The sequence below is a fragment of the Silurus aristotelis genome, assembly GCF_946808225.1.
Source record: "Silurus aristotelis genome assembly, chromosome: 16".
Taxonomy (NCBI): Eukaryota; Metazoa; Chordata; class Actinopteri; order Siluriformes; family Siluridae; genus Silurus; species Silurus aristotelis.
In genome coordinates, this window is record NC_139589.1 from 7812413 (window position 1) to 7884501 (window position 72089).

At 38.1% G+C, this 72089-nt stretch overlaps 2 protein-coding genes and 1 long non-coding RNA gene across 6 annotated transcripts in view; all 3 read right to left on the reverse strand.

The window, feature by feature from the left end:
* Positions 1 to 8325, reverse strand: part of LOC310739220 (E3 ubiquitin-protein ligase rififylin) — a 10560-nt gene extending 2235 nt beyond the window's left edge. The window contains exons 1-6 of one of the 4 annotated variants that reach the window (XM_083564952.1): positions 8063 to 8325; positions 5732 to 5911; positions 3665 to 4117; positions 3257 to 3467; positions 462 to 491; positions 1 to 352 (exon numbers count right to left, since the gene is read on the reverse strand). The exon at positions 1 to 352 is cut by the window's left edge and continues 2235 nt beyond it. In XM_083564952.1, the coding sequence (XP_083421078.1) occupies positions 171 to 352; positions 462 to 491; positions 3257 to 3467; positions 3665 to 3934 (693 nt within the window). In that variant the 5' untranslated portion in view covers positions 3935 to 4117; positions 5732 to 5911; positions 8063 to 8325 and the 3' untranslated portion in view covers positions 1 to 170. Of the gene's footprint in view, positions 356 to 461; positions 492 to 3256; positions 3468 to 3664; positions 4118 to 5731; positions 5912 to 8062 lie in introns of all 4 variants that reach the window. The other 3 variants (XM_083564951.1, XM_083564954.1, XM_083564953.1) reach the window with 3 other exon arrangements.
* A 5405-nt stretch (positions 8326 to 13730) lies between these two features.
* LOC310739239 lies at positions 13731 to 16881 on the reverse strand. The gene is made up of 2 exons (XR_014537305.1): positions 14770 to 16881; positions 13731 to 14534 (listed from the first exon to the last, which is right to left on the reverse strand). It is a non-coding gene; the product is annotated as an uncharacterized lncRNA (long non-coding RNA).
* A 267-nt stretch (positions 16882 to 17148) lies between these two features.
* On the reverse strand, positions 17149 to 51659 carry jam3b (junctional adhesion molecule 3b). Its single transcript, XM_083564956.1, has 9 exons — positions 51458 to 51659; positions 23418 to 23486; positions 23205 to 23318; positions 22957 to 23109; positions 21298 to 21500; positions 19678 to 19777; positions 19417 to 19546; positions 17779 to 17833; positions 17149 to 17693 (listed from the first exon to the last, which is right to left on the reverse strand). The coding sequence occupies exons 1-9, from the start codon at positions 51504 to 51506 to the stop codon at positions 17658 to 17660; spliced, it is 909 nt and encodes a 302-aa protein (XP_083421082.1). The 5' UTR covers positions 51507 to 51659; the 3' UTR covers positions 17149 to 17657.
* Between the last annotated feature and the right edge of the window lie 20430 nt (positions 51660 to 72089).

Sequence of the window (72089 nt, forward strand, 5' to 3'; positions counted from 1 at the left end):
TAGAATAAACCCCCACAAAAAAAGTTTAATTAGAAACAATAAGGAGGAGCAAAGAACGGTGACTGAGCCTCACATCTCTCTGGGCCTCCGTACAGGAACGGTAGATGGAATGTGTGTGGCTATTAAACGAGTGTTCTTCAGGTACTCTGGCTCTCCGCTGCGCCCCCCCATCAGGATCTGAAGACGTGAACGGCACGCACCACGTACTGTCTACAGATGGGACACTCGCTCATGCGCTTGCCGCACTTGCTACAGGTCACCATGTGGCCACATTCCAGCAGCACGCAGTCGATGGGTGAGTCCATGCAGATCTTACACAGGTTCTCCTCCTGACTGCTCGGCTCGGCTGGTTCTGCTACTGACACAGAAACGCACATGCTTTACTACATACACGCCTCGTTATATACTTTATTTCACATGGGGTGTAGTAACTATGCGCTGGTTAAACAAGTAACACATACCTGTGCCTGATTCGTTTTTAGTGTTTGAAACTGCAAATAAACAAGCAACAAGCAAGTAAGCAGTTTATCAATCACCAAAATTACTACTACTAGCACACTTTCTGGATAGTAAGAGATTATTAAAGCAGCCTAACTAACATGGATATAGTTCATAGTGTTTTTATGGTAAATGTGTAATGTAGCAGTTCAAGCAAGATAATCAAAAGATTTATTCAGTTTTGCGTCTGCCCGAAGTGTCCATTTGTCCTCTGTGCGAATGGACACGTTAAAGTACAGCAAAAAGGTAGAGGTTTGGAAACACAGAGTCCTTTATGAGACACTTCCATGCTCCTTTTGTTTTTATGCACCAGAATCGGTAAAAGGCAAAAACACACAGAAATTGAACAGTGTATGACTGGAAGTGAATGGAAATTGTAATACTACAGCATATAGGGAAACTGTAAAACAGGGGTCCCCATACTTTTTTCTGTGAGGGCCACATAATTATTCCTTTCTTTAAAGGGGGGTTCAGATCGTTCTGTAAGAGTAAATTACATGGGCCGACGTGACTACCAGTATTACTGTGGAGATTTTACTACGATTTGAAATGTATTTATTATGCGTCCTAATGCTAGATTAGATTATTATTTTGTTCTGCACCGTACAAACAAACAAGCATTACTTTTCAAGAGATACAGAGCCTATCAAAAGAGCATTATTACTATCATAATGACATTTTTTTACTTACTTATGTATATGCATATGGTTGGTGGGTGAATCTAACAGATAATTAGGCAATGCTGATAATAGAATAGTAGATTTACCGATACTGATAGCTGGGTTGGATCGCACCCGCCGATAACCGATTATTCAACGGATAGTTTTTCAAATGAATACTGAACAAAAAACAAACAAACAAGCAAGCAAACATAACACGTCATGTAAAATAGTTCTGAACTTTCTTACAAATATACAGTACTAAATCATGGAAATGTGCTAAGGAAATGAATATGAATATTTAAATTAATAAAAATAATTATATAATTCATAAATTATAAAACAAATATAATAACGTGCGCTTCATTAGGGCTGTAACGATTTCTCAATTAACTCGAGTAATTCCATTACAAAAATTAATCGAGGTAAATTATTTCCCTAGATGCTTCGTTTAGTCCATTTAACTAAACATGGAGCACTTTGTTACCCCCGGACCATTATTACTGATGTACCACCGCTAAACTCTGTAGCGCTCTGGACAGGGAACACAGAAGATGCCTCAGAATGAAAATAATGGAGGAACAGGGAAAAAACAACGAGAGGCAAGGAAAAGATTCAGGCCAAAGAAAATGCCTTGAAGAAAAGTTTCAAAAGGTTTGGGATCATTTCAAACTAAAACATAAAGAAAACAGCGTACAGTGCGGTTTGCGTTTTTTTAAAGAAATTTGAAATAGATTTTAATATTTTTATTTATATACAGTGTGGTCCAAAAAGTCCCTCCTCGGTGGTCGTGTAGAGCAGGTAGTGAAGCACGTTTGTAAAGCTGGTGATTAATACATGGATTTAGCTGAAAATTGACGCGTGGAAAATTTAAAGCAGCTTTTCTGGAGACAAGAAAACCACATTGTGATACTGTGCGAGATTTATTAAATAAAAGAGAGTGAGAATAATCTACGTGACCTACAATGTATTTGTATTTTGATGTAATATGGCCAATAAAAATGCACTAAATGGGTTTAGTTTTCACAGATATTCTTGTAAGCAATTTCAGCCATAAAATTGTACATTTTTCTAAAAAGAAAAACAAATTACTTGTTCATTTTAAGGAGATCGGTCTCATTTTCTCCCTATTTAGTATTGCTGTTTCATAAAGAAAAAGTACTTTCTAATTTACTTGATTAATCTATGGAATAATCTTTAGAATACTCGATTACTAAAATATTAGATAGCAGCAGCCCTGTTTTCCATGCAGCGTGCCGTCTCACGTGTAAAAACAAACAGCACGTGGTGTCAGTAATTCGTCTCTAGAGGCCGCTCTTGTAATGACAGCGGACCGGAAGCCGGAAAAACTATCGGTTTGGATTTTTGCAGCAGTTCCCGCCATCAGCAATCGGTGCCAAACCCTCTATTGATAACTAAACATTTTAGTTTGAAAGCCAACCTTTATTATTAAGTATAGATATGATAAAACATATTTAAATAAAAAATTTTAACTATGTCTCTGGCGTGGGCTGTAGTTTGGGGACCCCTGCCCCTACAGCTGTGTGCTTCCAACTTCACAGCAGCTAAGATTACAGAACACCCATATACTTTATGGGTCTGATAGTCAGGTGTGGTCAATTTGTGTTCATATTATGCACTGTATACTGTATGCTGAAGTCACCCTGTGAGCATCTAAAATGTGGTCACAGTAGAAAATAGCAAAGGTGAAAAAATGAACCTGATACAATAATGATTTATTTGTCTGTGGTGTGTTATGAAATATTACAGTTCAGCCATAGTTAGTGTTTTATTAATCATTATGTTTGAAACAGTCTATCCTTGGCTGGTTAATAGGAATAGATTATATTTGTCAATTAATTCATTTTTTATTATGTGTAGATCACGTGTGGATCTATTTATCTATTTTATTTTGTGGTTAATAGTTATTATTTACTTCGCAAATCATTCTAAAATCTCACTGAGTCATTCTAGTTGAATCTGTAAATCTATAAAACAATGACAAAAAAAGGATATAGATAGACAAAGAGAGATACAAACCAAAGCTAAAGCTGCAGTGTGTGAGGGATATGATATCTTGTTGATGTGGAGTGACTTACCCAGGTTGTGGAGATCTTTCTGGTCATTAAAGAGACGTGTAACCCTTTCCATCAGCTCCCACTTCTCACAGCAGCCTTGAAAGTTCACAAAGTTGCGTGCCAGGATTTCCTTCAGCTGGCGCACTGTAAGACCCTCGACATCCTCCACGCTCCTCAGGTCGGACAGAGACGCCCTGCGACTGTGCACCAACGTCTCCCTGCTGTCTGTTGACTAACACACACAAACGCTTGATGTTTTTTACGATCAGCTGATTTTATTTATTATTCTTCATACAATTGTATTCCTTTAAACGAAAAGCTACGTTTGCTACGTCCTGTTATCTTACACACCACTTTATAAACAAGTATAAAACGTTTGATACTTAATAATACAATAAAAGCAGCTTGGTGTTCGGCGAACGCTTTCACCTCATCATCGTCGTCATCGTCGTCATCTTCATCCTCATCTTCTCCCTCCTCCTCCTCTTCTTCCTCTTCGTCCTCCTCTGTAAGAGACCCTGGCTCCTCGGCTGCCTGGGATAAAGGTGTGTGGGACTGTGGGACATCTGAAGCAGCTGGCGGAGGCGCTGAGTTGCTGCAACCGTTACTGCTGCTGCTGCTGCTCCGACTGTTGCTGCTGCTGCTGGGCGTGTTTTGGTCCAGCACGAGCTCCACCAACTCTTCCTTCTCGCGGCACATGTGAGTCGGAATGTCATGCAGGTGCAGGTAGTCTCGCAGCTCCTTCACTTTCAGCCCTATCAGCTGGCTCCGCTCGAACCGAGTGCCGAGGAAGCGCCGACACGTCTGGCACAGCGCCGGCCTGAGCTCGGGCTCCACCCAGCAGCGGCTGCAGAAGTGCTTCTTGCAGTCTACACACACATTCTGTATCAGAAGAACCATGAAATCAGTGATCAGTTGAAGCCTGCCGATATGCTGAGCCGCTAATTATCGTAATCTGATCGGATGATATTCCACGGCCTCTTCCGCTACCTGCAATGCAGCACTTTACTTTCCGGACTCATCTGAAACCTGTTCCGGGTGTGTCGCAATTATTACACACTTCTCACTGCAATTCCCGATGTAATTATTCATAATATTTGCAAGAGTATTGCCACAAAAGCTCTTTACAGAAAAACAAGCCTCTTGCTGTGCAATGCTCGGAAAGATTCACCGGTGAATTACATCCCTAACCCTAAAAGTGTAAAACAAATTGGAACATGTCAATAATAGAACAAGAAAAGAAGTAAGGCTTTTACTTGTCACAAATTACAATACAGTGAAATTCTTGCCTCACATATCCCAGCTTGTTAGTAAGATGGGGTCAGAGAGCAGAGGGAGCCATAATACAGCCCCCCTAAAGCACCGCCGTGTCAAAGAAAGAGAAGGTTAATGTCTGTGCTTAACGGCCCAACAGTGGTAGCTTGGAAACACTGTGACTTAAACCCTTAACCTTCTGATCAGTAACTCAAAGACTTAACAATTGAGCTCTACTTCCCATATAAGCCACGCTGCACTGTTACTGTTGTGCATCTTTAAGTCAGCACTGTGCCATTCTTGTTTACTTGAGGAATACCCAGGAAATTGTAAATAAATATTTCCAACAATTGGTATTAAGGGTGGTGAATAGATAATAAGTGCCGTAATTTCCGGACTATTAAGCGCACCCAAATATAAGCCGCACCCACTGAATTTGACAAAGATTTTTATTTTGAACATAAATAAGCAACACCTGTCTATAGGCCTCAGCCGTGTTTACACTGAAACTAATGAACTTTACACAGGCTTTAACGAAAGACAGTGCCTGATACACGGTGTAACAGGTAAAATATTTTGTGGCTCCTTTAAGAGCAGAGCGGCATTTTGAGAATCGCCTGCCGCCGAATTTTTCCGCTATTACTGCATGTGTGCAAGACCGAGGCTCATTTTTAAGTTTCTTTGACTAACCCGTAACGCTGTTGCCAAGAAAAATAAAAAAGCACGAGTTTTGGAAACCTGTCTGTGCTTATATGATTTCTGTTAGTAAACTCTCCCTTCACCCAGACTCAACGTGTTACAACGGCTTGTATCTAAACAGTAGCCTACCAAGAAAGTCATTGTTCATTGTCTTCCTCCTTCCGTGGAAGTTTTTTCTTCCGATGCCGTGCAGCTCAGAACACAGTTGAGGTGCGTTTTTCCGTTTCCGTCCGGAAATTTCATTGGTCTAATGTTATGTCGTTTAGTTTTTTGGCTTGAAGTTTGTGAAACCGGGAAAAATCCATAAATTTGCCACTTCGTTGTTTAAGCCGCGGGGTTCAAAACGTGGGGAAAAAAGTAGCAGATTATAGTCCGAAAAATACGGTAAAGAAACAGTTTTACCTCTGACTTTTGGTAATTAACTGCCTCTCATTAGTTATACAACACTAAATATGATAATGCGTGTGTGTGTGTGTGTGTGTGTGTGTGTGTGTGTGTGTGTGTGTGTGTGTGTGTGTGTATATGCATGTGTGTCTGGTTCACCCTGCTTGCCGAGTCGACCTGGCCTCCGCAGGCCCTGCACAAGTGTTCGGGTGATGATGGAGCTGGGCTGAAGCCCGAGTTTGTGTAGGCCTGGTGCCATGTGCTGCTGGTTTCTTCCACGGTGGCGGTCGTTTTCCACACAGAGCCAGTTACATCAACATCAGGCTCTCACACTGCTTCCTGACCAATCAGAAACAGAGAAAAAACTATAGAAAACCATACACACACACAAAACACACACAGAGATGTCAGATCTTCTAGAGCTTGGTATAACAACACAACATGTATATTTTAATCAATTTCACCACAGTAGAAATTAATATTCTGATTCTGACTGACTGAAGCAGAATAAAATATAAAAACAATCATTAAACAGCTTTTTTCTGGCTTTGGCTATATCCTGCATTAGATCTCTCATCACACTGCTTATCCTGTTCTGTCTTTATCCACAAAACAGTTTCATATTTCAATATTAGAATGTTTAATTTACATGATTTTCAGGCTTTTTATTCAATCTACTGTAACATCGCAGGGTTTCCGCACGTATCCACCATTTCAATGTAATGATTTAAGATTTCTTTTTATGTCAATTAAGGTTTCAGAGCAGATATCATTTAAAACATGTTTCACAGCAACCAAAAAACCCACAAAAGCCACCCCATACTGTAAATGTTGTCCAAATATTAAATAACAACAGAAACATTTTTCATATTTTAAAATAAAAAACTTTTGACAAATTAAAATTAAAAAACTTTTTGGATAACAAAGTAATATTTATATTAGTTTTATTTCCTATAAAATAATAAACTAATTATGTAACATAGTAAAATAGTAATAGTAATATCGTTGTTGTTATTAGTAGTAGTAGCAATAGTAATGCTACTATCACTTTTATTAGTAATAATGCTAGTAGTATTGATAGAATTATTATTTGTATTACTATTATTATTATTATTTATTTATTTTTATTATTATTATCAGTATAACCAACAATAGCAGTAATAGTAATGCCATTATTATTTTTATTATTAGAAGTAGTAGTGCTAGTAGAAGGACACACATGGTCCATAAACACAGACAATGCAGTGTAAACAAACAAACAATCATACAAAAAAATAACCATAACAGACATAATCCACAATATTAATATTAATAACATTATTCATTAATTAATTAATTAATTATTATTATAGAAGTAGTAGTAAAAGTAACAATATTATCATTTTTATTATTAGTAGCGATGGTAATAGTAATAGTAGTATTGGTAGTAATGCCATTATCATTTTTATTCTTATTATTGATTTTATACGTTTTCTTCTACTGCTTATTATTATTACTACTATTAATAATAGTAATTCCATTATCTTTTTTTAATTATTATTATTAGTAGTGGTGGTAGTAGTATTAATACTATTTATTATTATTATTATTATTATTATTATTATTATTCATTTTGTTACTGTAAAAGATATTATCACTATCTGTGTCTAAGCCAACAGAATCCTTGTTTTGGACTTGTTAGAGATGAGGTGGTCTTGGCACTGGAGTCTCCACTAACTTGTGTTGTGTGTACACACCCTGGACTGGGTACTGCTGCATTTACACTGCTCATAGCTACAGTTAGAGTAAGACAGCTGGGGCATTTTTACACTCCTGAGGGTAAGAGACACTTTTCCCCCTCATAAATCAGCTCAGGGTTTATTACAGCTTATGTCATATACAGACCAGTATAAAGTGTATAATCTCAGATCCACTTTATTACACCTGTGTGCTCCTTAAAGGAATACATATATATTATATTATTCCATATATTATATTATTCCTATCTCACACACACACACACACACACACACACACACACACGCATACACAAATATATAGATATAATAATTATGCACATCTGGACCATATAATATCCAGATGTATGGGCTAATTCGCTTACTGGTATCAAGATGTGTAATTTTTATCATATTTATCAAATATAAAACCAGCCAGAGAGACTTACATTAGAAAGAAAAATATGTTTAAAATTATTAAATATTTTCTTTTTATTATTATTATTATCATCAATATTATTATTAAATAACACAAATGATACGCAGCGAGTTTCACATCGAATAAATTATTCGGCTGTATCCTACATGACTTTATACTCCCTACCTAGGCGCACTACATAATGTATAATATAATGACTTCTTTGTGCCCTATCTAGTCCCCTACATAACCATCAAAGAGCGGTTTAGGACTCGGCCTTAGTAATGCCGCAACCAGCCGGCTGCGCTACAATGACTTAGCTAGCTCGTGTGATGCTAAATGAAATAAATGTCTTACCGAAAAGCCGATGTGCAACTCGTTTCAGTGCCAGTCATCTCGTTCTTCCGTTCCAGGTGTATCGCATGTTTTGTATTACAGGGTATTTGCTTTGAATGTATATTAAATAGAGCGTTATGAAATGAGAGCACTCGGACAGCGGCTCGTGGTCAGTAGTTCCCGCGACAGAGAACGAGGTTTCTTGCCTTGATGTGTGAGAACACTGCCACCTACTGGACATACATGAAATAACAAGGTGATGGAAATACAGTGAAATACTTAACCCCTAAACAACCAGGGTTTATTACAAGTAAACTATTCTTTTTTCTTTCCCTTTTTCTCCTAGTAGTTATATTCTGTCTTGCCTGTATTTCTAAAAAAAATTCTAAGGTAAAATTCTATTTTTTTTTATAAATATGAACACTGTATTTTGTATTAAATAAAGAAAATACATAAATCTGTATTCTATTTTCTATCTATTTCTATTTATCAATTATTCTTACTTTTGCATCGATTTCTGAAAATTCTCCAATCTTTGTACCATAACACTATTTTTACAAAAGAAAAAGAAAGCACATCGATCTGTATTATATCTTCGATCTGTTTCTATCTAGCTTCTATTCTAACTTTTTATTCTAACATTATGCAACTTGTTGAATTTTTGTCTCCTGAATGTATACTTCAGTCTCAGTGTATATTGTTCTATAAGGATTAACATATGTGTGCTGTGGCTAGTGAGTTGAAGGTACTCTTAAAAGCTGGCAAAAACTAAATCTAAAAACTGCATTTCACTGCATATAATTACACTAAATGTTTAAACGTGTGTGGTCACCTGACTATCACACCCATATGTGTGTCACAGTTGGTTCACAATGTTCAAAGCAAACAGCTATCTAGATTAGATATAGTGCAATGCAGGTGGCACCTGATATCAGTGTCTGGCCTCAGTAACAAGCTCTAATCACCACAGCTACACCCCAAAAATCCAGTGGAAAGCCTTCACAGAAGAGTGGAAAAAGTGAACCAAATCTGGAAAAGAATGTAAAAAAAAACAAAGCACATATACACTATATGGACAAATGATTTGTGACACCTGACTTTTTCACTCATATGTGGTTTTTCCCCAAACTATGTTGTTAAGAAAACGAGACGCTATGGCCCCAAAAGGATTTACACACAGGCCGAGGAGGTTAATGATTTTAAACAATCGATTGATATGCTGATGGAGGAGGTTTCTGTAGTTAGACAACAGCAGAAGACCATTATGAGCTTGTTGAAGAAAGATAAAGCCCTGAGGCTACAAAATACAGAGAAGGACAAGCGGATTTTCCAGCTGAAAAACTGTGTGGTGGACCAGGATCAATATACCAGAACGATTCATTTCATAATCTCTGGTTTGGAGATAAAACATGGTTCATATGCCCAAGCAGTAACGATGCTGAATGAAGTGAAGATGAGTGAGCAGGACGCCTCATCGATGGAGCAACAGGTAACGGCATTCTTTCATTCAAAGGGGATTGAGTTGGACAGGAGAAAAATTGAGGCAGGTCATCCTGTCCTACAGAGATATGAAACAGATGAACCAGCCATTATCATTCACTTTACTCACAGAAAGCAGAAAAAATCGAGCTGTTGAAACAGGGAAGACGAATGAAGGACAGGGATGTGTATTTAAATGAACAGAAAAAAATGCCCATTTCCCCAAAACATTACAAAAGATTATGTTTCTACAGTATGTGGAGATTTCGATATTGAATTATTGAATTCAAACAAGCATAACATGATAGAAGATTTTATTAATACAATGTATAGCACAGGCTTTCATCCAACAATCACCTGGCCAAGTAGAACCACATGTCATAGGGCTACATTGAGTTTCAAGTATTAAGTTTTATTTGTCATATGTACAGATGTCAAAGACAGTTTGCACAATAAAATTCTAAAGTGAGACTCCAGCAAACTACAGCAATATTAAATATTAAACATTAAACAATATAAAAAAAAGACGATTTATTTACAAGAGGGGCAGAAGTGTCTGTGTGTGTGTGTGTATATATATATATATAAAGAGTTTTTTCCAATATAAAAGAGTAAGAACTGTTGAAAACATAAATGCATTTACAAACAACTTATTAAGCCTCGTACCCCAGAAGCAGAAAATAAATATAAAAAGTATAAGAACAGATTAATTATTATTATAAGAAAATGTAAAAAGGAATATTATGATAAAATATGAATACAATATGAAAGGTTTTTAAAATATTGTTTATGAAATTATTAGAAATGGAACTACAAATATTGATACAAGTTACCCAAAGTATTATATTGACAATGATAATATAATGAATAACAAGGAAGATGTGGTTAATGGATTCAACATATTCTTTGTAAATGTAGGACCAGATTTAGTAAAAAATCTGCAAAAATGTTTCTGCAAAAAAGAATGGAAGAAACTGCCCAAAAATAGGTGTGCCACGGTTGTAGTGTAATACTCAAAAAGTCTTGAGGCTGTAACTGGTGTCAAAGGTGCTTCAACACAGTACTGAGCAGAGGCTATGAATACTTATTTACGTGATCTTTGTTTTAGTCAAGCACACTTCTTTCTGTCGTTATGTGGCATTGTTTGTAGAATTTTGAGGAAAATCATGAATTTAATCAGCATTTTACTTTAATAATTATTTTGGAATAATGCTGTAACATAAAATGTGGACAAAGTGAAGCGCTGTGAATCCTTTCCATGTCTCTATCGCATAGGGTGTCCTTGACCTTAAAAACGTTGTAGACCCCTGCTCTAGTTGACTGTGTGTTTATCACCAACAGGGTGTGCTGTTGCTCTTAAACTTTAGAGAATAAACAAAATAGATATGAGTGATACTAAATTGGACTTTATAGACATTTACTGCTGTAGTTGCCTTGCCTTGAAGACATTTATACCTTTTAAGTTCACTCGATTTCAATCATGGCGACAGGTAAATTCATTTGAAATAGTCTTTAAATAGATTGGTTACTTTTTATAAACCATTTCTCACAATATTAATTACAAGATATCTGTCAATTATCCAAAATAAAGTGCCCCTTTGCTTATTTTACTGCACAGAGGTCACTACAACATTCTACCTATATATATATATATATATATATATATATATATATATATATATATATATATATATATATATATATATATATATATATATATATATATATATATATATAAAATTCCATTTTACAATAAACAAAAAAGTTTAGGCTGTTTTTTTAGATCCTTTTTTTGCTAAAATCCTATTAAACCTCTGCAACCCAGGTTGATGATATTTCTTCGTCTGTCAGAGCCTCACAAGCGAGGAAAAGTGAAATAAATTCACTAGTTAATAGCAGTCAATAATCCATGGTCACCAGCCATTGTTGTTTAAAAAGTAACCCAATGCTTTGGCACATGGGAGGTCAAAAAGGCAGAGGTTAATAACCTCAGAGGTTCCTTCAAAGCTCTTGCACGTGCTGCTCTCTCTCTGGAGATAGCAAGCTAATGAAATTACCCAGAGAGAGCAAATCCAGCTGGCTGCTGCTGTTGGATGTTGGCGGTTTGGTCTGTCTGGCACACAGAACTGCGCCACTGAAAGAGAAAGACAGGCAACTGGAACCTGACCTGAAGTCCAGCTTGCAGATGTTGATAAAGAACTAGAGAGACTCTATAAACGAGACAGCAGTGTCCAGCTGAGTCGACCATGAGGCAGCTGCAAGGCCTCAATTAGTGACTCATCTCCTTCTGACCATGTAGACTGCTTCTAAATGTTGTGCTGATTCCCCTGACATTATTATTAAAGAAGGGTAAAACTGGTGCCTCATAACACCTGGACAGACCCTTTTCTTTTGGAAGTGTATGTACATAATTCTCTCTCTTTTTTTAGCGGTTTCCTAATGAGTCACATCCATCCACATTTGAACAATTGTGTTATGTAGTGACGCAGGTGCTGTTGCGTGCTTGCAGTTTGACCGTGTGATGGAATCAATGCAGCATTCCTGTGGTCAAATAAGGCCCTGGAGCTACACTTGAGCTAACATTTGTCGGCAAGAAAAAGGCAAGGCAGCATCAAGACTGATATAGACTCAGCGTGTAGGCTTTTATAACAGTCCATTACACTCTTCCTCTCAGTGACCAATGGTCAGTGGTCAAATTCATTACATTCCTGAGCAAACAAATGGGCCAAACCCAGTATGGTGAAATATATGAACTATGAATGGTCTGAACAATAAATCATTGGCCAGGAAATAAACAAGAATTCAACATAACATGTAAATTACCCAGTGGTGAATGAAGTACATAAACCTTGACTTGAGTTAAAGTAGGTAAAATTTTACTCAAAGCAAAAGTGCTCCATTTAAATCTTCACTCGAGTAAAAATACAAAAGTATTTGCCTTCAAATGTACTTAAGTATCCAAAGTACTAAGATTTATTATATCCAAAAAGTGTCCTATAATCATTTTTGCCCCAAGACTCCTTCTTAATATGTGAAAAGACTCCAATGTTACTCTTAGGACACCAGTCTAATAATAGAATAATATTAATGAGTCAAACACTGATTGATATCTACTAAAATGATCATGAGCCCAAAACCTTGTTTTTAACTTTTTTAAAAATCACACAAATGAGGCCACGAGTGATTTGACGAGTCAGAGTCAGGAGTTTCTTCCATCATTTATTCCTCTCAAAATGTTCTGCTTGCTGTTGTACTGATGTTAAACTGTATGTTGGTGATAAGTAGATACCATCAAGCGCCAATCAAAACAAGTTCAAATCAGAGCGAGCGCTTAACACTGATTGGTGGCTTTGACCAGTTACATTTTTCGACTCAAATAAAAAGGAATAATGGATTTCACAAAACGTAGTTAAGTAAAAAGTAAGAGATTTGAAGTTTCCCAAATGGAATTGCTTAAGTAATGTACAGATACGGGAACAAGCTGCTTAAGTACAGTAACGAATTACAAATATTTCATTACTGTCCACCAATGAAATTAGCATGAGAAAGTGTTTACACTTTAAAACTTCACCGATAAACTTGTGGACAGAGAGTTTGTCTCCAGAATAACAAGATTTATTGATGGATTTATATATGATTAAATCAATCATGATTTCAACTTTAAATATAAGTGCAATATATACTCTACATGAATTTCACTGCTTTTGACAGCACAGTCAGTTAATTGATTTATTTTTGCTCATTTTGTGCATTATTTAAATTACAATTACATAAAAATTGTTAAGATTATTCAAACTTAATACTGTGCCATTATGGCCATGCCCCATATTTATGCCCAGGTCTGTACATTTATTCTGATGTAGATCAAACTTTGAGAGTTAACATAAGGAACTTCTTGATTAGATGAATGATTTGGTTAAAATCAATCACTCATCAGACTCATACTGGATCTTCTCCTGAGAACACTGGACGAACCCTTCTGAAGATGGAACACTAGTCTATTGCAGGGTGTTGTGCACACACATGCACACCTAACAACAACTTTACATAGTTATTTCACCTACTGGCATGTTTCTTGGAAATGGAAGTAAAATAAAGAATCCTGAGCAAGTCCACAGAGACAGCAATCCAAGCTTAGTATCAAACTGAACCTGTGAGCTGGGAATGCTCTCCCGTGAACCATCATGCAACCCTGATTCATTCTTTTGTAGTAAAAACTAAATATTTAATTCGAGCTATGAGGTAGATGTAGATACCAGATAGTAACACGCAATCCTTTCTGTAGTTATTAGGGGTGTAACACCATGCCATCATCTGCAACTATATATTTATCACTTACATTTTCTTATATATTTCCTGAAGTTAAACCTCATCTAGTTGTGGCCTAAACCGGAAGTTCTACATAAAAAATGACCCCCAGCACTATGTCCCCAGAAGTGCTGGAACACACACGTAATTTCTTCAATTTCAGCAACATCAATCATAAAATTCCCGTATAGCGGACAGTGGATCTAAAACAGAGATGTGTGTGGGACGGTTTAATTTTGATTTATTTGGTTCTATTTGACAAAATATAAACCAAAAATATTTTTTAAGATTGGAAAAATCTTCAATCTTCAGTGATGTGGTCTTCTGTGGTTTATTAAACTGTGTGCTTTGAGATGCTTTTCTGCTCACTATGGTCCTAAAAAGTTCTTGTGTTTTTGTCTTTCTGTACCATCGTGGATACTTTCCTCTGACAACAAAGAGTCTCTGACAGCAGAAGTCTCACTCAGGGGATGCTTGTTGTCTTTTCTCAACATTCAGATCAAGTGATGTGCATGAAAAGTTCAGAACACCAGATGCTGAAATACGCAAACTTTGTTTGACGTGTACATTACAGGGGTGGTAGGATTCACACAGTCGCATCGGCATAAAAAATTAACAATGTGATGCATCGATTTTGGCATTTGACATTTAAAATGCGATGCAAAGATTTCTTTTATATAATTATTCGAAGATGCGCTATATGCGCCTGGTGGTTAGGATGTGGCGCTCTCACCGCTGCGGCCCGGGTTCGATCCCCGATCAGGGAACCCCAGCCATTAGGGTTGCACAAGCCTTAGTGCCGGTCCCAAGCCTGGATAAATGGGGAGGGTTGCATTAGGAAGGGCATCCAGCGTAAAAACGTGCTGGATGCCCTTCCTAATTCGCTGCGGCGACCCCTAACGGGAGAAGCCGAAAGAAAGTGATTCGAAGATGCGCTATACTTTTAATATTTAGAAAGTGACCAATAATTTGTGGTCGATATTTTATACTGTATGTAGTTTCTTAATCTCTTTCATGTGAATATGACGTATCACAACACTACGGAGACTGAGGCGTGTCCTGAGAGTCACAAAGAATATAGATTAACATGGCAGAGGTAAAGCTGCATCTTCCCGGAGACAGAGTGGAAAAAGAACATCTGGCTTTATTTATTCTTTCTTGCACTAAAAAGGCGTATTTGTGAAAGCGCTATACTTTAGAAATCAGAAGGCACTTAAGTGAATTATGATTTGCTGTCTGTCTGAACCAAAGAAATAAAATGAAACTATCTGTACCATATTGAATTGCATAGCATCATATTTTTTTCCGTTGCATTTAATCAAATTGTGTTGAATCAAATCTAAATCGGATCACACTGCATCATAATAGGGGTAAATCGATTCCCCTCACATCGTTAGCTGCTTCACATGTTTCTTAAATGCATGTCTAAGGTGTGAATCGCATCAGCCTCAGGTACGGACATGCACATTCCTAGTACAAAAACATCGACATAAATGTAAATCGAGGTTATGAACCATGCTGTAGGCTTTTTGTAATTCAGTCCACCAGAAAATAAGAACAACAACAAATTGAAAGAAGTCAGTTTTATTCATTACAAACGTTAGCTACAATTCAAAAATTCACACAGGAGTCGTATCAACCTAAAATCAATGCGAGATGAACATTTTGTTTCAGCACTGAAAAGGGCACAATATGTAAATCCAACTTCAACAGACAATTCAATCTCCTCTGTTGAAAACTTGGAGCAGAAAATGACAAAGAGAAAAGGAAATGTCCTTATTCGGTTAGTACGTGGTTAAGCTTTGTACACCGTATAAACATAATCTCACCTCGCGCACTTCCTGTTGTCAACACTGCGTTAAACACCTATCGAATGTAATACACGTTTTTTAAACTGCCTTTACCAAATGCTTGTGGAAATAATAGTGTCTTCTTGGTACACCAATTCACTCTATATTTCGGCTCTAATACAATATCCAAGCTTTTTCAACTTCACTGACAAAAAAAAAAGGTTGTCATTAAATCAGCACACAACAAAATTCAATTCTATGTACAAATAAAAAATTGGATATGTGCTGTATATCAGAACAACCTATCATTCCTCTCAAACACCTGTAGTGATTTATACAAATGTTATAAAATTGATTAGAAAATCAGTCAGTTTGAACAGTGATGTGTCCAAGTAGATGTCACAGTATATAACAAGTCACTATTTATATAGAACACAATAAACATTATTTTTATTCTACGTCCACACTGCAAGGCACTCAAGAGGAATGATTAGAACGTTTCTCAGAGCAAGTAATCAACTCAAATACGGCAAGAAAAACGAAACGAAACTAAAATACAAAATGGTTTCCGGTACTTATGAACCACATCTGACTGTATTCGCTGCGATTGTACTTAGGATATAAACCTGAAATTTTTTGTGTGAATTGTAGGTCATTCTCATACTGGAATCGAATGCGGCCCGTAAAGGCAGATCCTCTCTCTCACATGATTGCTTCACCTGAAATTGTGAAAAGAGTGTCATATTTGCCTCGTTTAATGTAGAATTGTAGGTTGTTTTTTTTAGGTACAAAATGAGTCAGCATAAAACCATTGTTAGCCAAACACAAAAACCCTGTTTTATTAAAAAAATATTGAAACTACTTCTCAAAATGTAAAAGACCAAAAATGAAAATAAGAATACTACCTGGACACTATATACATGATCAGCAAGGACACTTAAACTCAAGGATACGCAGCTCGGGCTGTTTACAGTGTTTTTCCTGGCTTACAAAAAAAAAAGAAAAAAAAGAAAAGGTTGCTCTCTAAGACTATCTACAAAAACCAACATGGAACCCTATAAAAACAACTATTAAGCCTGTAACAGTAAATTAAGTAGGTAAGACCTTTGACAATGTTATCATCCTATATGACACAAAATTTCACAAATGTGCCGGATTAACTCTGGATTAGGGTGTGCTCAAAAATGTTGACCGTCTTCTACGATCAGGTTTGCTTATTTCTCAGTCCCTAATCAAATTATTTATTTATTTTTGACCATAAATATATATATATATATATATATATATATATATATATATATATATATATATATATATATATATATATATATATAGCAACACAAGGGTATCGAAATCTAAGGCTGTTCAATATTTCAGAACTTCATCCCAGCTGTATGAATCAAGGCAGCAGGTTGAGTTTTTTTCCCTGGGGCATTTTTATTTGGCATGTGCTTTAATTAATGCATTATGTATTTAATTAATGTAATCTGTAATGAATCTAATTAATTAATTTTGTAATGGGATCTTATGATGATTATCTTCCTTCAAACCAAATTGGTCTATAAAAAATATACTGGCTTCCATGTTAGTAATTTACACTTTTTTTTTTTTTTTTTTAAGTAAACCTCTAAAGCATTTCAAAATATATTCTATCAAAAAATAATAATATTCTGACACAATTAGCCGGTAAAAAACAAAAGTTATACAAGTGATTAAAAGCAAAACGGTTATGAAGCTGTGACTAAAAAGAAAGCAGAGTGGAGAAATGGGTCAGTTGGTTTAAAGTGGGAAAAAAAAATCAGTGGTCTTATGGAGATTAATGCTTCTAGGCGGAAACGAGACTTTTGCCCGCTTTGGCAAATACGAATTGTGTTGCAGTGAAATGTGCTGAGATCTACGTGATCCGCGAACCACGTCCTGGCACAGCCAAGAGTCTTTTTCCTCTGTGTGTTTGTGTGTGGTTGTCCCTCATTATCTGCGAGGTTCTGCGCTAATGAATCCAATGTGTTTCGGGGTGTCTCCTCGTCTCGCCCTCGGCTTTAGATGACAAACGATGATTTGTGTTTGAAATCGCCCTGAAACAGAGGAGGTCACAGTGAGCAAATGGTGCGAGAGGGATCCTACATTGTAATGTGTTCGGAAATAATGAATCAGGTTCACCTCGTCATCTGTTCGGATGTAATCGACTCCATCGGGCTTTCCTGGTGCTTTGTAACTAGACCAAAAACAACAAACAAACAAAAAGAGTTGTAGTTGTAGACAGGTTTTTTTAAATTTTTTATTATACTCTTCTCCTATCAAGGAGTGTATAGGTTTCTGTGGGTGGAGTTTCTGAGTTTCTGTGGAAGTTCAGCCCTCATGATGTGCTGGAAAGGGTTTAGGAGGGGATGACGGCCCCACAGTACTCCATGGTACACTACTGTGTCTAACACCTATTAAAACAATCTACCACTGACAGCTGGATTCCATGTGTATTTTCGCAAACTGTGTGTCATAGGGTTCAGTGTGGAACGTAGTAATGACTGATGGCTTGTAATAAATGTTCCAAGCTTTTTATCATTTTGAAAAGTATCATTCTACTTTTACACAACAGTCTCTATTCAGCTTTACAGACTTTTGCTGAGCATTACATGTGATCTGAAGTTCTACATCTCTATGTCTGAGTGTCTTTAGATTCCAAATATTTCTGAAAGCATGGAGTGGAAACTGTAAAAGCACTATACTCATTTTAAAAAACATTGTATACAACCTAAAAAAGATATTTTTTAATGTAAATAATGTGATTCAAATTGAGTTGGTAGATAGTTTACCGACATAAAAAAAAAAAAATTTTGATTTTGAAACCTGTAGAGGTACAAATTCATATATGCACTGACATCAATCTCCTGTCTTGCCCTCAGCTTGTTAATGTCTCGTAAGTATCTAACGATTTTATTCCCCAAGGAAGCAACAAAGCACATCTATAATGTTGTGCTCATGCAGCATGTTTTTTTTTTTGCCTTGTGCCACTCAGCTTACATTCCTATTTTTAGTTTACTGATGGTTTCCATGATGTCTCTTGTTACAGCTAAAGATCATATATAAAACCATCCACCTGATCACGAGATGTTTTCGCACTGAAAATAAAAATTCTGAAAGGAAATGCTTGGGTATAGATGCTATACACTGCATCACTATACATAGTAATGTCAGAAAGACAAAATCAATGCTTGCTCTACATCTGCTGTTTGGCAGATCTGATGTATGGAAATAGAATCGTGAAAACACTGACGCTGTTCTGTTTTGGGAAAAACTCGTGACTGAAGAGCGAACATCACTGACACAGCAGCTGCACGGCAGCTGTGAGCAGAAATGAACATGCAAATGAGTATGCTAAGTATTTGGATGCTACCAAAAAACCTTGATAGGAACAGAGAGGACGATGTTTATTTTATTCGTAAAAAAAAAAAAAAAAAAAAAACACTGATAACAATCCGAATTTGCCAGCTCTTATTAAAACTGACTTCCAGCAGCTTCGTGTTTGCACTACCTCGTTGCTGTTAGTGCAGGATAAGAGCCAAATCTGCCAAATCTTGGATACGTAGATGAGTTCATTTACTTATCACACTGATATGTTTTTGATTCTCATCCTGTCCTGCTCTCTCCTTGTAAAACAGCTGAGTGTGTAAATGCTTTCGGAAACAGGACAAAATCAGACCTGATTTATAAAACGGAGTCAAAGAGCAATAAACAGCTGTGGGATTTGTCTGTGACTCAGGATGAAATCAGCAGGAAAGACTCTCTTCCTTTGTTACTTACTTGCTTCCCGTTTGCTTCTCGGTGGCAAAGAGACCCCTCCTGTATGCGCAGCAGATGCCCACTACTATGCACAACAGCACCAACACAACCACCAGTACACCCAGAACGATGCCAACAATGTTCAGGTCATCTGGAAATAACAAGACAATCAGCATGTGGGTATGCGGCAGTTAAGCGGAAAATGTACACCATCATTTACACCAACTGTTATTTAGTTATGACATGAGAATAAGGCATAAGTCTAGTGAGACGATGACTTACAGACTTCCATCGTCTGTGGGTTGCACTCTGCGACTCCTGCCTCATTCCGGGCTCTGCAATAGTACTGCCCAGCATCCTCTTTCTTCACGGAACTGAATTTCTGCAGGATGATAAATAACACATCTTTCATTACCTGGCTATTAATGGGGTATAAAGGGCTCACATATTTTGACCAATATAAAATTAGTAACATTCAAAAACAGAATATTGTAATTACAGCCCCATTCTTCAGGACTCTATAATATACAGTCAACCCTCGATAATCCCAGAGTCGAAACTCGCGGCTTGTAAACTTTGTGGGTCCTCATTTGGAACCTAACCAACAGCAAGTTGCTTTTATATATATATATATATATATATATATATATATATATATATATATATATATATATATATATATATATATATATATAAAAACTGAGGTATGTACTGAAATTTGTGTACCTCATATATATATATATTCATTCATCATTCATTCATTTTCTCCCGCTTATCCGTAATTCGGGTCGCGGGGGCAGCAGTCTAAGCAGGCATACCCCGCCTTTGACTGCTGCCCAATCCTCACAGCACCGCCCCTTACGGTCCCTCCTGCAGGTGGTGAGCCCACGGGAAGGCGGCCCCACGTCACTCCGACGTCACGGACCTTGATATTTCCCTCGTAAGGGACCCCCGGAGCATAGAGGGTTAAGGGCCTTGCTCAAGGGCCCAAGAGTGGCAGCCTGGCGATACCGGGGCTCGAACCACAGACCTTCCGATCGGCAACCCAGCGCCTTAACCGCTGGAGCCACCACTCCCCCAATATATATATATATATATATATATATATATATATATATATATATATATATATATATATATATATATATATATATATATATATATATATATATATATATATATATGTGTGCTGGAATGGTACCTCTTTCAAACTGGACAAAAGCTATGCAAATCTATGAAATCTTTGGCAAGCACAACTAAGCACACAGAACAATGAGCTGGCAATAAATTAAGCAATACAAATAAACAAATTAAAAACAGATGTTTTCTGAATTGTATCCAGCCCCTTTGTGTTATTTCACTAAGGTTTTCAAAACATATTGCACATCTACAGCACTCCAGCTCAGTCTGGCTCATATCATATGTCAGATTAGCAGCTCCCATGTCAAGAACTGTCATCTACAACCCATAATGCAGTGCACACATTTAGTTCATCTACTGCAGATGGCTGAACAGTGTTCCCAGTGCAATCGGAGGATGGTCTCAGGCCAGTTGTTTTGGGCTACACTCGAGTGTGACACCTGCCTGAACAAACTGCACAGATTAAAAAAAAAAAACCTTACCAATTTAAACAGACTAAATTCTGCACATGTAAAACGACCCTCAGTCATGCCCAGCACGCTCGCTGTCCTCCAATGGACAATGTAGGATTTTGACAGCCAGGACCGGATTTAAAGGGCACTGGGAAGGTTGAGTGACCGGGCTGGGTCAACAAGTGTGAATGGCAGAGTGTGGCACTGCGGAAAGTGCAAGTGACTAAAGCAGATTCCCTTCATGGCTGGAGCCATCACAAATCAACTGGCTCCCTAAAATATCCCTTCTCCCATTCCTCCCAGTGCTCACCAGCACGCCGGTTTCACTGTTCAGCACATAGGATGAGTTGAAGAACTTAGGGCTGCTCTTGGGGTCCATGGGAATCTCCTCTTTGTTGCGAAACCACTGGTATTGGGACTTGGGGAAGCCCTCGTCCTCCACACACGTCAGCTCGGCTGACTTCCCAACCGGCACAGACGCAGGCACGGAGCAACGAGGAGCCACTGGCTTTACTGCAAAACAGAAAGCAAATAACCAAGTCAGGCTCACAATCTGCAACCTTAAATTAAATGAAGAGTGTGAGAAGTCTGATCTATCAGCATTAAGGCCATGCGTTGAGCGCTTTCCCCTTTTAGAAGTCTGATTAAACTCAGATGCACTTTCAGAATTTCCCCTATTTAGCCATGGACACGCCCGAGCCTGAGGCAGGCCAGAAAGCATCCTCAAATGTGCAGCAATGGCTGGAAGGGTAGTGTGCCTGAGCTCAACTTACAGCAGCGCAGCTCGACGAATGCTAACAACATCTTTTCTGAGAAAGCAAACATCGTCCCATTTAATGCTAGTGGTGTCTGCCAGAGATTCAAGCAATTACAGCAGAGAAACGTTTTCGAGGGCTGACATGAGGCCTTGCTATAAAATGCACTACGATAAATTACATATATAATGTAAACTAATTTAAATATTACACATTACATTTAATAACAGTTGCTGTGTGGCTCTTTGATATAAACTGCTCTTTTATAGGTGCATTAAGGTTATGAAAATGGCCAAATTCTGCCTCGAACAAAAGATACTGTTTTTCTATGACATAGTTTTTCCCTTTTCCCTTGAAATGTAGTTTAAAAACACCTTTGTTTGATCAAGAATTTTGTCCAATATCAGGCATATCTCATGGACAATAAAGTTTTGTTAGACTGGAATGTCTAGATGCTATCAATGCCTCTCTCTCGCTCATGCAGTCACTTGAGATTAGGGAGGGAGATTAATGGGACAATTAATGTCCTAGGAGGCCCTGAAAGATGGCTTGCTAACCTTTTTTGTCATCCTTTCATAGCGAGACCACTTGCACTCCAATGACAATGTATGTTTACTAGTGTAAACCAGTGTAATACAGGTGGTCCCGGACTTATAATGGTGATGAGCGTTCCAATGACCCCTTTGTAACTTAAATATATATATATATATATATATATATATATATATATATATATATATATATATATATATATATATATATATATATATATATATGTGGCAGTGGGTGCGTGGATGAGCGGCGGTTCGCAAGCGGTCGTTGCGTGGATGAGCGCCGGTTCGCAAGCGGTCGGTGGAGCCGAGCGAAACGAGGGTATGAATCACACCTGTAACTGATGAGATTATTCTGTGTGCTCTGTTTCAGTGTCTGGTGCTGCAGATAAAAAGGAGAGAGATTTAGAGCTAAAATTGGGCTTCTGAAACAGCAAAAACACAGAAATAGTGTGATGCTTGTGCCTGATCCTAACACACGACTATGAAAAATGCTTTTCATCATCTTTTCATCACATTTACTTTCTCCTCAAGGCCCTAAAGATTTATCCCTTTTTAAAAAGTGCTTCAGTGGATAGTTTCAGTGGATTCTGTGAATATGCACTGAACCGCCCTTTAACACACTGGTGTAGTTGGTGTGTGAATGATGGTGAAGTGTGTCACCTCGGATGGCGAGCTCGATCACAATCTCATCGAAGTTTTTATAGTCATCATGGGCTGTGACTTCACAGCGGTACGACGCAGTGTCTTGCCTTGTCGCGTTCAGAATGACTAAAGTTGCCGGCTCGCGAATCTGTGCTCTGTTCTCCAAGTCGCCTGATGAAAACAAAAGCCATTTTTCAGTACATTTTGATGGAATGGAACTTCATGTGCATAACAATAACAATTATACTGAAACACCAGGGACTCACCTGATACTTTGTTTTTAAAATAGACATAACTGGTTTTCCCATTCTTAATCTTCTTCCATTCAATCCTGGGACCAGTCGTGGCGATCGACTCTATCAGACAGGACAGTTCAATTGCTGCACAAAGAAACGACAAAGAAAAAAAAAAGTCTGTGCATTTGAACAAAACGCCTTTACATCCTAAAACCATTCATTTGCAGAACAAATCTTGCTTACATTCAAACTCATTGGCCCGTGGTGAAGTATTCGCACTTTTCAGTACCACTGCCAGGATGCTGGCATAGCCTGCAATGAAAAAGAGAAAAGGAGAAATTCACAACACTGTAATTTTTGCCAAGTTCCCCTTTTAGTGTATACCACAAGGTCATGTGCACATGGGAGGTGAAATCAATCAGGCTGCCATCACTGGAGCTTAGAGCTATCGCAGACGTATGTACTTGGTTGACTCGTCCAGAAAATTCCTGAAACTTAATTAACGCTCAGCCCCCAATGCTAAGAGCCTGCACCCCACCCTCACACATTCTTTACATCTCTGTGTCCTGCTGCCAGATCTGTTACAGGCCATTTTTAGTTTAACTCTGACAAACATGTCAACTTTTGGTTCAAACCATGTGGACTGTACTAGAGGCCACGTGACCTGATCGCGTTATCAGATACCTTTAAACGTGCGTGTAAAATCTGCCTGCTTAAAGAAAGAAAATCACTTTGTGTGTGCACCCAAATGTATGTTATTAATCCGCTGCTAAGTCTTTGTTCTATTAGTGTTACGGTTTCTAATGTGGTGTTTGTTGTGCTTCTGCTACATTTCCTTCGGTGTTTAAAGAATTAAATGAGATTCTAAAAAAAGAGCTGCCTAGCATTCCTAGTCCCCCCAATCTGAACCTCATTCATATGCAAACAGAAGTTGGATATGGGACAGAAGGAGAAAAATAAAACCGTTGCCAGATCCACTGTATGGCACTACTGTAAATCTCAGTTTATTTTGTTTGTTTGAAGCTCAAATTTTTTTTATTTAGTATCCAAATGCCCAGGTTTTTATTAGCCCAAATGCTGCTATGCTAACAGTGACTTCAAAGATTTTCTATTTTATTTTGTCATCAAGCTACAGTAGCAGTATTATGCCAACTAGAGCTTAAAGGTAAAAAGTGCATTACAGCACTATGGAATTCGTTCACAGTGAAATCCCAGCGACGTAAGGAAGCGGGGGTCTGAGTGCAAAGTCAACCATAAAACAGCGCCCCTTACAGGCCTTGCTCAAGCACCCCGAGAGTGGCAGCTTGGTGATACCGAGGCTTGAACCTGTATCACAACATCAAAAACACACACACAAATCCGTTGTTAGCAACTGGCCTTACCCAAATCCTCAATACATGTTTCCAATCGCTAAACTTGTACGGAGCAGCCGAAAGAAGAAGAAGAAGAAACTTGTACTTCCTCATAGGTAAAAAAACATTTTTTTTCATCTGTGGTACAATTCAAGAGAGATTCACATTAATACCAGAAAGCCGATTGGCTGTTGCTTGTTGGTCTCATTTGTAATCATAATACAGCAAATTATTGATATTATTCCATATAATAATATAAATAATAATAATAATAATAATAATAATAATAATAATAATAATAATATAGGGCTGCAACTGACGATTATTTTGATAATCGATTAATCGGGGGGTTATTTATATTTTTTTTAATGATTAATCAGATCAAAAAATATATATTTTTATTGCATGCAACAAAAAAAAAAAAAAAAACAAGAATAAAAAGCATTTGAGTATGCAAGGCGAAGCAATTTGTGTAAATCGACATTTTTTCATGCCTAAAAAAACCCTATATAAAATATAATAAAAAAAAACCACCACATATTTTGTTCATTTGTGAAGATTGAAGCATCCAGAATATATAATCAGTTGTAGACAATGAAAAGGGAATGGAACAGAGAAATGTAGCTAACAAGCTTGATAAAAAGAAAGAAAAGAATCTGCATTGATGCACAAGTGCATAAACGTTCACAGAAAACCAAAACAGTGACTAAAAATAGAATCATTTAACTGCTGTTGGTATTTGCTGCTTTTATATTTAGTGTTTTGTTCGCACCGGTTTAACTGAATCCATCGCTACTTCGCGAGCGAACTGATCACCTGATCCAGTGCTACTGTCCGAAGTTAGCAAACAAATACACACAATAGCAATTCATTAAACTATACCACGACACCAGTGTGTTTTCTTCCTCGTGCATCACTGTGGTAAAGCTCAGATTTGCGTAATTTCCAGGTACACTTTTCTTTGCGTTTGAGTTGCGTATAATAGCAAATGCTCCCATAGCCTTGGATGACTTGGGATGCACACTATTTTAAAATTTGACTTTTTATAACCCAGGGCCTCAACCACTAAGATATGGATCTCCAAACAAGACGAGCCAATCATACAGGCCAATCCATAATTCAAGTAAGAAAATGAGCAGCAATTCCTCTTCACCTTTTTCTCTTTAAAAAACGTACGTGTGAGATCGGTTAAAAAACAACAACAAAAAAAGCAGTGCGTATAAAGCAAAGCAAAGAGACTGTGCCTGTTTCCTGGGAGTGTTAGCAGTAAGGCTACCGCTCAGGCACAAGCCCGAGCTTCGGTCCTGTTTATGCATGCTTTCTACAACATCTGGTCTCTGTAACCTTTCTAAAATACACTATCCACTTTGAAGATGTTCTAAGCTGCTATAAGTCAACAGCTGGTGTCTCATGCTTCTCGGCCTCCTGGAGCACACGGCTTGAAACGCTGCCAGGATGGTGAAGCTCAGGGTACGAGGTGATTCGCTCTGGAAATCCTCAACCGCTGTCAACCATGTGGCACCTAGTGCTTGCTTTAAGAAAATCGAATCAGGACGCTGGGAAACAGTAATGGATAATTGGATAAATCTTTAATGAACAGATTTTGGGCCAAGACTCTTGAGGGTTCATCCGTTTCACCTCTAAAGCTACTATAGCATGAACAAAAAAGCGAAGCCAGTAAACCAGACAAAACAACCCCTTAAAGAGGAAAGCCTTTAAAAATAAATTAAATGTTGTTCTACATCCCGAGGGAATGTTTATAAATTGTCTGGCGTAACAACACAAGGGCTATGCTGCAGTAACAACAAGAATACAAGAGCACAGCCTTTGCTTGCATGCAATGTCCTTTCTCTGAGCCCTTTTTGTCAGCTTCTGTGCAGAGATTACGCTTAAATGCTGTTGACATCCAGTTAAAAGGTTACACGGAGCATATAAAAAGAGAAGAACTCCAGGAAAGTGTGAAAACAAGTCAGAACGCATCGCATCTCCAAGTCTATCACATTCAGCGACCGTTTTGGGCATAGGGAGCAAAAATGGCTTTTTTGATACCTAAATGCTTGGAGGAAAAACTGGTACCTGAACATACTACAACTCTCGGAAGGTGCTGAGGATTAAACACACATCCTATTCGCAATGATACCCTGTGCGGTTTTTGGAATGAGCTGCATGTCTATTGTCTGCTTTCCTCTCGGTGTGTGCCACATCCTGCTTGTTGACGCCTCCGCCGATACCAGACGCCTGAACCCTGACTCCGAGACTTCACACTCTCCAGCAGGATGCCTCAGTGCACAGCTCGGCTTGTTACTCAGTCAGCGGCAGTGAGACCGTTGAAGAACTATGAGCTCTGACGCCAGTCATAGGATAATTGAGCCCTCAAACAAGCTTGGTGCTGTGTGACCTACATAGGTTTCTGTAAGCGCTGCGCTGCGCTGTGCAGCTTGAGCCCCGATTTGACAATCTGGACAAAGTTTTAATCTTCTACTACTTACAAGAATGCCTGCTCTTCCTTAATAATCTTACTATAATGCTTGGATACAATCTAGACTGCCCCTGGAGTTAAAAATCGTATTACTGAACTGAATCACAACACAATGATACACATACGGCCTTTGGGATGAATAAGTCAGAAAAAATTAGCGAGGCAAAAAAAAAAAAGAAAAAAGAAAAAGATTGCCAATGCCCAGAGACTCATAAAAGTGAGAATGAAATACTTATTCTGGTTTCATGGGGGTGTTTGGGCATTTTTCCACAGTACATTTAGCGACAGATGACCAAACCGCAAGCCAATAGCACTATGGACTCTAATTCCAATAATGCATTTGAACTGTTCCCTGATTTGTGTGTGTGTGTGTATATATATATATTTGTCTATCGATTACAATTGTCATGAGTTAACTCGCGATTAATCGCAACTTATCCGTACATTTCAATACTTTGAACGTATTCATTGAACGTACATTTTTAAAACTAAAATCAGAATGTGCACTTCAAATGTATGTTTAATATTAGTGAAACCAGACTCAACATAGAGCATGAAGACACAATATTCTTGAAAATGTTTGAAAGTACAGTACAGACCAAAAGTTTGGACACACCTTCTCATTCAAAGAGTTTTCTTTATTTTCATGACTATGAAAATTGTAGGCATCAAAGCTATGAATTAACACATGTGGAATTATATATGGAATTATATACATAACAAAAAAGTGTGAAACAACTGAAAATATGTCATATTGGAGGTTCTTCAAAGTAGCCACCTTTTGCTTAGATTACTGCTTTGCACACTTTTGGCATTCTCTTGATGCCTACTTTGAAGAACCTACAATATGACATATTTTCAGTTGTTTCACACTTTTTTGTTATGTATATAATTCCACATGTGTTAATTCATAGTTTTGAAGCCTTCAGTGTGAATCTACAATTTTCATAGTCATGAAAATAAAGAAAACTCTTTGAATGAGAAGGTGTGTCCAAACTTTTGGTCTGTACTGTAATTATGGTGTTTTAAATTACGTAAAACATTCAGGACACCAAACCGAATTGTTGCTATGTTTCCACACGGACGGTTTTACTTGGTGGATTTTGGTGCTTGATTTGAGATTTGGCACATCAGTACAACAAATGTTGGTTGATTGAAAATTATTTTTACATTTTCTTTTGTATATTGGAGTAAAGAAAGGGTGTCGTGAATAAATGTGTGTTGCGTTGAAGGTTTTAATTTCGTCTCTTTTATTAATTATTTAAAATTTTTTATTTAAAATGGTCAAACAGAATTTAGCGCTGCATTAAACGGGTGTTAAAATTTGAGGTTCAAATGAATTTCTGTTTTTATATATATATATATATATATATATATATATATATATATATATATATATATATATATATATATATATATATATATATATATATATACAGTGAGGAAAATAAGTATTTGAACACCCTTCTATTTTGCAAGTTCTCCCACTTAGAAATCATGGAGGGGTCTGAAATTGTCACCGTAGGTGCATGTCCACTGTGAGAGACATAATCTAAAAAAAAAAATCCAGAAATCACAATATATGATTTTTAAACTATTTATTTGTATGATACAGCTGCAAATAAGTATTTGAACACCTGTCTATCAGCTAGAATTCTGACCCTCAAAGACCTGTTAGTCTGCCTTTAAAATGTCCACCTCCACTACATTTATTATCCTAAATTAGATGCACCTGTTTGAGGTCGTTAGCTGCATAAAGACACCTGTCCACCCCATACAATCAGTAAGAATCCAGCCACTAACATGGCCAAGACCAAAGAGCTGTCCAAAGACACTAGAGACAAAATTGTACACCTCCACAAGGCTGGAAAGGGATACGGGGAAATTGCCAAGCAGCTCGGTGAAAAAAGGTCCACTGTTGGAGCAATCATTAGGAAATGGAAGAAGCTAAACATGACTGTCAATCTCCCTCGGACTGGGGCTCCATGCAAGATATCACCTCGTGGGGTCTCAATGATCCTAAGGAAGGTGAGAAATCAACCCAGAACTACACGGTAGGAGCTGGTCAATGACCTGAAAAGAGCTGAGACCACCGTTTCCAAGGTTACTGTTGGTAATACACTAAGACGTCATGGTTTGAAATCATGCATGGCATGGAAGGTTCCCCTGCTTAAACCAGCATATGTCCAGGCACGTCTTAAGTTTGCCAATGACCATTTGGATGATCCAGAGGAGTCATGGGAGAAAGTCATGTGGTCAGATGCGACCAAAATAGAACTTTTGGGTCATAATTTCACTAAACGTGTTTGGAGGAAGAAGAATGATGAGTACCATCCCAAGAACACCATTCCTACTGTGAAGCATGGGGGTGGTAGCATCATGCTTTGGGGGTGTTTTTCTGCACATGGGACAGGGCGACTGCACTGTATTAAGGAGAGGATGACCGGGGCCATGTACTGCGAGATTTTGGGGAACAACCTCCTTCCCTCAGTTAGAGCATTGAAGATGGGTCAAGGCTGGGTCTTCCAACGTGACAATGACCCGAAGCACACAGCCAGGATAACCAAGGAGTGGCTCTGTAAGAAGCATATCAAGGTTCTGGCGTGGCCTAGCCAGTCTCCAGACCTAAACCCAATAGAGAATCTTTGGGGGGAGCTCAAACTCCGTGTTTCTCAGCGACAGGCCAGAAACCTGACTGATCTAGAGAAGATCTGTGTGGAGGAGTGGGCCAAAATCCCTCCTGCAGTGTGTGCAAACCTGGTGAAAAACTACAGGAAACGTTTGACCTCAAACAAATGCTACTGTACCAAATATTAACATTGACTTTCTCAGGTGTTCAAATACTTATTTGCAGCTGTATCATACAAATAAATAGTTTAAAAATCATACATTGTGATTTCTGGATTTTTGTTTTTAGATTATGTCTCTCACAGTGGACATGCACCTACGATGACAATTTTAGACCCCTCCATGATTTCTAAGTGGGAGAACTTGCAAAATAGCAGGGTGTTCAAATACTTATTTTCCTCACTGTATATAACAACGTCTGGGAGATTCTATAAAGGTATGTTCTGTTCTAATTGAATTTTTTATTTGTTTTACACACACACACACACACACACACACACACACACACACACACACACACACACACACACACACACACACACACTTAAGTGCAACATCAGGAAGTTCATTTTTTTAATTTTAAGCATGTCTGGAATAGCCATGGCAACGACAATAAATCAACACGCTCAGGGTTTGTGCTTTTCTCTCCCTCAGACGTGGCACGTGGAATTGATCAGCGACAAACAGCTCTGTATTTCCCCTGAGTTCCATTATTTCGCTTTGAGCAGATGCAGATGGAATCTTTGGTACTGGACCGGTCCATGGAAAAAAAAGTTTGGATGCAGGTAACAATAAATCTAATAGTTTGTGTAGTGGAAAATGGCTTTAAGGCACCTAGCAGCACAGAGTTTAAAAAAAGCACCACACCCAAGATCAACACGAGATCTGTATTCAGCAGAGAGAGAGAGAGAGAGAGAGAGAGAGAGAGAGAGAGAGAGAGAGAGAGAGAGAGAGAGAGAGAAAAAAGAGAGAGAGAGAGAGAAAGAGATAGAGAGAGAGAGGGGGGGAGAGAGAGATAGAGAGAGAGAGAGAGAGAGAGAGTGGGGAAGAGAGAGAGTGGGGGAGAGAGAAGAGAGAGAGAGAGAGAGAGAGAGAGAGAGAGAGAGAGAGAGAGAGAGAGAGAAAGAGAGAGAGAGTGGGGAGAGAGAGAGAGAGATAGAGAGAGAGAGTGGGGGAGAGAGAGAGAGAGAGATTGGGGGAGAGAGAGAGAGAGATAGAGAGAGAGAGAGAGAGAGAGAGAGAGAGAGAGAGAGAGAGAGAGAGAGAGAGAGAGCTAAGAGCTAAGACTAATTCTGCCTTCATGCAGCTTGTCAGAAAGTATTCGACACGTCCTGTTCACTCAGCAATGCATGAAGTGGATAATATTCTTGTTATTTTTACACCGCTGCACTGATTCGAGTCCGCCTGGGTCGAGTCTGTGCTCTTGCTAAAATTATAAAAATATCCACTAAATATCGTGCTCCAGCCATCGTCACTTGCGCTGATTGGAATGAAACGCTGCAACTCTTTTTATTACCCACAGTGCGCTTGAGCTCACAGAGAGCCTTTCTTTAAATCCTGCTCACCCCCGCTGCTTTACAAAAGATCTGTACGGATGTTACGCAGAACAATAAGAGGTCACAAATCCTCCTCCGCTGACACTTTTGGATCTCCTGCGCGCTCGCTGCATCTCAGCTGGAAGGCTGCTTTATTGTGCAGAGCTACAGAGCTACAGAGTACATCACCACGTTTGTGTCGCTTCAAAGGGTAAACGTTTCCTCAATAGTTCAACCGCGTTCTGATTCGGAAACAAGCGGACCGGCGGCGGCAGATCGGCTCGTGCAGCAATCCTCTGAGCAGATTTGGTGTAGAAGAAAAAAGAAGACAAAAAAAAACAAAAACAAAATTGAACAGAGTAAATTCATTACACACATAAAAAAAAACCCATTATTCTAATTAATGAACTAATCTGATTACACGGTCTCGAATTTTGCCAGAACTTGCGCGCTATTTCAAGGACTCTCTGAAGAGCCATCTGCTCCGGTAATTGACAGTAGTGTGAGAATCCTGGCTACACCCCTCAACAAATAATCTCCAGTCCAGAGAGGCCACCTGTTGTTAGGGAAAAGAAGAAAAGACTCCCAGCCACTTTCAAAGCACAGAAAATGTCGACGGGGAAGAAGGTTTCAGCTTTCTCGGGTTGCCTGAGAGTGCGCAAACTGCGTTTTTTTTACAACCTTTTCCGAGCTTTGAACATCCACATCTACTGAATATGATGCGCTTCTTGCACACCCTCTATTTATGTGCTCAGGAAGAGCAGGAAGTTCCATTCCTTTTAACAACAAGAATGGCCTCCTGTTTGCAGATTAATCTCACACCATCTGCTCGCCTCCCACACTTGATTTAAATGACCGGCGAGGATCTCGGGAGGAGAGGCAGGATAATGGAAGTGATGCGAAACATAAGGCACCTTCGAGCCGGGGACGACGCGTATAACAATCCTGAGGGTCGGGTTTTATGAGTTCGATGAGACTAATTTCACTAATGATGCTGGCATTTTTACACATTTACTACAAGACAAAGGATATTATGTTCTTTAACAGCAAACATCAACCACAAAGCCAAGTTTGAGAGTGTAGGATTTGGCCCTGCTGTTCTTTCACATTCCTGACTAAAATTAGCACAGAGATAAGAAAATCTCCGCAAAGAGCACACCTCAGATCTTCTATTAGCTACTGAGCAACTGCCATGAAGCTTTTTTCCACTGTAACCACTGTGAAACACCTCACACTTAAAAAAAAATAATAATAATTTTTTTATATTAATAGCTTAATACCCTGATGAACAAACCTTGGGGGACTGTGGCAAGGAAAATCTACCTTAGATGCTATAACGAAGAAACCCTGAGAGGAACCAGACTCCACACGAAGCACTGTGTTTTCCCCACAGACCATTATTACTGACGCACCACCCGCTAAACTCTGGAGTGCTCTGGACAGGTAAAACAGAAAAAAAAATATGGAAAAGGGAGAAAACAGTGAAGAGGGAGGAGAAGATTCATATGGAAGCCAGTTTCCACCACATAAAAAACATTTTTTGCCTACTTCCAAGTTTTTATTTCTCACAATTCCGAGTTTTTTTTTCTCTTTAGCAATTTTCAGTTTTTTTCTTACAACAGCAACTTTTTTTCTCGCAATTCTGACTTTTGTTTTCGCCAACTTTTTTTTGCCAACCGGGTAGCGTCACCCTCTCTGTAGTGCCATGTTTACGAGAAATAAACTCGGAATTGCGGGAAAAAACTCGGAATTGCCCGTAATAACCCTAACCCTTAATTTAGTAAATTTATATTAATAGCATATTTATTATATGTATATTTAGTATTGCTCTTTATTAAAAAGTAAAAAAGGTACTTCTTATCCGATTACTCGGGCTGCCAATTTTTTGCGGGCGGCTGTGTCGTCTTGTCGTCAAGTTAACCAGTAACTTAATCGTCTCAACTAACGGCATTAGTCCACAACCAATTTTATATCGATTATCGATTTTATCGATTTGTTGTTGCAGCTCTAGAAAAAAACTGAATTGGATGTGTAATGACTCGTCTGCCAGCAGAGTGTTTAATAAATACAGGTTAAAGACTACTTTTGATCTGTGCCCATGAGAGGGGTGTAGTGTCTCCCTGGGTTCCTGGGGAACATGTCGTTTTCAGTTAGCGTTTAAATCTGTATCCAAACACACACACACACACACACACACACACACACACACACACACACACACACACACACACACACACACACACACTCATCCCCCATTCCAGGCACCCATAATGACCCTTCCTGAGTTAAACTGCTCTATTTCCAAGCAGAAAATAGACCGCTTGTTTGGTGTAACGTTGTTACGTTAATTCCCAGGACTGCAAACGGCTCTGTTTTGTGACACGGATTTAAACAGTGCCACTGGACGTATACTAAATTCACCAAGTTTGATGACTGAATGACACTATTCCAGATTTAAAGGAAAGCTCACACAATTCCAAATTGCGTAAGAATCCGAAATTTTATTGAGACTAAAAAAAGGACCTGGTCATTACACTCTCAGCTGATCCCGTTTCAATTTCTTTTTCTATATACATATTTTATTATCCCCATCGATGGTCTGCCAGTCTCACAAACCTCCTCCTCCTCATCAATATCTATTACACAATGCAGCCAATAATAGCCTGCTTTTATAGTTGTTCTCGGTTGCTTTGGAGCGTTTCTCGAATCATCCTTAATATTTGCAAAGCAGTAAATGCATTTCACAAAACTATTCCTACAAACAGCACAACACATTGGATTTCTTGCAAAAGCCTGGACTTTTCTCAAAATCCTTAGTTCATCTCTCAAAAGGAATTTGTGTCAATGAACATCTCATTCCCATCAGCGTGAAAAGTCCCTTTTCCCATTGCTCACAAACAAAATCATTAAAATGTTTAGTCATGTTGTCAGTATGACGGCGCACAGTTTCAGTATTTCCTGATAAAAACTATTTGGATCACAATGATTGAAAATGCAGTGTTCTTCTGTTTGGCATCCATGAATTTCAGCAGCATAAAGGTATTTATTTGATTGCATATTTGATTTATATTGATTGCAAGAGATCGGATGGGGTTCACACTTTTACTGTACTGTACAAGTGTTCGTTCGTTTCTTGGTTGTTCATCACATTTGTTTCGCTCTGTCGCCAATTGAAGGTTCAAGAGATTCACCTTTGACCTGTTTTAGAGAACTGGTTGATTATTGGTTGATCTGATGCCAAACACTTTCATACACTACAGGATTTTACACTTGTATTTGTATTTGTTGTTCATCCATTTTCAGAAATTGTAATTCTGTGTTTTGTCTGTCGCCAATTGAAGGTTCACGAGATGATGTGGAGGTTGAACAAGGAGTTTTGAGAATTTCATTTCTGATCTGAGAAACGTTTCAAAGCAACTGATAAAAACTGTATAAACATCTTTGGCATTTAGTTGGACAGACCAACTACAAGTTGTTGTTTTGAAACTGCATGACTTATTTTCTTACCATTTCAGATGGTGGTGGTGGTGTTTGTGTGTGTGTGTGTGTGTGTGTGTGTGTGTGTGTGTGTGTGTGTGTGTGTGTGTTTAAGTATGTTATGGGCCCGACACGTTCCCCTACGCCTACACGTTTCTTTTGTTTTTGTGTTGTTTTTCACTCTTTTTAATTCGGTGTAAAACCCCACCAAAGAAAAACAAACCAAAAGTATTAATTTCCTGCTTCTTTGGACAGGGAACGCTGACTTATAGGTGTAAAAGCATCCTATGGTTCAGTGGAGAGCAGGGAAGGCTGTGGTAGTTATGCCCGAGATACGGTGTAAGATGAAATTTTTACATTAATATTATAATTCTGTTTACGTATATGTATTTTGTTATAATCAGTGTATGTATAACGTTCTTTCAAAGCTGAACTGCAATAATCCATAAAGCTTGCAATGTAGAGCGTGATCAAGGCAGCATGTCTAAACACAATGCTCTTGACCGGGCACTGTGCTCTCAGCTAAGCAAAACAGAGAAAGATGAAAGATTATCTTTGTACAGAATGGGAAAACATCTGTGTGCAAAGTGCGTCACTAGGGCGAAGTCAACTAAAACCCTTATTTTTTAAACCCAAATTAATACATTTCTGAATTTTAAATAACGCATTTGAAAGTAGTTTTTACTGTTTATTATTTTATTTGATATATTTATTTATTTTTTATTAAGATGATGGGAATAAGGAGAGGTTACACACTTAAGCAGGGTTTGGGAAAAAACGCGAAATTGAATCCTTTCTTAAAGTGAATTAGGCGTTTTATTGGGCAATTGAGGGCGGCAGGTCTGCGAGTTATCAGTCAGGGGTTTGAGAACATGTTAGCGTTCGGGAAGCCTCCGCTATTTATAGCTGCTGTCAATGCCGGGCAGAAAGCGCACTGTCGACTAATTTGATGCGTTTACAGGTAAGTCTGAGCGGTACGGTGCCATTTTCAGGAAGCCGAGACCATCCGCCTTAACAAGATCTAATTATGGCTCATTTTTCAATCTCCTGGCCTCGGCAGGACGTAGACAAAACAACCTTTTGAAGAATGGGTCTCAAGCCGTGTTGTCCGAGGAAATAAATGTGCTCTTTTCTGCCAACAACTCGGGGCTGAATTCAGCTGAGCTGGTTGTTTTTTCGAGGCGCGAATCCCGTGTTCACCAGGAAGCTGTCGCCACAGAGATCTGTAAATCGCGTCGCTGCCGTTGCCAGAATTAGCCGCTCGTTGCTCTCTGCACAGATGGCATCAGCCGCGCTTGCTGCAAATACCTCGCATTCTCGTCCAAGCAGACTGACCTCTTCCTTAATCCTAATTAGGAATGCAATTTGCACCGGGGGCCTTCTGCAAATGCCGTGGAAAATAAATAACTGCTGAAACAAATAAATATTTAAAGCTGTAAAAAGACTATGACTAGTAAATATGTCACGATTATATCGCTATATTATATCAACACGATGCGCTTTTCCACAGATTATTACTGTCGTCATTGTCTTTCTCATTTAAATCTAAACACTCTGGTTGGAAATTCTATAGCGAACGTCTACATTGTAGTACTTGTGCGTATCGTTAAGACATAATCAATTATTATGATGCGATTTTTTTTTTTTTTTTACTTTTGGTGAATATTCCACATAAACTGTTTCAAAATGTAGATCATTTAAATAGGGCGAGGTTTTGTAGTCTTTGCGTTTTCTCCCATGAACCGATTCGGTTCTCAAAACTCTTCATTAGATAAATCGGGTATTACGATGTGAGACCTAAACTGTGTAGTGCAGGTTTCAGGTACGACTGCTCTAGAAGACGTTTATTGTTTACTGATTGAGCAGCGTTTTTTTTTTATTGTTGTTTTGGTGTCGTTTTTTTCCTACAGCCTGTAAACCACAGCGCTGGCAGAATGTATTCAGCTGAATAATAGCACCACATGACTAGTGGGGACCTGTTGATTTTAGTGGGGGTGAATCTATAATCCCTGCCAATTCCTGCTTAAAAAGAACATCCCAGAATGCAGTGGGAAATGAGAAATCCTGAATAAACTGGGTGATATATGGAAAGGTTACAGAATCGCTCTGTCACTATCCGCACTTAAGATGTTTCTGAATTTTGTTCAACAGTCCTAAATGTTTATTTATTGAAACGACCGACACGATGGTGATGTGATCCTCGCTCCTTCGCTTGTCTCTATCACAGAGAACAGAATGAGAGATTGAGAGAGAGATAAATAAGGGAATATGTATATCCAAAACCGCGCCCTAACCCCTATCCGCTATCTGGTGCACTATTTTGGGAGTTTTGCTTAGCGGGGAATATGCAGTGCGCTCATAAAATCCCACAATGCACTGCGATAAGACGCACAACCCCTTGTGTGTGGAGAATCGAAACTGTGATTTATCCATATTGCTGTCAATTACAAATCGTGAAAAAAGTCATAACAAAATACTGAGAATGGACTTTTCATATTGCTGGCAGAATATTTGAAATACACTATGGAAACTCCTTATCGTTTTGCGAACCTGATGAACGCTCCGATACTGAAAGCAATATAAACTCTCTTTTCAACTAAACAGAAATAAAGTCAACTGGTCGAGAATAAAGCTTTCAGCTCGGGTTTTTGAGTAACTCTGTTGTCTTTGCCGGACTGTAACTGAGCCAGAAGCAGGAAGCTCAGAAACACGCTCTAATTGGATGAGTGGACGCATTGTGCTCTTTGAGATACTATCAGGCCTAAAACAGCAGACCAAGCACAAATCTCTCAGCTTGCCTCGTGTTTTGTGCAGCAGTGGCCCCCAATACTAGCTCGGTTAATTGCCTTTTGTTTGCTGGTCTAAAAAAGAAGCTGTCCTGTGTGGTGATTTCGCTCCATGACGGTTAGACCACTGGAATGGTGCTATACTATTTGGTCAGTCGGAGAGAAAACCTATTGCTTTATATTTGGGGGAAAAATGTGTCAGTTTACACGCTTATATTTGGCAAATTCGGTAGTAAAGTATATGAAGTTCCTATTTAATACTCGTACTGTCTGTATTGTCCCACATTGTCTGTATTGTCTTCTATAGTCCAAGCTGAAAGATCCAAATTCCTTGTGTGTGTCAACACACTTGGCCAATAATCATTTTCATCTTCCTGCTTAATGGAAACATTTGCATGCTCTTTAAATGGAAATATTGCAGCATGTCGGTTATAATCCTTTAAGAACTATAATCCTTTGCTGAATCACTACCTATAGCAGGAAGCCATTCGAAGAGGCCTACGCTCACACGTGAAACATGCAGGCTCAGATGAGTCCAGCTTCTAAAGCAACAAAATACAACATTTTCCATGTGGTTTATTTCAGAATTGAAATAAGTACCAGCCCAGGAAATGTGCTGTAAACAATCTCCGGTTATGTAACATGAAAACAGCACTTTTTGTGGAATATATCCTGAATAACAAGCAGCAAAGCTCCAGGTTAAGGGGTAGGACTTTGATTAAATAAATAAAAATATCTTTATACTGTATGTGAGTTTTCTTTGTGCAAGTAGGTTATTTTCCATTCGGAATAAGATGATTCACGGACCCCTACTGTGTTCATTCTGTAGCTGAGTAAAGGATGAGTCAATGCTGGTGACACACAGAGCAACAGGTGATTCAGCACTTGAACTGAGGGTGAAAAGTCAATGCCCAAACTGTGACCTTCTTCACCCTGCTTTCACCAGCATGATCCACACAGCAGGGTGAGGTCAGCTCACCTGATCTGTGGCAACTTTCACTTCTTCTGCAGTGTTTGGGCCTCGGCTATAAATGGCCATACAGTGCTCTATTCTGAGAAGGTACACATACAACAGCTAAGTTGCTTCCAAAAGCCAGGTGTCAATTTTTTGTCTCATTATAAAGTTCAACACAGTGAGGTTGAAAATAATTTCCCATCATCCCATGGCTGAAGGAAGATCCGATCTTAGTCTTACTTCAAAAGGCCTTGTTAAGATCGTGGTTTCTGCAGGTTTCACAAAGTGAATTTTTATTTTTTTTTAAGAATAAAATAAAAAAGACCCATATCATTTCATCAAAAACACACAAATATATGTTGTTAGCAACAGGCCTTAACCAAACTCCAAATGTATTTTCTTCAAGCCGAGTAGTGCTAAGCTAAAAAAGCCTGTGTTACAAGCCAAGATAGATTCACGTAAATAACAGAAAGCTGATTGGCTGTTCCATGTTGCTCTTATTTGTAGTCGTAAGACGGCTGATTATATTTAGATTAAAACTGCAACACCACAGAAACTACAAACAGAAACAAGTGCTGCGGGAGCATTTTAACGAGCGTTGGATGAAGCGCTGCAAAGACATCGGACAATTAAGACCAGTTTACCAGGTTTTTTTGGTCTTTTCAAGACCCCGTGGAATAGATGATATAATGATATATATAAATAATATGATCTTCAGTAAAGAAACCAACCGATGGACATTTTGCTCACGGCAACGATGAGCTCAAATATCCTTCGGTTTTGGTGACGTCATACTGTTACTGTTATCTGTGATTAATTAAAAAATAAATCGATTTTACATTTATGATGATAATTAACTGCACTGTAGCTTGTAGAGTACCTCGTAAGTGAAGGAACAATTCGAAGAAAATGTTAACACAGCAGCAAATACTACTCGTAAGTTTATTGTTCTATTGTTTATGGACTTTTAACCATCTTACACTTCTTGAAATGAACTTCAAGCCAGAAAGTTGCTCATAAATACGGTGACTATGACAGGAAAGTCACTTGAATGCTGTACTAAAAGTACAAAACGTTACATTTTGTATGTTTTTATTTAGTTTTTAATAGACTAGTGACCTAAAAATTGAAGCACTAAGAAGTGATGAAATTAGCTCTAGGTTGAAGTTTTTTCTTTCATTACTGACCTGTAACACCCTGTAGGATGTGTATTTGCATTACTAATGGACGGCAGCTTCTGTTTTTAAGAAATAATGACTTTTGGACACCGTACACGTGCAGATCTCACTGTAAGCATTATCGCTGCAGTGCAGCTCAATGTCAGTGGACTTACAAACAGGTTGACGGTTCGTCTGAAACGTCTGCACTCCTTTACCTGTTGTCTGAACTCGTGCGGAAGAAAGCGACACTTCAAGCAGGTCATTTCGAAGCGATCCGATGCACTGGACGATGTGTGAGTCAAGCTTAAAAACACGTTCAGAAATGCAGACTGCAGACTGGAATAGTTAGCGGAGGCGGTATGAGGAGCCTGGGAGGGAATGTTGTGAAACAGGTGAGGAGTTATGTGGGGTAGTGGGGGAAGAGGAAGCCCTCCATCACCTGCTCGGGAGGATCCCCTGTCTTATGGGAAATGCTTGGCGCATTTTCTAAGTCGACTAAAATGCTGAGAGGTTGATGCCATCGGTCCTGCGGGCATCTAAAACAAATGTGGACATTCCAGATGGCTGTTCGGGGGGGGGGGTTTGCATGAGTTCATCATGTTCATATCACAAAAATACATGAACAAAAGTCTTACCAAGCTTTATAATCAGGGATTCATAAAGTCACTCCAGGACATCACTCCAGGTCCTACATTCCAGGTACCACTTCATTTAATATTCCATCACTAAGCAAGAGTGTTGTATCTGGGCCCTGATTCAATCACTTTCGATAATTGGAAAAAAAAAAAAGAGGAATAATGTTCAAATCTGAAGCATGACCAATACTAAGGATCCACTTTAATCCCTATGTCATTGCTAAATCGAGGCCTATCATCATAATCCTGCATATTTAACCTACAACAACAGTGGATTATTTTTGCATTCATGAAAATTATATCTTTTTTTTATTTAAAAAAATTATAAAAATAAATGCAAATCTGTTTTCCACACACACCATTTAAAATCTTACAAGTAACCACATCAGAGTTATCAGAGTTTCCTGATGTGGTATCTTGTCTTGTCTGCTAGTCACGGAAAACATAATGTAAACTAGGAGGAAGTCAGTAGTATTCCCAAGCCCATTAATACCAATTACGATTTTGTTTTGAATGGCACATGGTAATTAACCCCACCCAAGATAAGTACAAGTCAAACGCCCCTGAGCTTCTGAGACCACCCAAAAGGACCCCGACATTCGTTTGTTTTTGGATTTAACCTACACGAAGTACGTTTTCTGCATGTCTGGGGCTTGTAGCTTGTCCTTTGAGCACTGAGTCTCTAACAGGAGAGAATATTCTCCCTCCAGACAAACATGAAAATGGGATGATATGAAGTGTTGGTGATCTGAAATAAAGCTTGGCCGGTTGCACATGAATGACCCCGCTTGTGTGCTCGGGGCAGTTTGGAAGGGCTTCTCTACTCCAAAACACAAATTCGAAGCGAAGACTCAATTAATATACAAGCAACATATAATGAATATTCTAGTTGAACTAAAACTGTAGGAAAAACATTCCCCTCTCTAAGCAAACGCTTAACAAATATCTGAATACACCTTTATTCTGAAATCTTGCTTCAAATAAAGCATAAATAATATTCATGTAATTCCAGGGAAATCCTCAATGACAAAGTGATAAATTACTGCTACCAACCTAAAATACTCTTTTAGGAAAAAGAATCAATGACAGGATGGTGTGCTGAAGCCTGATGTCAAATCAATGCATATTCACTTCATATACACATATTACATATTGTATATATTCAACTATGACACTTTCCTTAACAGCTTACAGTTACTCTGTTTCTCATTTATTCTCATTTACAGTATTTGGCAGAAGCCCTTATCCAGAGCCACTTTCATTTATCTTATTTATACAACTCAGCAGCTTTGGGTTTAAGGGGCCTTGCTCAGGGGCCCAAATGTGGCAGCTTGGTGTGTATGGGATTTTGAACTCATGACCTTTGGAGTCAAAGTCCAACACCTTAACCACTAAGCTTCCACCTCCTTCTTCATCCTACTTTAAATCTTATAGAACATCAAGTTTTTGTTCCTGCAAAGTTAATTAAATGTGGCACTGCTATTTTTAACAAAAAATAACAATTTGTGGGAAGAAATCTGTTTCATGAGAAGTATAAAAGGTTGTTCATTGTTCACGTGCAGTTTTCTATTCTTCTATATTTGCTCCATGAATTATTTGCCAGCTCTATTCTCTCTCCACTGTTTCCTGCCTTCAATATTTCATGAGCTACATGTCTGTGTTCTTGTTCTTGTAACATCCACAAAGCAATAAGTAAAGAAAGTTCAAGTTGGAAAACTACGGGCCGACTCTCGCTAATGCAGTCCTGCGTATCTTACGGTCATGAACGTGGCAGGTCCTGCATTTGAGTTGTGTGAACAAACACTTACAGAAAAATGACTATTTTAAAAATGAGATATTACAATTTGTTAAAGCTGAGGCTGAAACGATTCCTCAATTAACTCGAGTAATACGAATAAAAAAAAAAAAAAAACATCAAGGCAAATTATTCCTAATTCGTTTCCACCACATAAAAAAAAGTTTGCCTAATTTCGACTATTTTTTTTTTTACGGAATTACGAGAAATAAACTCGGAAATTATGAGAAAAAAAGGTTCAGTCAGAACTTGTTAGGGATCATTTAAAACTAAAACATTAAGAAAACACTGTACAGTAGGTTCGCTTTTTAATTAGATTTTTTTAAGAGTAATCTGAAATCTGTTTTTATATTTGTATTTTTTTTTATTTTATTTATATATTTAGATTTGCATTTAATATGCATGTAATATGGCAATTAATTGCACTAAATGGGTTTAGTTTTCACAAATATTCTTTTATGCAATTTCGGCAATAAAATGTATATATATATTTAGTATTGCTCTTTAATAAAGAAAAAGTCCTTCTTATCCGATTAATCAAATAAAGGTTCGAATAATCGTTAGAACACTCGATTACTAAAATAATCGATAGCTACAGTCCTGGTTAAGGCATTTCAATATCTCACACCAGGGACTCAATAAAAAAACCCCGATTCGATTTGTTTATAGGAAAATGGCTCTGATACACTTTGGATTTGTGGACTGTTTTAATAAATGAAGTGTCTATTCAGTGAGTGGGGCAATTGGAATATTTGACCCTTTTATGGAAAAAACACACATTTAAACAAACAAAATTTTATATCGATGATTTGACTGAAATATCCTTGTGTTAAGGACATGACACTACATTTACAGTTCAACAATAAATGAAATATAAAGAAGAAAAGCGGCTTTTACTTCTCACGTGAACTTTACAGCATGGTGAGATTCTTTTTCGCATATACCAGGGATGTTAGAAAGCTGGGGTCAGAGTGCAGGGTCATCCATGAAACAACCCCCCTAGAGAACAGGGGGTTGAGGGCCATGATCAAGGGCCCGAGAGTGGCTTAAACCCCCGACCACTGAGCAAGGACTTCCTGTTGTGTATACATTCCCAATAAACGCTGAGGATTCTAAAATCGACATGCAATATTTATATATTAAAAAGTGCTTCAACTAACACAAATGTAGGTCTGTGTGTATGTTGGTTTTTACCGAGGACAATCTGGAAACATGAATGAAATAGCAAGATCACAATCCGTTTACAGGCTCCAGAGAAATCACACAGCTGTGTTAGAAAACAACTGAAACTAGGAGAGTTGAATGAGCTGAAAATAAACAAAGCTGAATAGAGTTGAGCCGCAGAGGGTTTTATCCCGTGCCCACGTTATTCTCTATGGCGAGGCTGACATTTGAATAGAACTGCCTGCATTAATGCAATCTGACATTTCCATTTCCCTTTTCTTGCCTATGTTCGCTCAAAACTTTTGATTTTTTTTTTTGATATGTCAGATCCGTTTACACGGCTTACTCGTTTGTTTTCGCTGACTCGTAAAGCTGTGCAATACTCTTAACTCTGTACATATGGTTTTACATTACGCCATCTGGGAGACACAGTCATTTATCACCTTTTGGTCAAACTCTTCTTTCTCTCCACGTCATTTTCTACAGGAAACCCTGAAAACTGTTGTTCTAAATAACACCATTTAAGGTTAACTATAAAGCCTGATAACGTCCATTTCCATAAACACCATTAACCCACTGATCACTGGAGATAATGTGGTTCATTTAGGACATGCTCGCAAAAACACGCAGACAACAGAAAAGCTCTGATGTACAGTATCTCCGGGTATTTTCCTGACATTAGGGTAACTCCAGGGTGATCTAATTAAAGAAAGACTACCAGGCAGACTGTTGTGTCCAGCACCTTTGATAAAAACGTACAGGGCCATCTATCGCTAATACCCCAAGCTAGCTGGAACCGCGACATCAATCATATTGTTACCTGCCTCATGTCCAACACTCGCAGAATACAAATATTTGAAACAAAAAATATTTCACTAGGAACGATTTATTTGTAAAAAAGTTGCTTCGTTTAGTTTTTGCATTAGTATTTGACGTTGGTTCTTGCCCTCACGTTACACACAAGGGTGATGTTGAAAGAGGTAAAAGGTAAATGTGCTTTAAACTTGTCACATGTACATTACAGCACAGTGACATTCTTTCTTTGCATATGCCAGCGATGTTAGGAAGCCGGGGGTCAGAGCGCAGGGTCACCCCGGATACAAAGCCACTGGAGCACCGAGGGGCCCAAGAGTTGCAGCTTGGCGATACTTTAAGAGTCAAGATATTTTAAATTTGTCACAACCATAGATATACACAGAGACTTGCAGTGAAATGTAGACCTGATCGACCGCTTAGAAAATTGTGCATTAAATAAAAGGGGCTATGAAGAAAAAAATCTGAGAAAATAAGAGATAATTATTATATAATGATAAGGTGGTGGTAAAAATTGTGCAAATTTATTTAAATGGGGCTTGAAAAAATTTATTTTACAGAATTATATTACAGAACTGTAAATTTTTTTAAAGGTGAAGGTTCATTTCCAGGGCATAAATACCATACATTTGTGACTAGCCTACAGTGTCCCTCGTCCTCTAATCTCTGCGAGTGAGCTATAGGAAGTGAGCTGTGAGCGGCGTACACTGGACGTACGTACGATTCAGGGTCAGTGGATAACAAGCACCCGACTAATGTCAAGCATTCTGACAGATATCTAAAGCACTTACTGACCCGAGCACATGCTGCCTCATGACCAGTAACAGTGCTGAGTACATACTGTTACAAAGCTAAACCATGGCATAGGCTGAACCCTGGCTCGATCTTTACACACAACTAAAAGTTATTCTCCGTGGATATCAATCCTTCTGTCTGTTCCTGTTTATTTACACACCGTTTGCCGACACGTTTTTGATGCTCACTGATACGCTGATGACCATAAGACACGGATATCAGAATGACTGCAAGATGTAAAAATTCACTTCAAGCTATTTTACATCGTTTCCGAAACCGTCTTCATTTTAGTCACGTGATTGATATAAAAAAATAAAAGACGTGTTAGCTTTATCAGACAAGCCAGATGGTCTTGTTACAATCTGTCAGTGCAATCGGGCCAGTTGGTTAAACACATGCGGTAAATCTGGTGCTAATGTGGACTTCACTTCATGGAGGACTGACTGATTGCGGCGAGGAGGAAAAAAGGTTCTCTGGTTGCTCCGTTTCTGTTGACTTATCAACCGCTTATCAGCCAGGCAGTGAGGAGTCTAATCACGGCGAGACAGGCACTATTTTAGGTAAGGCATAATCAGCCTATGGAAACTGAAGACACAGAAGTCAGCAGGGTCTTGGTGTGTTTCGTGAATGTATTTCTTAAGAACTGAAAATCGCATAAACATCATAAAGCATTTTTTTTTTTTTTTTTTTATTAAGTTGCCCTGCAGGCTGCAAAAAGGGGTTGGAGAGAATTGAAAGCGAACTGACCACCCTGTTCATATTTTCAACACAGCTAAATAATCACATTAACAGCAATCAATGTTCGTCCTGTCCTTGTTACTAACCCAATACATGTTTCAGTCTAATTGCAGATATTCTGTAGAACATCAGAATGGCAAAGAATGTTTGATGGGCTTTTTGGTTCAATCGGCAATTGCACAGAGAACAAAAACAACTCCGACACCCCGCTTGCCAGCCTACCAGCTTCGACAAGATGAAACACAGATTTCTAGTTCTGGAAACCTTCTGAGACACAACACTTCTAAAAACATCCATCGCCTGTGTGTGAAAACATCATTGATGAATGAATTTACATTTTTCAGTACTCTTAAATCAGTATAACAGAAAATAAGTCTAACTGTAAACCCTACTTTTGTAACCTAGTGATGGACATGTCAGACGACAAAAACAAGTAAAATTGCCAGGTGGGAGAACATTTGGGGGAGAAAAACTTATGAGCTGATGCCTCAGGTATTACCAATTATATGACTAAAGCACCTGAGGACCTTTGGAACCCCCTTGAAAGTTAATGCACACAGGTTATTATTACAATTCCGATCAAATCTCGTTTTATATTAGAGCTCTGCAACGGCTAAAGCGGCAGTCTGATGTCATGCGAAGTCGGGCGAGCTGAACTATTTTTAGAAACAATAATTATCTTTTGGTAAAACTTGTAAATACAGGGCCGAATCCAATACGAGAAACCGGCTATAATTCAGGGAAATTAAATGGAAAATATACTGCATCTCTGCTCCCTAAATAAATCAGTGTGTGTGTGTGTGTGTGTGTGTGTGTGTGTGTGTGTGTGTATGTGTGTGTGTGTGTGTGTGTGTGTGTGTGTGTGTGTGTGTGTGTGTGTGTGTGTGTGTGTGTGTGCCTGATTCAGTTCCACTATAACTCAGGCTGCTATGTAATTAAAAATCCCTGTGTGAACTAAGACAGTCATGCTGAACGGCCGAGGCTGTGAACTGATGTGTGTTGGTGGTGGTGGTGGTGGTGGTGTTTTGTGTGTGTGTGTGTGTGTGTGTGTGTGTGTGTGTGTGAGGGAGCGAGGGAGCGAGGCCACTGGCAAGGCTGCACATACTCTAGGAATGCTGCTCTGGCACTTTCACCTCAGTGTGAACTTGTGAGCAGAACTTCCAAATCCAGGACTTCAAAAAACTAACTGAAAGAACCTCATCTACCCCTCAGGACCAGGGTTTAGACCCCTATCAGAACCAGTGTCTAGTGTGGGGCTGGAAAATACTCAGCGGACAAAGGGGGGGGGGGGGGGGGGGGGGGGGGTTCTGGCAGTAAGAGCCGAACTGCATTTGTTTTGAACATGCATTAGTAATTTCGGTGCAGCAGCCAGGCACTATTTTGATCAATGGCCAGCGAGACATGGACATCTTATTGACATTTGGGCAATGCGCATGTTTGGAATTCCTTCAGCATGAATGTGTATGTTCTAAGCTTTCTGCTCCATCTGTTCCTGTTTACCGAGGGAAAATAATATAAGAAATGCAGAAATAAAAAAAGAATCACTTCAGAAAAGAGGCCTTTTATGTCCCTAGTTAAAAAAATTCAATGCAATTGTAATATACCAACATTCTTCTTCTACAGTTCAGAGAGCTGGAAATGAGTGTTTTCGGCTTTGGTCAATGTAGTTTCCTGCACAGAGGTTAAACCATATAGGAAATATTGTTCTCCTGAATATGAAATTGTGCCTTAAATGTTAGCAAAGTGTAGCAAAGTAAATGCATAATATAAAAAAATGAGCCTGGGTCTTTCCAAAAAAGACACATTTTTAATAGCTTTCCAATTGACAATTAAATAGACACACCAATTAACTCACTTCTATCTGTATATGTAAATAATTTTTTTAGCTAATGGGTAAATAATTTAAGAAATTTCACCCATATATTTTATAATAATGACCTCTCTGGGCTCATTTTCTGATGTTTTCCTTATAAATAATAAGGTTCTCCCTGTGATATACACCTTTTTATCTTTTCCAGGCACAGAAAAGCCAGTAAATACTCTCGGTGCAGTGTTTTTGATCCTGTGCATATTTGTAGGCTTCCATTTGCTCTGTGATCTTGTGGGACCACATTCCACATTTGTTCCCAACGCTGAGCGTGTGTGGTGTGGGGAGCTGCCTCGGATATTTCTCTGACCTCCGCCATCCTCCAGCCGCTCCGACCCGCAGGCCCTCAGCTGCTTTGGGCCATTACGCTGGTCTCCTGTTGCTCCTCGACTCAGCACGTTTCATCACACCCTGACTGTTGTGGTACCCATGCGGATTACTTTGGTGCCCCGTGTCTGTGAAATTCCTCTTGAATATGGGGATGGCATGACAGGAATTTCCTCATACCTGCCATTCGTATGATCTATACTTGATCTCATTGTGTTCTGCGCTGGCTTTCGGCTTTTTTCAAAGGGTCCCGCCGTTTAGACTGAAAAACAACCTTGACGCCCAAGTTGTGAGGGGAGAGGTTTCACGCATGACATTAATTTATCTGTTACCGCTTATTAATATCGGAGCCTGGAAGCGATGGAGTAATCCGGGAGGACCAGCGAACCTCTCAGACGACTCTGAAGCACATTTGCTCTGAAACCGAGGGAGGGAAAGCAGCTGACACACGGCACCTCTTGGGGAAAATACTTTCGACACTTTCTCTTTCCTCGAACTGCTGATTTATTACAGGCCTTACAACAAAACAACACCCTCAAGTTCCTATGAATCTTACAGTACATGTTTCCTGACACTGGAAACTAAATGACACGATTCCAGTGTCATTTAATATTTAACCTCAACCTTGCTGACTTGCAAAGTGTCTCGTTTACTGTACGAGTTTAGCACTAAGACTCGTGTAATCTTAAATATATATAAGATAATCAAGTAAAATATTGGTAGAATAATTGTAGAAAGTCTACTGATGGATGTGACGGGTCTGCATCAACCGTCAAAGATTGTTTAACAGTTGTATATCTTTGGAAAAATAGACATCTCCCACTTGGAGAAATGTTTACCCTAACCTGAAACTGTTTCATTACGTTACGCTTGTCCAGCTCCAGCGAATCCTGGCATCGCTTTCATTTAGCATGGAGCACTAGATAACTTCCAGAGCACCGTTGCTCCTCTTAGAGACACAGCTTTAAAACATTCAGACAATAACAAAGTGCTCCGAATGTCGGCTTTCTCCTCTGAACACTCGATGGTGTGACTCATTTCGAAAAATGCTGTTTGTGAAAACACCACCCTGATTACAATATTAGTCACTTAACAAGTGAAATAGATTATGAATTTGGAAAATATTCCTTTTCTTTTTTCTTTCTTTTTTTTTTTTTTTTAATTCAGTCTCAGTAAGACCAAAACTTCAATTAGGGCCATTACAGAAAGACCCTAAACAAGATAAAAGACACAAGATTTACAGTAAGGCTAATTATATGTTGGGTGATTTAAGCCAGTGCTCATGCTCGAGTGATCACAGAAAGCACTTCCTGTTAGTCTGTTACTCCCTTCAACTTCATAGCACTAAAAGCTCTTCCAGCAGGAGACTCCATCAATCAAGCAAGTAAGCAATCACTAGATTACGACAGAAATACCATCCAATGCAAACAAACTCTTAAACCTGTTGTTGTTGTATGTATTGTTGTGTGAAAGATCAAATAAATTACCTACGTCGTACTTTTTTTCTACAACATATCACTAATACTGTCATAATTTTATAGGATACTTTTCTAACATCTAAAGCTTAAAACAAAGCCAATGTTCAATATTTAACTCACACTAAAGGACTAAAGTGAATCTCTGGCTAATAAGTAAGTTTCTTTTCGGCTTCTCCCGTTAGGGGTCGCCACAGCGGATCCTCCGCACGTTTTGATTTGGCACATGTTTTACGCTGGATGCCCTTCCTAACACAACCCGCCCCAATTTATCCGGGCTTGGGACCGGCACTAAGAGTGGCTGGGGATGGTTCCCTGACCGGGAATCGAACCCGGGTCGCAGCGGTGGGAGCGCTGCATCTTAACCACTAGACCACCAGGGGACCTAATGATTGAGATAAAAACTTTATCAACAACACTGATTCCTCTACTAACGTGAAAACTTTTTTGCGTCTTTGTCCGTTCGTTATTTAATTCCTCGTTCGTGAAGCGCCAATCTCACGACTAATACAAACTCTGTATCATCTAATAGCCCAAAGTCGTGTGTTTTTATTTTTCTGGAGTTATTTTTTTATTAGAAAAGTAACAAACGAACAATTTATATAAACGAAAAAAACGCGATAAACGGACGCCACACCGAAAATGCTATTTTATTCATACGGTATTGTACTGTATTAACATTTAACTTTCATTTTATAATTAATTATTATATTTTCTTTGGGCCATTTTCTGGAGTTATTTTTTTATTAGAAAAGTAACAAACGAACAATTTAAATAAACAAAAAACGCGATTAACGGATACCACACCGAAAATGCTATTTTATGTATACGGTATTGTACTGTATTAACATTTAACTTAATTTTATAATTAATAATTGTATTTTTATTAATAAATTTCATAATTTCAACATAAAACTACATAAAAACAATTCCCTATTTTTGTTTGGACCGTGAGAGACCGGGAAAATCAGCTAAACAAATTAGGTATGTGGCAAAAGCAAATCCGCGATAAACCTGGGGTGCGAGATTTGAACCGCGGTAAAGCGGGGGATTACTATATATATATATATCATCATGGGATGAAGTGTAAGGGAGAATAAAAACTGACATACTGTATGACATGATCTACAGGCAAACAAAAAATGATAAATCGATATAATGTAATTTACTGTTTACACTGATTTATTATCCACTATATCAACAAATACCTTTCATTTCAACATCTTGATGTTTCTATAGCTGCATTTTGATCTTAACAAAATAAAGGGGGAAAAATACATTCAGTGAGCAAAAAGGACAAATAATGTAAGTTTAGTACTAAGCTTTAGTTTTGAGCGTCAAATGTTTCTACCCTTTTTGTTTTCTGGGAAACAAAGAAGAATCTGGTCATAGGATAAGAAGAAGATAAGATAAGAAGGAGCTCAGAGCTGGTTCCTAAAGTGACCTCAATGAGAGGAGGAAAAGACTCTCAATAGGGGGTTGTTTAAATAGTGGAAAAGTCGCACTGACTGGAAAATAGAAGATATAATATATAATCACTGAAATGAAAATTACACTGAAAAAGTCAAATAAGGTCTGGTTGAAAAAGGGAATGGGGGCCGTACAGCAACCCGAGCATCACACTGTCCCGTTATTCCGCATCAGTGCACCGTTACACACTTTCACCCTCGAAGCTTCTGGAAAGCGGCGAGGCTCAAGAACGCGCTTCACATCGAAACCGCGGGATCCAGACACGGATTCAGGGCTCCGGATCCTCTGACGGAGCTGCTGAAACTTTCTAAAAAGCGAAAAGTTCACAACGAACCTACACCGACACACAAAACTCTCTGTGGGTGAATGTAGATATTAATAACTGCTGATAAGATAAGAATATAATCCCAGAAAACTGACTTTCACGCCGGAGCGAGACACAAGTGTGACCGGCGATGCCACACAAACTCACACCCCTTCTAACCCCGAAAAAAAGAGATTATAGGAATAAATTAAAACTGGTTCAAGTTGAACACTGTGCTACTGTTGTTTTTTTAATTTCAACCCTCTGAATGTGTTTACACACACACACACACACACACACACACACACACACACACACACTACTACAACCGCTCGGCTTCACTCTATATCTCTTTCGGCTGAAAGAGAACGAAGCTGCCGCTTCTCAAAACATGTCGACTACTTTACACTTTCCGTGTATCGATGTGAAAGGGGGAAAAAAAACCGACCACATAGAGCAAAAAGTTGGAACACTTTCGACCAACACTCTTGTAAAATAAAATAGTCTGAAAAAAAAAACATTACTCACAATGTAGGGTGAGGAGAACCAGAAGACAAGCCAGCCGCGTTAACGCCATCTTGGTGTGGATGTAATGAGAAGTGCAAGCCGTACATGCGCAAAGTAAAACCCTGTGTGGAAATGATGAGAGAGACACACACACATACAGAGAGAGAGAGAGAGAGAGAGAGAGAGAGAGAGAGACACACACACACACACACACACACACACACACACACACACAGAGAGAGAGAGAGAGACACACACACACAGAAAGAGAGAGAGAACGAGAGACAGAGAGAAAGAGAGAGAGAGAGAGAGAGATAAAGACACAACCAGAGAGTGACAAAGACACAAAGATAGAGACATTCACAGAGAGCACTACCACAGTTCATACCATGGAAAAAAATTTGTACGCTTTTCAACCCTATGGTAACTATAGAAGCCTTTCGAAAGTCGTTGTGTAATGTGCTGTGCAACATGCTGTACTGTGTAACATGCTGTGTAATGTGCTGTGTAACATGCTGTACTGTGTAACATGCTGTGTAATGTGCTGTGTAACATGCTGTACTGTGTAACATGCTGTACTGTGTAACATGCTGTGTAATGTGCTGTGTAACATGCTGCACAGTGTAACATGCTGTACTGTGTAACATGCTGTGTAAAGTGCTGTGTATGGTACTGTGCTATGTAATGTGATGTGTTACGTGCTGTGTTACGTGCTGTGTAATGTACCGTGTACCGTATTGTACTGTGTAACGTGCTGTGTAATATGATTAACTGTGTACCGTGCTGTGTAATGTGCTGTACTGTGTAACGTACTATGTTACATGCTATGCAATGTGACATGTTACCTGCTGTGTAAAGTGATGTGTAATGTACTGTGCTGTGTCTTTTCTGAGTGTCTTTTCTCAGGGTTCGGAAGCCTGCTCTTGGGCGGTTTCTTTCCCGCATGAAGAGGGCTCGGCGCTCCACCTCTCTTCCTCCAAAGAGACGGATGTGGGGGACGCAGTAAAGGACGATCCTGTGGACTTTCCTCCACAGCCATCCAGTTTGAGGTACATTTGGGAGGTATTGACTAGAGCTGTGTCTAAACTAAACATCATTTTGCTAGCTGAAAATCAGGAATTTCGTCCTCAGAACAAAAAAGAGCGTTTCCTGCAACCTAAGTCACTGCCTCCATGCCGGGTCCTGCCTTTCTTTCCTGATCTACCCACTAAGGTGTATAGGTTGTGGAATAATCCTTATTTGGCCCGTGTCTTCAGTTCCAACGTTATCTTCTACTCTAATGTAGTGGGACTGAAGGCTATCTCTCTCCCCGTGCTGCATCGTCCATCAAGGCCACGGTGTACTCTCGGCGGCGGCGGGTCAGGCCACCATTGTGGTCTTGCAGGCATACCAGGCTGACCTGTTTAAAAAGCTGGACAAGGTTAAAAAAAAAAAAAAAAAAAACATCTTTGAACTGCATTGTGCCACAGACCTGGGACCAAGAAGGGCTATTGGCCTGTCTATGGCATCCCTGATAGCCATCGAGAGGTACTTGTGGTTGTCCCTCTCTGATCTGAATGACAGAGACAGGGTTTTTTTTCCTGGATGCCCCTTCTGCTGTTGTCGACAGGTTCCAGGCGGCCTGTCTGTTCTCCCTCACTGTTCTCATGGAGCTAAGTACGACCTCACTTCGGGAAGTCCTGAAATGGAGTGTCTGCACTTGCACTCGCTCTGCTAAGGACCCTAGGTGCCGCTCCAAGGCGAAGCCCAGGGAGGTGACGGATCTGAGGACCCCCATCTTTAATAAGAGGGCTTCGACAAAGAAGTCCTGACCACTTAGGACCTCTGAGGAACCCATCTGGGGAGGAATGGCATATTGCCCGCCTCTGCTCAATGCCCCCAGAAAATCATCTCATCAACCCTGCCACCCCGGTGCTCCAGGGCACAGCAGTTTTCAGCGAGTGCCTACATCAGCTTTCACCCGAGAAATGTAGCAGCTCTGGGGGGCTTGCTACCTCCCAGTAGGCCTCTAGAACAGCGCTGCCTGTTCACTAAATGGTTTAAGAACCATCAGTTAGATTCAGTTTACTGCCCAGTGCTGGAATTCCTTCAAGAACGTTTTGCAGAAGGGTTGTCTCCCTCCACACCACAGGTTTATATGTCTGCTATTGCTGCATATCATGCTCTGCTTGCTGAGCAATAACCAGGAAGAATCCTGTTAGTGACACGTTTCCGGTGCGACCTAGAGTGCCTTTGTGGGATCTGGTCGTGTTTCTGGAGGCCCTGTCCAAGCCTCCCTTCAAGCCTTTGCATGAGGTGCCCTTGAGGTTTCTTGAAGTCAAGACTGCTTTTCTACTGGCAATCTCTTCTCTAAAGAGAATTGGGGACCTTCAGGCCCTTTCTGTGGCCCAAGGCATGGCCAGTGCCTTTCTTTACACCAGGCCTGGTAATGTTCCCAAGGTGCCCTCTGTTGCCCCACGGCCAGTCGTGCTCCAGGCATTCTATCCTCCTCCCTTTTGGGACCCTGACCAGAAGAAGCTTAATAACATCTACAGAACTGCCCTATGGAAAAAGTCGGACCAACTGTTCATCTGCTACGGTCCTTATAAAAAGGGTCTTCCTGCGGACAAGCAGACCTTCAGCAGGTGGAATGTGGATGCTATCTCCTTTTCTTATTAGTCCTCTGGTCTTCCCCTTCTCTTCTGGGTCAGGGCTCACTCGACTCGAAGTGTGGCGGCCTCTAAGGCCTTTTCCTCAGGGGTTTCACTCTGGGATATTTGCAACGCTGCGTGCTGGTCCACCTTTGTCAGGTCTTACAGCCTTGACCTTAACGCCACCCCTGGCCACAAAGCGTTGTTGATGCATCATCTCGTTCCCTTGGCAAACCAGGGTTACAGATATAACCCAGAAACGTTATGTACTAGGGCATTGTAGATTTATTTGTAATTTGCTCATGCCTCAAAGCAGGCCAATCACATGGCTTGTAGTTCCCATGGCAACCACAGGCCTTGTTGACATTGAGCCATCCACATGACAAAGGGTACACATCTAAATGTGTGCTGACCTGGGAAAGACAATTAAATCTGACAAATTATTTTATTTTATTTTATTTTTTGTGTATTGGCGTTCCAACTTTTACAAATTCTGGTTCCTGCCAAATAAGAAAGAAGAGACCATCATGAAGCTTTCAAAGGCTTCATTATTACCTTTACTTTTATTACTTGATCGACACAGGTGGTCATCCTGAGGTAAAAGTTGTTGAGCCTCACTATTGTCCATTCACTCTGTTTATGCTACCATCAAAACCACTGATTCATTCACTAGTTCTCTATTTATTTCCTATTATGCGATTTAAGCCTCTCATAATGAGGTAACAGTGATGCAACCATACTGAATTTTCAAAACCAATACCTTTTTATTACATAGACGCAATAGTAGGTTAGAGAGTCTACTAGGTTAGAGAGTAGGTTAGATAATGAATACAATATAATACAGCCTTCTGCACTAATGATCCCACAACAAAATGTTTAATTCTATCTAGCGCATTCAAATTAGGTAGGAATATTTAAAGCATTATAAAACACATGGCACACATTTTTTACATCATAAAAGATTACAGCCAATTAAATTCCAATATGCAAATGAAGCTCAGTTAAACAGGGAAGAGCATGGGCATTATTACTGTTATATTCTTATCATTTTCAATTTGCATGGTGAGTGGTATAAAATTAACCAAATACTGTCCCAATGTTAATTGTTATAATTTAAATACTCTTATCAAATCATTAACTCTGAGTTTGGGCAGCCATGTTGAAATTGAGTTATGCAGAATTATACAAATCTGATGTCCGATGTTTGTTTTTTTTCAATGCTAAACATTTATTTTGCTAGCTTCATTCAAATTGTATATTTAAAGCAAGTTAGGTAGATGCTAAAAATGTCATCGCATATTTGTTATAAAAAATAATAACATTTTGTAATCAAAGTGGACAGGGGCTGTAGTATCATAGGCACAAATATGCAGGAGCAGCAGTGGCTATTTTTAACTTGATATTCCTTACAGAAATTCTGTTTGTCCTGTCCATCTATATAATCATCTGCTGATTGCTTAATGAATAGGCGCATTGCATTGCCAGAACAGATGTCTTGTGCATGCAAATGCAATTGATTCTTTCTGTGAGAGGCTTGCTCAAATTTAATCAGCTCTGAAATTTGTTTAGTGCCCTAATCATAGCAGTTTTATTTCTCTCTAAAGCTCACATGCTGCAGGACACTTAGGGCCAGGCTGACAGAACACTTGATGAACTCCTTGGCTTTTAGATTTTGAGATATTTACTGGAGGGACCAAGGCTCTTAAAAACGTGACAACCATTTCAGTCACAGACAAACTGTAAAAATGTAATTTCCTTTGATTTAAATAATTTCACCCTAGGTCTAGGAAAGTTTTTCTTTTTATATTATTTATATTCTTTAGCTTTATATTTAGGTTATATTATTTCTTAACCTTTTGCTGTTATGTATTTAGTCTTTTTTAAATCATAGTGCTTGCATGGCTCTGGCTTTTAATAGATGACAACACAAAATTTCAAACATCTAAGATTTACGTTAAGACACTTACTGTAATTGTAAAATTATCCGTGAGATTTTGTTTTTTAAATAAAACAAATCGACTAAACAGAAATTTGTAAATGTATTAAAAACTTTAAACATGGATTATGTGGATTTGTATTATTCTAGAAGGAACATTATTGTGTTTATATTCAGAATGTATATTTATACTGCATAAAATCCCCCTTAATACAAAATCAAATCGAATGAAGTTTTTTAACTTGAATTAAGTTTGAAATAGGAACAAAATCTATGCAGTGGAATTTTAACAAGAACAGAAAATACAGTTTATGCACACAAGTGCAACATGAACGAGTCAGAATAACCAATCATTGTTCAATAGGGTTTTTTTTTTCGTAATAAAAATTCTGTACGATTCTGGCCAAATTTATTGCTGCTGTTTAATAAGAAATTTCTGACGATCAAAGAGAAATGCCATGCATAACTGTAATTCTTTAAAAAAAAAATTATTTAAATTTTATTTTTTAGCATTTACGTTTCACTGCTGGTTCACTGAAGAAAGTAAATGATTTTCACAAATAAATAATACATACTTTCTTGAGATGATCTACATTCTATTCATTGCTCACCACATACATAACATACATAGGTTCATAACTAGGAGAAGAAAGAAACAGACAAAAGAATTCTCCCAGCTTGAAATTTTACTCAACAATTAGGAAGCTTTCCTCAAACCCGTTAGCTAGCTTGCTAAGTAATCACACATGTTCATAGCGGCATGAAGCTTAAACATTATGAAAATTCATAAAAGTTATCTTCTGTGTTAGATTAAATGCAACAATAATGACAGCACACTAGATTTTAGGTAATTGCCAGGTGAAATAGGTAGAAGAAATTATATTATTTATCTCACTAATATCAAGCAATCTTGGTTAAATTTTCTTCCTTTTGCTACTTAATATCACAAAAATAGAATAAAAAAAAACAATGGTATCCTATGATAGCAAAAAAACTCACTTGCAAAGTATTTTAACAAAAAGAAGAAATCTATAATATGATGCAATCTAATATAAGTATAATGAATGACCTTTCTAGACATCTGCAGTGTTTTAGCAGAACTACTGTTGATTTTTCTAATGACTTTATAATTACCATTCAGTGAAAAGAACAGATGAAGATACCTGTGTATTTGTATTAGTGACATCTGTTACAATGTTCTTGCCAAAGTGTAAAATTCAAAACACTGGGGATTCCGAAAATATTCTTCTTTTTTCAGAATCTTTCACACAGCAGAACCATGCAGTTTGGCACAGCGGATCATTTTTAATAAATAAATCAAAAAAGCAGAAAACTATTTTTTACTGAGTAATTTGCTTACTATTTAAATTTGTCATTCAGAAAACAGGGAGACATTATCATTATTTTTCAAATATTGTTACTGTATAGAAACAAATGAGGTAGCATTTTTTAAGCTTTCAATTAGAGCAATCAAAATCTTATATTCACAGTCAAATGAAAAGTTCTCAAAACTACATCAAAGAACATTTTCGCTATGGTATTGTGTGGTTGAACAAATAATTGGTAAATAATAACTATTATTTCAGGGTCTATTTCAGGATTTATTTTATATGCTGTTGGTAACTATTTGATTTAGAACACTTATTGTTAGATTTTGATTTAGGTAAATAAAATTTGGTGTTTAACACTATTTTCTGTTCAATAGTTTGACACCCAGCCACCTGTACATTTGTTTGTGATCTATAATATATATATATATATATATATATATATATATATATATATATATATATATATATATATATATATATATATATATATATATATTTTTTTTTTTTTTTACAGTTTTTCTCAGTTGCTTTGGAGCATTTCTTGAATCATCCTTAATATTTGCAAACCTTTAAGTGCAAAACTATTTGTACAAACAGCACAGCACATCATATTTCTTGCAAAAAACTGGACTTTTCTCAAAATCCTTAGTTCATCTCTCAAAAGTAAGTATTTGTGTCAATAAACATCTCATTCCCATCAGAATGAAAAGTCCTTCTGTCACTGTTTACAAACAAGATCCTCAAAATGTTTAGTCATGTTGTCAGTATGATGGTGCACAGTTTCAGTATTTAATGATATAAACTACGGTTTGGATCACAATGATTAAAAATGCACAAGGCTGAATTTCTTATGTTTGGTATCTATGAATTTTAGCAGCACAAATGTATTTATTTGTTTGCATATTTGATTTATATTGATTGCAAGAGATCCCACAGGATTCACACTTTTCCTGCACTATAATAGTGTCTGTTAATTTCTTGGTTGTTCATCCATTTTTAGAAATTTTTAATAATTGTTTCGCTTTATTGCTAATTGAAGGTTCACGAGATTCACCTTTGACCTGATAATTGGTGGATTATTGGTTGATCTAATGCCATACACCTTCCTTCATTAGTGATATTAACAATTCATCTGCACAATTTATCAATTCAAGACACATTTACAAAAAAAAAACAGTTTGATAGAAATTTCAGCTTGATAGATGATGACAACTGATTTAACCTTTTTGCATTCAATGACTTATACAATGAACTGATGCCTAGATGTTTTGGGGGTTGAGACTATTCAGGTCAAACTAGTATTATATATTTTAATTAAATATTTTGACCAACATAAACAATTGATAATGTAGGAAACTGCAGACAATTGTACAGAATCCATTAAATGAACGTCCAAAAGCATTCGCAATTTGATCAAAGCAACGTAATGTAGAGGTTGAACAAGCAGTTTTGAGAATTTAATTTCTGATCTGCGAAATGCTCCAAAGCAACTGAAAAAAAAAACTGTAATGATGCACAGTACCTTTTCATGTTTATAACAAGAAATTACTCTACACTTTACCCACAAAATAATAATTACTCTTTATATTGTATTGCATAAAATGTTATTTTCTTGCCATTGTACAATCATACAGTCAATATGAGAAAAGGATACACATTATCACATTATATTAAAATAATTGTAAAATACTGAATGTTATCACATTTTTTTTTATTACAAATTAGACTGTCTATCATCTTTGGTCATTGATCACACTTAGATGGTCAGGTGTGTAAAGATAAATCCTGGCCTGCATGTATCATGTAGACCAGATGTGTCTCAGTTTCAATTAGGTAATGAGATCTGACGTGCTCAGAGTCGTTGTCAGACAGCACATTACTGCACAACCTCTATACACCACTTGTTGGACCATCCAGGAGGCAGAATTTGAGCAAACCCTGATTTCATCATAAACTTTCCATTCTGGCTCCTCTCATCCACTATCTAAGTCTGCAGGAGTTACAACTGCCTTGTGTAAATCGTCAGTTTGATTTTTTACTGTTAAATCAATTCTCGTAACGATTTACAATGGCCAGATTGCAGGTATACTAAACACTTGTAGTTTAGGTTCTTAAGAGGGATTAAAGATGAATGAATCAAGCAGAAGTAAAGCTCTAAGTTGTAACAGATCCAAAAAAGCTACAGAATTACTTCAAAGAATATTAAACCCCCCCAAAGATTTTCCTCAATTTCTAGGGTTAGGCCTAAGCCTGAAATATAAAGTAAAATTATTCAGGGAAATCAGTAAAGATTTGAATAAAAATGATATTCATAAAATTTTATACCACAGCCTTGTTCAACTAGCAAACCGTATACTTTATTATCTGAATCAAAAGTAGCTTAGACAATTTTTATATTAATTTACTTCTAATACATTATGGTTCCCCAGTTTATTTGCAGGGACTTTAGAAAGGACACTTTAGATGTTTTGTGTCAGGAGAAAAAACGAAGCTATTTCTGTCTACTCTAATTTAAATGATAACAGGAACTAACCTCTTATATGAACCTTTTAATGCATAAAATATAATTATAAATGGATTAAACTTAAAATCAAATTTTATAGAAAATGGATGAAACTTTATTTCGCTACTTTATAATTCAAGACATTAATTATTTTTCTATTACAGCACATTGTGTTGTGTTTTATGTCTCTTAGTGTACACGTATACAGCATTTCTTGTTCTTTAAAAGTATCCATCTTTTTGAAATCAGTTTGTAGTTGCATGCAATGTTCTAGAACATCCGTGAAACCACCTAGTTCCAGTTGCCGCTTTTATTATAGCAACAACAAACCATCATTTCTCGGCTACCCTGTTTTTTCACTTTAAAACACACACACACAAGCACACACACACACACACACACACACACACACACACACACACACACACACACACAAACACACATACTTTGTTTTTGTTACCAAGAAACTCAGAAAATGGAATGTCCTCTGTACTGTAGACTGAACTTCCTGACTGTTTCAAGGTGCTGACACTGGAGAATCCTTACACGATTTAAAGCTGAAATAACTCATCTCTTGTTTAAATGTAATCCCAAAATGGAAATTGTCCCACAACACATCCCTGTGGTGGCTTTTCCTGGGTCCTATGTTTACTTGCTTTCAGGTATTACTGTCAAATGGATTAGCAGATAACCAGACAGATCCCACTGTTGGCTGGGAATTTCAGGCATGTGATATAAAGGTGTGCCCTTAACCATGTGGTCTCCGTGACTTCAGCACTAGCAGGCCTGCGTAACTCAGCCTCACTCACATGTTCCCCTCGGCCTGCCAAGATCCTGGCATCGGCACCGCTCACACATTCACAGCTGCCACAGACCCCTGGCATACCAAGCATGCACTGGGTGAGTTGAGCAGGGCAGGGCATTCTGGCAGAGACACTGAGATAGTATTTGACATGGCATCTCGTGCCACCCGACCCAATTCCAATCGTTTGTGTGAAAGTTAACATCTGCAGAACAATGAAGAAAAATGAAAAGAAAAAAAAAAACGTATTCCTTGGATGGCTACCATCAAGTAGATGCTCCATAGCAGGGCACCAGAGCTTAGTGCAATTGTTCAACTCCATTATTAACCACAGTTAAACCGGATACAGCGCTGTAACCCTGTGACAGCAATTCTAATTCTCCTCAATTGTATTTATAGTGCTCTATTTTTCAAAGGGAGTTTAAATTGCTTTGGAGAATTCATACACCTGAGTTGCATGGCAACTGTGCTGAGCAGTAGAACCTCTCGGTTCATGAGTGCAGAAAGCTTGTACTGTGTTTCCAGAAATGTTCTTGATTTTTTTTTTGTGTACATAATAAAACAAAGATTCAATTACGTCTTAAAGGATTGTTAAGCTTTACGGCGTGTGTAGGCAGAACGTTAAAACCAGGAAAATTTAATCGGATTCTGCATGAGCTAAATTAATAGACACAGAAAGAAGGCATCTGTGTCCAGGCCCAAATACTGCATTGCCATGAATGCCTTTTATCCATTGTTTTTGAGTTGCTAATAGCATTCCAGGCACATCGTCCAGGTAGCGAGCCCTTTAAGACCCTGCAAGCACCCCCCGGTTTGGGTCTGCGCCATGTTTTCTCAGCAGAATACAATTCTCAGAACTGTAGATCAGACCTGCTTAACAGATGGCGAAAGATTCCACACCTGTCCTTCAAAGTGAGAGCTTCCACGTAACTTTAATAACATGCTTATAAAATGTGGGGGAAAGATTAAAAAACAAAAAAAAACAAAGCACATACTTTTCAAAAGAAAAAAGAACAACGTTGTCAAGATGAATTTAACACCGATAACAAAGCCAAACACTATCAAGCAGAGGTGGAACAAAGTACAATTACGGCTGGTTATTAAGTGTCTGCATATCATTTGAGATTTGCTTTTACCCAATTTATTTAATTAAAAAAAACCTGTAATGTCAACAATGCAATCAGATTATACTGAAGTTCCCAGAATGCTCCATCAGCCATTTATTTGTGACACAATCACACCAGTGGCAGGCCATCAGGCCTTCCCTGCTGGTAGAAACACTATCAGAATTATTTGCTTATGTTTTAATATATTTTTGTCCATAAATATGAATTCAATTATTCCTAATAGTTTATTCTCTTCATTCTTCTTGGAGCAGAGCAAACTGGTTTAAGTTTACATTAGAGTTTGTATCCAATCATATTACAGCCAACAAATCACATGTTGCCAGTTACAAAGAAATCTTTCAGAATCAGAAACCTTTTAGAGGCCTTCAGAATCAACAGTGCAGGCACCTGCCACATGAAGTACATGATAATGAAGATGTTGCTTTACCCATTTATTTATTTAGCCACACTGGGGTCCTCTAGCAAGGGTACAATAATGTCGGCTTTCTCACGTCCTTTGGTTGGATGATCAGAGAGCGCGCTAGTCAGAGCTTGCAAACAGCATCTGTAGCAAACTGCAGAAGCTCAAATAAATTTGTGTGAATTTCATAGCTGTTTTTTTATTTCACAGTGACTTACAGAGTAGAAGAAATTGCTGCAGACATAACTACAAGGCCATTTTCAAAATGGACATCATAGAGACAAATAACAGTTTCAAACAGTTTTGAACTTTTTTTTAACCATTTACACTTTTGCGTTTTCTTTGCCATAGGATTAGCTCAAAAACACACAATTTGCCTTGATATCAAATTCCTCAGGAAAACCATAATGCAAGAATAAAATGCACAAAAATGGATGGAAAACTCAGGGTCATTCTATGAGGTTAATATTGATGCTTCTGCTATAGATGATGCATGTGAGCAGTGCAGCTGTGGCCGCAGTTAAAGGAGACTTGTTGAATTGTGTTTCTTGCTTTAGTAATGGCATTTATTCTCACTGTATGAGATATCTGTCTGTAATGCAGCACTCTGTTAGAAGTGTGTTTCTGTTTAATATTGATGGTTTCTCTATTCGTGGCTTTTATTCGTGGCATAAAGAGTTGGATTGATTCAGGTTGAACACCACTGTAGGCCTAAAATAGGTGTGAAATGCATGGCCCTCAATCTCTCTCACACACACACACACACACACACACACACACACACACACACACACACACACACACACAAGATCATTTTTGTTTTATTTCAGTTTGTAAGCACTGTTGTGAATTATAAGACTTGCGCACTGGATGAATTTTGTCTAATGTAAGTAAAACTGATTTAAAACAGCAAATTCCTTTTTTTTTTGCTTTGTCTGTTTATCCCTGTTCTATTTTTATTTACTACTCTTTTAACTGCAGTCCAGTATATTCCGTATTCATTTCTACTCTATTTTGTTCTATTTTTTTCTGTTTTTGTGTGTTATTCTGTTTGTTCTGCTTTAGTCTTTAACATATTTATTTTAATTTTTTCTGTAATGAATCCTATTCTATTCTGCTTTTTCTTTCAATTCATTTCAAATTAGTTTGATTTCTATAGCTGTTTTTACAATAGACATTATTCATAAGCACCTTTACAGAGATAAAGAGATTATAAAATTGTAATTTATAAGTTGATTGCCTTGGCAATGCGACAGTGGCAAGGAAAAACTCCCTGAGATTGTATAAGAAACCTTGAGAGGAACCAGACTCAGACAGAAATCTGGCCTCATCTGGATTTTCTATTCTATTCTATTCTATTCTATTCTATTCGATTCGATTCGATTCGATTCGATTCGATTCGATTCGATTCGATTCTATAAAAGGCCATAGGGCTTTAATAGATTCTTATTCATCAATTCAGAACTTTAGAAGTACCAAACAAAATCTGGATCTCAGCAGCCTTGTGTCCCATGTAAATGGAACTGCTCTATGCATGACTATAATCATGTTCTATCAATTTAATACTTTAATGTTTCAGCTCTTGCTTTAAGAGATACAAACAAACATAATACATGCAAAAGAGGAAGATCCAAAGCCAGAGAGACAATCTTGGTGTGAATATTGCATGTGAATATAGAAATGTGCTTAAAAATCAAGACATGCTACCAGCAAAAAATAAATAAATGTTTTATGGCTATGGCTTTTAGATTATTTATAATGTTCATCTATTACTGAAAAAATGTCCTCATTCAAAAAGTGGAAGGGAAAGGAATTGTCGGTTCAAGAGAAATCTGCTGTCACGAGAAGTACTGTGTTATCACTTCTAATAATTCATGTTTTCCAAAAGCTGCAAAATATTGGACAGTATCCAAATTTGGGCCTTTCACACGCACAAACTCTTCATCCTTTATTAAAGAATGCTTAAATCATCCCAAATCCAAAATCGTTTTGAAAAAATCTTCCTCTTCTCTTCATTTTTCTGTAAAGCACATGTTACAGTTTTTCTCAGCTGCTTTGGAGCATTTCTCCATTCATCCTTAATATTTGCAAACCTGTAAGTGCATTTCTCTAAACAATTTGTAAAAACAGCACAACACATTGAAATTTTTGCAAAAGTCTGTACTTTTCTCAAAATATCTCAAAAGTAAGTGTTTGTGTCGATGAACATCTCATTCCCATCAGAATGAAAAGCCCTTTTGTCATTGTTCACAAACAAAATCATCAAAATGTTTAGTCATGTTGTCAGTATGACGGCGCACAGTTTCAGTATTTCATGATATAAACTATGGTTTGGATTACAGTGATTGAAAATGCACAGAATTTGACTTCCTTCTGTTTGGCATCTATGAATTTCAGCAGCACAAATGAATTTATTTGTTTGCATATTTGATTTATATTGATTGCAAGAGACCGCACAGGATTCATTATTTACTGTACAAGTGTCCGTTCGTTCGTTTCTTGGATGTTCATCCATTTTCATAAATTGTAATTCTTTCTTTCGCTCTGTTACCAATTAAAGGTTCACAAGATTCACCTTTGATTTATTTTAAAGAACTGGTTGATTATTGGTTGATCTAATGCCATACACTCTCCTTCATTAGTGATATTTAAGATTCATCTGCACATTTCATCAATTCAAGTCACATTTACAAAAAAAAGTTTGATAGAAATTTAAGGTTGACAGATTCTGACAACTGGTTTACCCATTTTGCATTTAATGACTTATGCAATGAACCGATGCTGAGATGATTTGGGGGTCGAGACTATTTAGGTGAAACCAGTATAATATCAACATGACATAAACAACTGATAATGTAGGAAACAGCAGACACTTGTAGACAATCAATTAAATGAATGTACCAAAGCATTTGCATTTTTTATTTCTGATCTGAGAAACACTCCAAAGCAACTGAGAAAAACTGTAAGCTAAAGTTCTTGTTCTTAGTTATGACAGATGGTGCAATGTGTGAGACCAATGTTAGACAGAGCTCAATGTTTCACTGTCTGTAGAGCCAGTGTGGAGGGTGTGATTGAGATATTAGATCTAACACTCACAATTAACATGAGTAAATTCAAATTCAGTGTTTGTAAGCATCTCTTAACATGACTGTGCCAAAACCTCAATAATGTAAAGTATTTATAACATGCCTGATATAAAACATAAAGCTATAACAAAATTAATTATAATGTATGTACGGCATCTTCATTGTGGATGCACTGTAATTAGGGGTAAAATTCAGCCCGAGTCGAATGTCATAACATGTGTGATTTCGTCCGATTTTGTTTGAATGAGAGAAATTAACTTTTCCATTACGCAATGAATATATTTCTAGTAAACAATCCCCCGCTTAGCAATGTGGCATTGTTCTTCCCTTATCATAGTAATATAATAATAATAGCATAACACATACACCTGTAAGGAGAAATGTCTATATTGATGTATTGCTCATGTTGTTATTGTGAAAATAGAGAATCATACACTGTGACTTTTTTGGGGGTTGTAAACTACAAGTATCTTCTTCTTCTTCTTTCGGCTGTTTCCATTAGGGGTCGCCTCAGCGGATCATCCATCTCCATACCCCCCTGTCCTTTACATCTGCCTCTTTCAAACCAACTACCTGCATGTCTTCCCTCACCACATCCATAAACCTCCTCCTTGGTCTTCCTCTTTTCCTCCTTCCTGGCAGCTCCATCCTCAGCATTCTTATACCGATATACCCCATGTCTCTCCTCTGCACATGTTCAAACCTTCTCAATTGGTCTTTTCTTACCTCGTCACTCCCAATGAAAACCTCAACATCTTCAGCTCTGCTACCTCCAGCTCCACCTCCTGTCTTTTACTCAATACCACTGTCTCTTATCTTACACAATATGAAGCCAAAACAACACTGAAAATGATTTTGAAATTGATTTATATTTATGACAGTTACAATTAGCCTCAATCAGGAAAATGATCTGTGAGGCTGGATTTGTGATCATAAAATCTACCTGTGTCTTATCAACTGTCACACTCTCACCAATCAACAAAGTAGCAGCAGAATCAATAAATCTTTTTTTCAAACATTTTTTACAAATCCTTCAATATAAATCCAACTAATGTTTATGACGGCAGACTTTTCCTTTCAAGTCAGTAATCAACAGCAGAGCTGATACTCTACTGCCAGCGGGGATGCTCTAAACAAATCACTTTGACAGCACTGGAATTTGGGCAAAACACTCTGAATTAGTCTTCTCCTAGTCAGTGCTACTCCATGTTATTATGGGTTTAGTTTTGGTACAGTGCTTTATGATTTAAAAGCCTAATGTTATTAGTTGCGGCAGTTGCCAATTTCTTTTCTTTTTTCTTTTTTTTTTAAAAAGAAAATGATTTTCTATGTAGGTTTCATTACTGTACATTATTTTGGGTAGAGATTACTTTGTAAAATGGTGAATAGATTCCCAACTAATTATTTATTATATTTTTATTTAATTTATTGGAAACCATGGTGAAACCAGAGCCTGCTGGTATAAGGTAATTCACCATGCATATAGATTCCCCCTCATCCACATCTAAAAGAAAATTATTTTATACAGTCCACCAACTGCTAAATTTTTAGGCAGAAACTGGAAACTCTGGAGGAAACCCAGATTACAGATCATGTGAATTGAACACAGACTGCAAGCTGAGTTGTAGATCAAAACACTTTTTGCACTCTTTTAAATAATGACCCTTAGATTTAGACAGTTCTTAAATGTTAATTAGTATGACCATTACAGTTATTTTACAGTTGAAGTAGTCCCTGACTGTGGGTTGGAGACCCTCTGCCTAAAAGAAGCCTAATTGTACTTGCATGAGTAAAGATTTTTTTGTCCCACATAGGGAGGTCTCTAAATCATGGTTATTCACTGCCATCTAGCGGTAGACAGGCTGTTTTCAACTTAGCTTCGACTTGACTCAATGCAAGGGTTCTCATCTCCATTGTATTTTAAACGTTTCAATATTTAATTTCTCACTAAACATCCAGTCCAGTTCATGGAAAACTTCATGAATAATCCAAGAGCTGAAACCGATAATTCTTATTAGAAACTACGGCCTATGTCCTCAAATAACAGGAATATTTAAACTAATCACATGAATATCTGGATCTTTGACAATTTACAGTTACAGTAGTGTGTGTGTGTGTGTGTGTGTGTGTGTGTGTGTGTGTGTGTGTGTGTGTGTGTGTGTGTGTGTTAACTCATAATAAGTTTTTTTAAACTTATTACATTTAAAATTTTATTCAGTGACCTTAAAATACTCAAACAAAATACATTATTTTATCTTTAGAATGAAGCAACACTCCACTGCATTAACTCCTTCAGGTTCCATCTTTAGACTCTTCATCAAGAGGTGACAAAAGTCATCTGTCTGAGACCCTTGTGAACAGATGTGCGGGTCTGGAGACTACAGATATAAGGTGCCTGTCAAAAATCTTACTTAATTTTTCATAGTTTTTGAGATACACATGCACATTCAAAAGTAGAATGATTTATTTTCAAACAAATATATGTACAGATGTTAAACTTTATTTTCATAAAAACAATACTACCTTACCATGAATAACAGCTTTACACACTCTTGGCATCCAGACAGTTTGTTTCTTTAAACATTCAGTTGCCATGCGTCTTGTATTTAGCTTGATAAAGGTGTCCAGTTCATCCCAGAGCAGTTCAATAGGATTTAGTTGCAATGACTGAGCAAGCAACTCCATTATACATTCCAGCCGAGTGTTTGCTCTCTAAATAACACTTGCAGAGTTTGGACGTATGCTTTAGGTCATTGTCTTGATGTTTTGGTGAAGATAGTTTAAATTAGCCGCAGTCCAGACAGAATCGCATGGTGTAAGTGTAAATGGTTTCTGTCCACATCTGTCCACAGAACATTCTTCCAGTCATCCACTATCTAATTCTTGTGTACTTTTACCAAGTGTGTTGCATAAACAAGCAAAAGGAATATGTGTGTCTCAAAAACAGCTAAAGACTAGGGGTTTCCAAACATTAAACAGGCACTCTAAAGGGATGTGATGGTGTGAAGCCTACAGACGTCGGCAGCTTCAAGATGAGCCAGCACACAAACCGTCTTTGAGGTTGCATCACTCTGCCGTGGGTCTATAGGAGTGTGTAAAAATAATCAGCGCTAACGAATTTGGTGCAAAGTCACATTTCTATGGGCGTCTGCCTAGAATAGAGGATGATGTGCTAGAACAGCAGGCAGATTGCCATGACGTCAGTGTATCACTTTTGTCTTTGGTGTTACGAGAGGTGTAATAGGCTTCATTTACATGCAAGAAAACCCGAACTCTTTTGTTTGATGTTCCCTTGTTCTCTTTTAAAGTGAACAAATGTGGCTAGCATCTGTGGCCCATTTTAGCAAAAGAAGCTTTCTAATTGATGATGCACATGTGTACAGGTACAACCATGTTGGAAATAACTATTTATGTGTTGTCATAAGACTAATCATTATTAAAATTTTGCAGCTACTGCTCAAAGCTTCAGTTAATATTCCCATCAAACATCAGAATGGGGTATAATGTGATCTAGGGCATGCTTGTTGATGCCAGGAAGGCTGGTCTTCTGGGATTTACACACACTTAACAGTCTTTAGACTTTACCTAGAATGTAGTGGAAAACATACAGTAAGTGACAGTTCTGCCAGCAGAAACACCTTGTTGATAATACAAGTAATTATCAACTATATTCTCTATACAAAGTCAATAGAGAATTTCCACACTCGTATGAGTTGCTACTGCAACTCAAATAATAACTCTATACAAGTAGTGGTGGACAGTAATGAGGTAAATCTAATTTGTTACTGTACTTAAGTAGCTTTTTTTTGTATCTGTACTTTACTTAAGTATTTCAGTTTGGGATACTTTTACTTTAACTTCATTATATTTTAAAGTCAAATATCTTAATAATTGGAACATTATAGCTATAATAAATCATAGTACTTTGTATACTTAAGTACATTTAAAGGCAAATACTTTTGTACTTTTACTTGAGGAAAAGTTTAAAGGGAGCATTTTAACTTTTACCGGAGTAAAATTGTACCTACTGTATCTTTACTTTAACTCAAGTTTACGGTTTATGTCCTTTGCCCACCACTGCATACAATCATGGTGAGCAGAAAAGCATCACAGAACACATAATGTCCTTAAAAAAAAACAAAATTGAGTTCCACTACTGTCACTGTTATTACTGTCTTTACTTCCAGATCCAAAGAAAATCTGACTAAATGTGGCTTCTAACTTCTCATTAATTATATCTATTCATTAGTTTCTATATGTTCACAGATTGTCTAATACTTTAACAGTGACAAAAGCACACCAAGGGGCAAATATTGTGTTTTGAATAAGACAGTGATCTGCTGGAACAGAAGAGTTTTGCGCCACCATGTTAACAGACCTAACACTTGTTGCCAGGTGATTCATTCCCTCGTGAGTTGCTATTATGAGGACCAACATGCAGGGCATCCCTAAGGACAGCATGTCTTACAAGCTGCATTAAGTCCAAGGTTACTACTGAGTGGTTAAGAATAAAGCTGAGGCATTCAACACACGATGATTATTTATTGTAGTTCTTCAGCAACACTTTGGTTATTGATGCAGGTTATTTTTTTAGTCTGGCATCTGCTTATTAGCCGTTACGAAGCTAATATATTACAAAATATCATAGAGCCACCGAAAATCCTTTCTCTAAACCATATGTTGACAGAAGATGGACGGAGCATCAGACAGACAAATAAAATTTGTATTTCCAAACAAGATGTGTGACGAGTATTTGTGCTACAATTATTCAATTTAGCACAACTGTGGTACAGTGTCCACATGAACCTGCAGGAAGTATGCAGCAGGGAATTAAAGCTGTGCTAATATTTTTTTACAACAATTCTATAAACCAGATATTAATATCGTGTTACAGATTTCCAACACCATGTGGATATATGTTCTGTTTATTTTTTGCTCCGCTAGCAAAAATAGCTGCAGGAGCAGCCACGCTCACTTTGCAGCATACCAGCTAGCATGTAACCTAGCTCACATTAATTTGTTCTTTCTCATTAAAGGTGCTCCCGGTGAAACTGGTGTCCTGAATCTGATGTCTCTTTATTTGTAGCAGTTCCGTCCATGAAAATCATTTGTTTGCCGTGAAGTCGTTTCAAAACAAGGAGTGGAATTTCATGAGGTTTACACAGATTAGAGGAGTAATATACACAGCAAAACATCCCAGTGGGGTTATGGGAAGAATAAGTCACCTGAGAAAACTATTTAGTGGATTGGAACTAACTGTACAGTATAATAAACAGGTATAATGTCCTGTATGATTGAGGGAGAGCTCAATTCTGCAAAACTGCAAAATCGTATACGTCTAATACCACTTTTACAAAAAGAAAAAATTTATTTCAACCAAACAACAGGCTTATGATGGATGCAAAGGGGCAATGCATTTAGTCTGAAAACTGCTTTAACCAATAAAGTAAGGAAACGGTGTCTCTTGTATTTCTGCAGGTTTCAGTTCAGGGCAAAGTAATTAAATTTTTTCCATTAACTTTTCCTTTAAAAGTTTTTTCCTTTTCCTTGACAAAATGGAGACTCATAACTACGTTATCAAATACCCACATTTCTGATCGGCTTTAAATCCTCATATTCCTTAAACTGAGCCAGATAACAGCAGACTATCCTGTTTCATTTATTACTTGCATAGTTATTGTCCAGCAATGAGTCTAAAGTTGTGATTCACCTTTCTCATTCTTCACCCCTCTATTCAGGCCTACTGGGAGCCTAGCTCACGCTGGCTCTGACGAACGAGTTGGAAACCATGGCAACTGCTGGGCGGGAGCAGGCTGCCGTAATTCAGATGTGCGTGCACATTGATAGCCATGAATCAGGGCTGTGATTCATGTCTGTAGGTCCAGCAGGATCTCGATTCCAGTTTCTTCTCTCGGCATGAGGAAAGTCTCGGGGTGACTCACGCCAGCCTGAGAGAGAAGCACAAAGAAAAGTACAGTACTCCACCTCTCTCCCCAGGAAAGAGCCACTAATTGTGACTAAGACTGTGGAGTGGAGTACGGACTGTTCCCAGGCAGTATGTTCATGCAAATTAAACAGTTATGAGACGGTGTGATGAGGAATCTGCATGTGGGTGTGGTGTAGGCTGGGACGTGTGTGGCACCCGAGAGGACCATGTCACGTTCAGTGACAGCTGTGAGGAGCAAAGTGTTCTGCTTTGTGATATTCTGAAAAACTTTAAAGGTCACTGATGATGCCTGGTCTCTCCTATTATCTAATTACCTCTATTCTACCTTGAAGTCTATATTCTAAATAGTAGATCCTTAATTTTGGGCTTTTTTTCCATGATCTTTGCCTTATTTTTTACTACTTTTAAAGAGTGTGCATGTTTAAAAAGTTGCAATTTGTGGAAAAATAATACACAATTTATAATTTAATTCTATTTTCCTGCAAAGAAATGTATAGTTAAACATATTTTATAGGCAGTGCTTCCACACTGAAGGTGTTAGCTCTGTCTAGGATATGCCTGTCATCATCTTTCAATTATAAATCTACCTGCTTTTTATTTTAGGCCAATGAAATTTCTTTACAAACATGATGATACTCTGTTTATTTAATCAGGAAATGAATCAGGAAATTTTTCTATATTTCATATCGGTCCCACTCATCTATCTATGTCACCAGTCTGTCTGCTTAACACTCAAAGTACTTTATAACGTACTTTATACTGTACTCATTCATTACTGTTTTTGACCAGCATGCCAGCTAAGTTGCTTTTACTGATGGCTCACCACTGCGAGGATCGATATGAACATACCCACTAAATTCAGTCACTGAGTCTTAAAGACCCTTGGCTGTG

Excerpts from the sequence above, each read along its gene's own strand:
- jam3b (XM_083564956.1), bottom strand. The coding sequence starts at position 51,506 with ATGGCGTTAACGCGGCTGGCTTGTCTTCTGGTTCTCCTCACCCTACAT. Across the intron at positions 23,487-51,457 it reads GGTTCTCCTCACCCTACATT|GCTATGCCAGCATCCTGGCA; the intron begins GTGAGTAATGTT and ends TTTTCATTGCAG. Across the intron at positions 17,694-17,778 it reads ACATCCGAACAGATGACGAG|GGCGATTTCAAACACAAATC; the intron begins GTGAACCTGATT and ends CCTCTGTTTCAG.